This window comes from Anomaloglossus baeobatrachus, unplaced genomic scaffold, assembly GCF_048569485.1.
Source record: "Anomaloglossus baeobatrachus isolate aAnoBae1 unplaced genomic scaffold, aAnoBae1.hap1 Scaffold_318, whole genome shotgun sequence".
Classification (NCBI taxonomy): Eukaryota; Metazoa; Chordata; class Amphibia; order Anura; family Aromobatidae; genus Anomaloglossus; species Anomaloglossus baeobatrachus.
This window is the reverse complement of record NW_027442579.1, coordinates 256,104-328,192: the sequence shown is the minus strand read 5'-3', so window position 1 is coordinate 328,192 and position 72,089 is coordinate 256,104. Positions and strand designations below refer to the sequence as shown.

Genomic DNA, 72,089 nt, shown 5'->3' with positions numbered 1-72,089 from the left:
TCCATTGTCCCTAAGCCACCTAATTTCCATATCACAGGACATGGCCATGGGATTTGTTGCTAAACCAGTTGTGTGAAGGAAAGGGGGGGTGACACCAGGAGAGGGCTTCCTGACATACTTGAGTATCATGATTTATCGTCATATCTCCGGATTTGCCTCACACCTCCCCCCTTTTGAGGGCGCTAGGGGGCAGCACACTCCGGTGTTCCCCCGTGCGCCCGTCCGCGACCTCTCCTTGTCGGGACAGCCCGTCTGCGTTACCGTGGTCACGGCCCCTTTTGTGGCGAATGGTGAAGTTGTATTGCTGGAGCGCAAGGCTCCATCGCAACAATCGCCCATTCGTCCCAGAGACGGTGTGCAACCAGCTGAGGGGATTGTGGTCCGTCTCCACGATGAAGTGGCGCCCGTATAGATAGGGTTGCAGACGCTGCAGGGCCCACACTATGGCCAGGCACTCCTTCTCCATCGTGGAATAGGCAACTTCCCTTGGTAACAGCTTCCTGCTCAGGTACAAGACTGGGTGCTCTTGGCTCGCAGAGTCCACCTGGCTGAGCACCGCACCGAGGCCGAAGTCACTGGCGTCGGTCTGTACTACAAACGGCCGCGTGAAGTCGGCTGCCTGTAGCACGGGCGGGCTGGACAGGGCGTCCTTTAGGGCCCGGAAGGCTGTCTCGCAGTCCATTGTCCAATCGACTGCAGAGGGCAGCTTCTTCTTGGTGAGGTCCGTCAAGGGCTTTGCCAGGCTACTATAGCATGGAACAAACCTCCTATAGTACCCAGCGGTCCCCAAGAAGGACATCACCTGCTTCTTGGTCCTGGGGGTGGGCCAGGATGCGATGGCTTCCACTTTCTCAGGCTCGGGCTTCAGTGTTCTCCCACCTACCCGGTGACCGAGGTACTGGACCTCGCTCATGGCCAGCTGACACTTTCCCGGCTTGATGGTCAAACCTGCCCGGTGGATCCGCCTGAGCACCTGTGCTAGATGCTCTAGGTGGTCCTCCCAGGTGGGACTGAAGACGGCAATGTCATCCAGGTACGCGGCCGCGTACCCTTCAAGTCCCTTGAGCAGGGTGTTGACCATCCGCTGGAAAGTGGCAGGGGCATTCCTCATCCCGAATGGCATCACCGTGGACTCGTACAGTCCAAATGGGGTAATAAAGGCAGAGCGTTCCCTGGCCTTGCGAGTCAGGGGGATCTGCCAATATCCCCGGCTCAGATCCATGATGGTCAGGTACTGAGCCCCGGCCAACTGATCGAGCAGGTCATCGATGCGTGGCATTGGGTACGCATCGGCGACCGTGACCGCATTGAGCCCCCTGTAGTCCACGCAGAACCGAGTGGTTCGGTCCTTCTTAGGGACGAGGACTACAGGCGAGGCCCAAGCGCTGTTGGATGCCTGGATCACCCCCAGCTTCAGCATCTCGTCAATCTCCTGGCGCATGTGTTGCTGCACCTCCAGGGAGACCCGATATGCTGAACGCCGGATCGGGGGATGATCCCCAGTGTCCACGTGATGGACAGCCAAGTCAGTCCTTCCGGGCTGGTTGGTAAACAACCCCCGGAAGGGGAGGAGGGTGGCCCACAGCTGGGACCGTTGGTCCTCCAAGAGCTGGTGGCCAACCTCCACATCCTCCATGGATCCGCCTGCCCTAACCTGGGCTAGCATATCCAAGAGGGTTTCCGCTTCTCCCTCCTCGGGCAGGTTGCACACTGGGAGCGCACATGCCTCCCGCTCATGATGTGCCTTCATCATGTTCACATGGAAGGGCTTCCGCCTTCCACGGGCAGGGTCCAGGGTGACCAGGTACGTTACAGGGTTGAGCTGCTGGTACACGAGGTATGGGCCTTCCCAGGCTGCCTGAAGCTTGTCCTGTGGTACGGGGACCAGTACCCACACCTTTTGACCCACTTGGTAGGTCCTCTCACAAGCGTTCTGGTCGTACCAACGCTTCTGATCGGCCTGGGCTTGAGCCATATTGTCGTGTACCAGTTGCGTCAAGGCCTGCAGTTTGTCCCGGAAGCGCATGACATACTCGATAACCGACACTCCAGGGGTGGCCAAATCCCCTTCCCAAGCCTCTTTCACCAGAGCCAGGGGGCCCCGCACACGTCGCCCGTACAGGAGCTCAAACGGTGAGAATCCTGTTGAGGCCTGTGGAACCTCCCGGTAAGCAAATAACAGGTGTGGGAGATACCGCTCCCAGTCACGCCCATGGGAGTCGACCAACATCTTAAGCATCTGCTTTAAGGTGCCATTGAACCGCTCGCACAGGCCATTAGTCTGTGGATGGTACGGGCTGGCCACCAGATGTCGCACCTGGACTTGCTTACAGAGGGCCTCCATCAGCTGGGACATGAATTGGGTCCCCCGGTCAGTGAGCATTTCCTGGGGAAAACCCACTCGGGAGAAAATCTCCAGCAATGCGGTGGCCACCTTGTCAGCCCGAATGGACGACAAGGCCACTGCTTCTGGGTACCGGGTGGCATAGTCCACTACCGTCAGTATGAAGCGTTTCCCGGAGCTGCTGGGGATGGCCAGCGGGCCGACCAGATCCACAGCCACCCTCCTGAAAGGCTCATCGATGATTGGCAGAGATACTAGTGGGGCTTTGGGGTGTGGCCCCGCCTTCCCCACTCTCTGACAGGTTTCACACGAACGGCAGTAGGCAGCCACATCGGCCCCCATTTTTGGCCAGTAGAAATGCTGGTTTAACCTGGCCTTGGTCTTAGCGATCCCTAGGTGTCCGGCCATCGGAATCTCATGTGCGATCCGCAACAACTCCGTCCGGAACGGATAGGGTACCACCAACTGTCGGTCCCTGGGCCACGCCTCCGGTGAACCCTGCTGGACCGTGGCCCGGTACAGCCGTCCTTGGTCCCAGACCACTCGCTCCGGGTCCGAGTCCGAGGGAGGCTGTGCCGCCTGCTCCTTAAGAGCTTTCAGGCTGTCATCAGCTTCTAACGCTGCCTGAAACCCCTGACTAGATGTGGCCAGAATCGACGAGACTGTCACATCTTCAGTCAGTACCCCGGGACCTGTGTCCTGGCCTCCACCTGACTCGGCTGCCACTTGGTCAGAAGGGGAAGAGCTATCGGACCTCCGGGAGGCCCCTTGGCTTCCAGCACTCCCACTGCGGGTGACAGCGGCCACAGCCGCTGCGACCGTGGGTCGTGCCTGCTCCTCCTCCGTTCCTGACCAAGTCGCCGGTTCAGGCAGACCTACCTGGCTTCCTGACACCCCGGTTGTGGGGGAACCATGCACCGAGATCTTACCTGGGAGCACTTCCGCTCCTGGACCGGCCCCAATCTCACCTGCCTGTTCCCCTCCTGCAGCAACAGAACCCCGCTGTGAAATCTCTGGGGACCCCACATTTGCTGTGGTAGCCCCCACCCCACACACTGGTCCTCCCCCTGCAGCACCCTGCTCTCTGCTTATCCCTGCAGAGGGCAACAGATCCCAGCTCACAGGCTGGTTACTTGTAGAGGCATTGTCACACCTTTCTCTGACCCCCTCCCCTGTCACAGCTGCAGCTGAGTGTGTGTCTATGGTGTCTATGCAAGCAGAAATATCAGAGTTCACTCCCTCCTCCCTTACATCATTCATAGATAACACATTAACATTGTTAGGACTCATGTCAGTACGGGCCGAAGGTTCAGCCCTTGGGGGGGGCCCAAACTGGGAGGTTATCTGCCCCAAATCTGTCCCAAGTAGCACGTTTGCAGGGATCCGATCAGTTACCCCCACCTCCCTCACCCCTCGCCCTGCGCCCCAGTCCACATAAATGTCAGCAACAGGCAGCGCCGGGTCAATGCCTCCAATCCCGGAGACAGCGAGGGTTTTTCCAGGGATCAAGTCTTGGGGGGACACCATCTCAGGCCGCACCAGAGTCACCTCCGAGGCGCTGTCTCGCAGTCCTATGGTCACAGACCGGCCGACGGTGACAGGTTGGAAGCTGTCCAGGGACCTACCACCACCCCCACCCACACAATACACCTTGGGCGGCCCTTGGGACGGGGACGGAGCCGGGGCCTTGGGACGCTGAGGGCACATGGCCTTGAAGTGTCCAGGTAGGTTGCACTGGTGGCACCGTCTTGGTTCCGCCACGGGCCTGGAGAGGGGAGTTGAGGGGGACACCCCCTGCAGTCTAGGGGCAGGTGGGGCAGTCGCAGAATTCATCTTACCCCCTCTCCAGGTGCTGCTGGTGGCCGCTCTCCTGGCCTCAGGGGCCCGTTTGTTGGTGTAGTCATCGGCAAGGGCAGCTGTAGCCGTGGACCCCTTTGGCTTCTGGTCTCGGATGAACTGGCGGAGATCCTCAGGGCAGTTCCACAAGAGTTGCTCCGTGATGAACAAGTCCAGGATCTCCGGTCCGGTGGAAAGCTGCAGGCCTTGGGTCCAGTGGTCGGCAGCTCGGGCAAGTGCCCGCCGGTGGTCAGCCCAGGAGTCCTTTGGTCCCTTCTGTAGGCTCCGGAACTTCTTGCGGTAGGACTCTGGAGTGAGGTTGTACTGTTGGATCAGGGCCCGCTTGATGGTGTCGTAGCCCTGATCTGCCTCAGCAGGCAAGTCCCCAAGGACATCCAGGGCCTTACCCCTTAAACGGGGGGTCAGGTATTTGGCCCACTGGTCCTTGTCCAGATGGTGCTGCAAGCAAGTCCGTTCAAAAGCAGTCAAGAAAGAGTCCAAGTCTCCATCCTTCTCCAGCACTGGGAAGTCCTCAACACGGACCTTTGGAAGTTTGGTGTCTCGAAGGTCACATGTGGCTGATGAGGGCCGGAGCTGAGCTAGCTGCAGCTGGTAGTCACGGTCTGCCTGTCGCTCTCGCTCTTCACGCGCTGCCTGCCGCTCTCGCTCCGCAGCCTCACGCTCTGCGTGCCGCTCTGCCCTGCGCTCTGCCAGGAGTTCCTTGTAGCCCTTCTGGTCTCCAGCCTGGAGAAGGGCCATAGCCATTTGAAGAAGGCTATCCGAGCCTCCCAGGCTCGGTGGAATGGCACGTGGTGATCTGCGGCACGCTGCAGAGCTAGGCGATTCACTGTCCCTTTCAGAGCGGAGGGCTGGCATCTGGCTCGTTGAGGAACCTTGGGTGAGCTCCTCCTCATCTTGTCCAGCAGTGCCAGGTTGCGCAATGTCCTCGGCAGAACGGTTTTCTGGCGTCGAGCTCCTGGAGGACTCGTGGGCAACCTCCTCATTGCTGTCCACAGCACCGTCCTCCCTCTCTTCGGCTCCTGCCTTAGCATTGGCCAGTTGCATAGCTCTGCTCCTGGTGCCATCAGCCATTCTTGCAGACTTTTGGTCACTGACACAGAACTGACACCTGATGCCTCCACACACCTTACAGTATCTGCACTCTGACACTCTAGTGTTGAGCTAGTCTGAAGACCCCAGCAGCCACAGCTGCTGCAGGCAGTCTTTAGTGTCTGGGAGTATGGGTCTCACACTCACACACACTATTATCTCGATCCCACCGCTATGCCACCAATATGTCACAAACCACCGGGGGGTCACTCAGAAATCCCCCGCGCTGGCTACCAGTACGTCACAATCGGGGTGTAACAAGTGGGGGTCACCCCTCCTTTATACCTCCCGACCGACAGACAGAGCACGTGATGCGCTCTCTAGCGCCCCTCTTATAGTCAGGCCAATTATGGAATTGCCCGACGATAAGCAAGGAGGCCGCTATACTACTTATGCCGATTATTGAAGGGTCCCCGGTGAGAGTAAGGTATATATTCCCCCGACCTCCGCGGGCGGAATATATAAAATCTCCCCGAATCTCACTGGCCTCCCCACAATAATCCTTGGCACAATTCGCTGCCACCAACCGATTTACGGTAACTATTAGCCGAACACACAGACGTGGGATTCAAGATCGAGATAACAGAACAGCCCAAGATTAATTATATAATTTAATCAGCCTAAAGCCACACTAGAAACTACAATATATACAATAGGGAATCTACAGAATATACATATGTCAGAGTACAGTTACAATCAAAGCATGGGTTACAAACAGGCATACACAGTTCCAGCAGTTACCTTGTTGCGTCTGGCCACAGGGGGGCGCTGTAGACCAGGTTTCCAGGAACTCCCTCACAGGTCTTCCCCAACCAGGCCCCCGAGCAGAAGAACACTGGAAAATGGCCGAAGTAGGGTTATCAACCTGGGCAATCCAGGTCCCCTCCTACCTTAGTGACCTCACAGGGAAGCACTGCTCCACCCCTGGCTGGAGTTATGGACAAAATCCACAACATGGAATATGGCCATAACTTGGCCTGGGAGCGTCGTAGGCGGACGCCAATGCTCTCATTGTGACAGTTATGAATTTAGCTACAGAACGAGGGGACTCATGACCTGTCTGCCAGTTCCCCATTGGCTGATATCACGCCTGGGGCATTTCCCAATGTCCTGCTCCCATAAAAAGGGTGTGCCGGCATCGTCCACATGCGGAGACACCATTTTTATGGTTGCCATATTTATCGGAAATATGGCTAGCGAGATATGAACCATTTTTTACTGGAGTCGTTCTGTCTGGCTATTTCCATAGCCTTGCTAACTAGCTAGCAGCCCCCACTACAGGGTCACGGCAGGGAGTCATCCTGTGTCCATTGTCCCTAAGCCACCTAATTTCCATATCACAGGACATGGCCATGGGATTTGTTGCTAAACCAGTTGTGTGAAGGAAAGGGGGGGTGACACCAGGAGAGGGCTTCCTGACATACTTGAGTATCATGATTTATCGTCATATCTCCGGATTTACCTCACAGTTGTCACCTCATACTCTGGGTCATTAGTGGTCTGATATCTGTGGGAGGATTTGATACTGAACTGTTCTTGTAGAGGAGGTGGAGAAGCTGGAGACAGACCTGGAGAAGAAGATGAAGGAGATCGAGGAGCTGCAGACTCAGAAGACGAATATGGCCAGTGAGCTCCACAGCCAGGACCAGCTAAACAAGTCTCTGCAGCAGGAGATGAAGCAGCAGAAGAAGATCTACCAGGAGCTGGGGCGCCAGATGGCCACCAGGAACGAGCTTGTAAGTCCCCACCGGACCCTGCAGGCCTGTGTGCGACGTCTGCAGAAGACGACTGGTCCTCCTAATTATCTGCAAGTAATCTCCACATAGCAGGCGCCTTGTATAAAGCCCATGTACGACAAATTGAGGAGCACAATGGCAAGAGGGTGCACGGCCCCACGGTGCAGCATCCTCTGTTAGTGTGGTGCATACAGACTTCTGTTCCCCCCACCTTCTTCAGGACTCCTAGGCGTCCCCTCCCTCTGGACCCTTCTATTTTTGCCTGCTCCCTCTGGACCCTTCTATTCTTGCCCCCTTCTTTTTTTAGAGCCCTTCTAATCTTGCCCCTTCATCTGGACCCTTCTATTCTCAGCCCCCTCTCTCTGGACCCTTCTATTCTCTCCCCCTATTTCTGGACCCTAGTGTTCTCTCACACTGGACCCTTCTATTCTGTCCCCTCCGCGTGGACCCTCCTCTGGCTGTGGGGCAAACTTGCTGTTTCTCTGGGTGTATTTAGGCATGTCTCTGAGATCATGGTCGCTCGCGTCCCTGACATCTGGGACATGGCCCCACAGACGTCTTCAGCTCTCTTCCCCCTGTGCAGGAGCTGGAGGGGTCGGTGCCTGTGGACGAGGCTGCTATGATGAGTGAGGTGTGGAGCCGTCCTGTTGTGCTGTGCTCCACAGGTTTCACTGTTTGACCAGTGCACATGGGGATCAGTCCAGGTGTGGCGGTTACATCGGTTGGGTTACACCGGTCTCTGCTCCTCGCTGTGGCCTGTAGTGCTAACTCTGGGGTGTCGGTGGGGTTACACCAGCGTGTGCTTCTCGCAGTGGCCTGTAGCGCTGACCCTGGGGCATCGGCTAGGTAACACCGGTGTCTTCTCCTTGCTGTGGCCTGTAGCACTGACCCCGGCGCAGATGGATGGGGGCACTGATCCTTGGGACAGCAGGATGGGGGCACTGACCACAGTGCAGCAGGATGGGGGCACTGATCCTTGGGACAGCAGGATGGGGGCACTGATCCTTGGGACAGCAGGATGGGGGCACTGATCCTTGGGACAGCAGGATGGGGGCACTGACCACAGTGCAGCAGGATGGGGGCACTGATCCTTGGGACAGCAGGATGGGGGCGCTGATCCTTGGGACAGCAGGATGGGGGCGCTGATCCTTGGGACAGCAGGATGGGGGCGCTGATCCTTGGGACAGCAGGATGGGGGCGCTGATCCTTGGGACAGCAGGATGGGGGCGCTGATCCTTGGGACAGCCGGATGGGGGCGCTGATCCTTGGGACAGCCGGATGGGGGCGCTGATCCTTGGGACAGCAGGATGGGGGCGCTGATCCTTGGGACAGCAGGATGGGGGCGCTGATCCTTGGGACAGCCTGATGGGGGCGCTGATCCTTGGGACAGCAGGATGGGGGCGCTGATCCTTGGGACAGCAGGATGGGGGCGCTGGTCCTTGGGACAGCAGGATGGGGGCGCTGATCCTTGGGACAGCAGGATGGGGGTGCTGACCCCGGGGCAGCAGGATGGGGGCGCTAATCCTTGGGACAGCAGGATGGGGGCGCTGGTCCTTGGGACAGCAGGATGGGGGCGCTGATCCTTGGGACAGCAGGATGTGGGGGCCGATCCTTGGGGCAGCAGGATGGGTGCCGGGCGCGGGAGCTACGGTGTTGCTGATCGGACGGTGCATCGCTGCGGCGGCCTCTTCCAGGAACCAAAAGATGGCCGCAGGGTCCTGGGGTCCCTGCTTTCATAGCCGTGGTCCACATGCGGCCAGACGCCTTCCGTGCCCTCCTTGGTCTCTTTCCGGCACCTCCTCTTCAGGGGCGGAGCTACGGCTTTCGCGCCTCCACTGCTCGGGAAGACGCTCGAGCGGGGACTTTTCGCGCCCAAGATGGCGGCTTCCGAATATTTTCGGCCGGACACCTCCGGCGGGACACAAGGCGCACTTCTACCGGGCGGTAGAACGGAGGATCCTGTTCGTGACGCCAAGTTGTCGCGGGCGGGGAGGGCGCTGCGCTCACCACGCTCGGGTCCGGCGCTGCTGCTACTGCTGCTCGGTGGCTCGAGCGGTGGACTGGATCCGGGGATACGAGCGTCGCTCCTCCCCCGTGAGTGAAAGGGGTGGTTTGTTGGTGTTTGGTATGTCGGTTTGTGACGCCACCCACGGTGTGTGGTGAGGTTGAGGTACCACCGCTGCTCTGTACGGGGATCCCGGGAGCGATGACAGGGAGAAGCTTGGATGTTTCTCTCCCCTCCGTGGGTAGGGGGATTTTGGTAGTCCCGGGGCCCGGAGTTGTTGTCTGTAAGGTGGATTGCGGGGCTTGGCCAGGTGCAGGGTCGCGGGGCAGCGCAGTGGTACTTACTTAGCCAGTAACGTACACGGAGTCTCTGGTAAAACAAACGGCTGGATGGACGAGTCCCACAGACAGCTGCGCTGGTCACTCCCGGTACGTTGGCGGTAACTGTCTCTCCCTGCACCGGTGTTATGTTCTCGGCCCCGATGGCTTCCCACCGGTAACCCGCTCCTCAGCGGTATATTTGCCGGAGGAGCCCCTTTTGCCCGCAGGCGCTGGCCCTGGTAACCCTAGCTGTGGCGGTAGCTGTATTTCCCTTCACGGTTGAGCGGTTGCCTTCAGTCAGGTCTTTACTGCTGAGAAACCTCGGAGGTTCCCGTCGCTGACGGATTTGACCGGTTTAACGGCAACTCCAAGCCTGCTCGGGGTCCGTAGGCCCTGCCGGATGGTGCTGGCTTCTCTTCGCTCCCCGATCCGGTACCGGCGGGCCACCGCCCGTCCCCGGTCCTTACGGTTGTGCGTCAATCGGCCTCTCCTGCAGACGGTCACCACCGTGTGCCAACCTTGCTCTCAGGTGCCCGGGCCACGTACCCGGACACGGTTAGTCTGCTCCTCTCCTACCACTTACTCCTTCCACTTTTTCTCACTCCACTTTACTTCTCTTTTCCCTTTTCCCGCCTCCAGGACTGTGAACTCCTTGGTGGGTGGAGTCAACCGCCTGGCTCCGCCCCACCTGGTGTGGACATCAGCCCCTGGAGGGAGGCAACAAGGATTTGTGTCTGACTTTGATGTTCCTAATCGGGGTGTGGGGTGTGTTGTTGCAGTACCTGCAACGTCCTGGCTTGTCCAGGGCGCCACATTTGCTTACAAACAAGCCAGAAAATGGTGTCTGGAAGTTTATTACTATTTTAGATGTCTTAGTGTAGGAATATGCTATGTGCAAAATTAGTGTAATATATAACTATACGAACAATAAAACTAACTCTGATGGTAGCTTAAAAGGAGCAGAAATCAATAATGTGACCCTATCTAATTACTGATGAAGTGACAGTAACGGGCCAGGCCCCCTGCATTAATTAATGAATAATGTGTCCTTTTCAATTGCAGTTTTCCAAAATATTGTGTAGATTAAATGTCAAAAAGGAAGCAAAATAAGATTTCCCAGAAAAAAAAAGTCAGTGGTTATGTAAAAAAGATTTCTCACCAGATTTCTCAGTACAAATTGTACACATTATTAAATGTATCTTATAGATCCAATTAATCTGGTGTACTTACTTTGATAATCCACAGCAGAATGTCCATGTTAAGATGAACATTTTATAAATCCAGTGCATTAAATACTAATTTTAATATCCCGCAAGAAAACTTTCAAAAAGGATTATACAACCATTTCAGCTTCAAAGTTTCTACACCAGCTTCATCAGAGCTATGAGATCTATTTAATATTGTATACAATTTGTATTGTGAAATCTGGCTCCACTTTAAAAATTCTCATTATACTGCAAGATGGCATCTGGACACGTCATAGAGGGGAGATATGTATCACAGAGATCGTGATTCAAAGCAAGCTCACAGTACGTATGGTACTGAGAGGGATTGGGCTAACAAGGGGCAGTTTATGAGCAGTCAGATATATGAGTGGGATTGGCTGCTCACGTATCCCCACCCTGGGGTGTGGTATTGTGGACATAAGAAAGTCCCGGTGTGATCATTAACTGTGTCTGGAGGTAAGAAATTCTCTTGTGTGATATCTCCATGTTTGGACTTATGTGCTGAAATAATATTGTAGTGTTTTTGTTAGGACTATGTATTCTATTGTCCTGCAAAGAAATGCCATTTATTTTCCTTGTGGGTGGCTTGCTTTATGGAGCCTTAAAAAAGCAGCCTAGTAATTTTTGTTTAATGTCGCCTCCCATGTCTACCTCAACTGCCTCCGAGTGAGCCGTATCCCTACAATACTTATTAGCAAACTCTTACAGGTCTACACCGTGGTTTAAGCTCGTCTGTCATTGATTGCAATCAGACCACATCCCCACACTGTGTGACAGCGTTTCAGACTGTGTGGAATCACAGATGCTATGTGAATATGTATAGTGGTGTAAAAATAAATAAATTAAAAAATTGGCACAGAGTCCCCCCCATATTATGATACCCAGCACAGATAACGCATACGGATACAGGCTGCAGCCCACAGCTATGTGCTTATCTTGGCTGTGTATCAAAATAAGAGGAACCCCATGTAGATTTTTTTTAAAAAATATTTACATAAATAATATAAAAAACAGTGCATGGTCCCCCCCCCCAATTTTACTACTCAACCATCATAAATCCGACAGCTGCTATTATCAGACTGGGGAGGCCCATTGTTATTTGGCCCCCGAGCCAAAAAATAGCAGCCGGCAGCCACCCAGGATTATTGCATCCATTAGCTGTGACAATCCTGCCACTTTACCCGGCTCATCCTGATTACCCTGGTATGGTGGCTCTAGATTAGTATTGGGAGGAGTCTGTGAGACCCCCCCCATTAGTAATCTGTAAAGGAAAAGAAATGAACACAAACACCAAAAATTTTTTTATTTGAAATAAAATACAAAAAAAACACACTCTTTCATCCCTATATTACCCCACTTAGGTCTGATGTAAACAACACAAGGTCCCATAACAATTCCAGCTCTGCTACATACTGAAGTCACAGTGTGCGGGCACAGAACATGTCTGCATCCTGTGATTTCAGGCAGAGACTGACTGAGCTGCAACGATGAGCAGTGATGTCACTCAGCTTATGTGTGGTCATAGCTGGAGGTTCACACGGTACTCCCCCTGTGACCACAGGTAAATGGACCTCAGGCAATCTCATTAAACTCAGTGACGTCACCTCAAGTGAGGTCACTGAGTTCATAGATCTGCATCTCCTGGCAGACAACTACATGTTTTATTGCCAAGAGATGCAGATATGATGCTAACATTTATACACCATATTCCTGATCCAAACCTGCATCTTCTGGCAAAAAAAACCCAACTCATCTTAACACGATGTGGTTTTGATGCAGTAGTGATGCAATTATTTGCCAGGAGATGCAGATTTGGTGCAGGAATAAATTTCAGCACCAAATCTGCATCTGTACTTAAAAAAAAACACCATAACAGTTTTGACACCATTTTAGCACCAAATTTGCATCTTCTGGCAGAAAACCGCACTGAGATTGTGCATTTTTTTGCCAAGACATGCAGATTTGGTGCTGAAATTTATACACCATAGTCCTAAACCAAATCTGCATCTCCTGGCAAAAAATCACATCACTATTGTATCAAAACTGCATCATGTTTTGATGCGGGTTTTTTTGCCTAAAAATGCAGATTTGGTGCAGCAATATGATGGAAATATCAGCACCAAATCTGTTTCTCTTGACAAAAAAACCTTGGTTTTCTGCCAGGAAATGCAGGTCTGTGAACTCAGTGACCTCGCTTGAGGTCAGGTCACTGAATTTAATGACGTCACTTGAGGTCAGTTTACCTGCAGTCACAGGTGGGGTACCGTGGGAAACAACATTTATGACCGCAGATAAACTGAGTGACATCACTGCAGCTACGTCAGACTTTGCGTGGAGCCCACAGCGTGCGCACATGTTCTGTCTTCAGTATGTATGTATCAGAGCTGGAATCATCATGACGTGGGACCGAGTGTGGATTACGTTGGAACTAAGTGTTTGTGGTTAATAAATGGGTGAAAGAGGGTGTTTTTTTGCATTTCATTTCAAATGAAGAATTTTTCGGTGTTTGTGTTTATTTCTTTTCACTTACAGATTATTAATGTGGGGGTCTCATAGATGCCTCCCATTACTAATCTAGGGTTTAGTGGCACCTGTGAGCTATCATTAACCCCTTATTACCCTGATTGCCACCGCACCAGGACAATCGGTATGAGCAGTGTAAAGTGCCGGGATTGTCACATCTAATGGTGGCGACAATTCTGGGTGGCTGCAGGCTGCTATTTCTAAGCTATTTATTTAACTTTTTTTTAAAAAAAAGAAAAAGCCACATTAGGTAGGTTGATACACAGCCAAGATAAGCACCCGTCTGGGGGCTGCAGCCTGTAGTCATGTGTTTTATCTATGCTGGGTATCATAATATAGGGGGACCCTATCCCAATTTTTTATTTTATTTTTGCACCACTATACATAGGCAGGTAGAGTATGCAATTTCAAACAGTCAGATACGTTGTCACACAGAGTGGGGCGTGGTCTGACTGCAACCAATCAGAGACGCTGGGACTAACAGTGGGTGAGGGAAGCATTAAATATGCATGAGGGTACTGAGCAGTCCTTGAAATAGTGTTACAGCTGCGTGTAGACTCGGTAAGTATAACGCACCTGCTTTATTCCTATTTTCTTTCTCTTCACTTAATTATTTTTTTTTATTATCCAGATGACCAGATCTGGAAATTTACCTGAAATTCCCTGAGATCCAGACTTTTACAGTCTGAGTTCGCCCATCACGACTGAGGACCAAAGAGTCACTGGTCTGCCAGGGAAACTTAGAGGGAACCTGTCAGGTCCCCCATGCCCTCTAACCCAGCAGCATTGATACCTGTACGCCCAAATTCCCACCCCAATGTAACGCCTGCCTGGATCCACAGACTCAGACGAGCTGTAATGGACAGGCTAGAGGGAAACCGCTTCACCAAGCAGGACCCCAGAACCCTGAAACTCTTTAACCCCTATAAAGGGTTTTGGAATTACACAGGGCCCTGGAGATCACTACCTGTGGAAGGCAGCAGTGTGAGAGAGTAATCGTCAGGCAGGGTCAAACCAGGAATTGCAGAACAGGGACAGAATCGGTAGGCAAGGATGTAATCAGAAAACATAGCAGAGGTCAAATCCGGATCGGACAGCGAGGTACATGAACAGCAGGCAGAAGAGGTAGTCAGGAAACAAGGAAAAGTCAGAACACCAGAATCACAAAACAGAACAGGGCAGAACAGGAGTAAGAATATCAGAACTATCTCTGGCAGTGGTCAGCAGACAGGAGGGGAATTAAAAAGGGTGTGGTGTCTTCCCATTGGCTATAGCTGAATGATGGTAACTTCAGCTGGAAGACACACGCCACCTCTAGTCAGTCAGTGCAGATCCCAAGGAAACCCAACCCAGTGGATGAGTGGAGCCTGCGCCAACCGGCGCCGCTGGCATCTACTCCTCTCCCATCACCAGGACCATCCACGGCAGGAACACGGCGTCGCCTGGCGATCAGAGTAGAAGTCGCTGGAGTGGACTCCGGTGGTGACGTAACACACAACCAGCCATGTCTAATGCTCTATAGTAATATGAATGTTTAGAAAAAATGAAAATCTCACTTTCCCTATGTTAATTAGGGCCTTGACTAGTTGCAGGGGCATTAGTTCCCCAGACTAGTTGGCCCTTTTTCCATGTTTCCATGCCCCTGTTGGTGTGATAACATGATTTCCACGAGCTGATGTCACCACCAGGTCGTGGAAATCTCACGCATGCGCATGGCTCATTTCAGCTGCAACAGTATGCGTTTGAAGCCAGGTGTACGTGACACGCCCGCACAGGGGCCTGGGGGTTACTTGTTACCGGGCCGCGGCTCCCCGGCGGTGTTGTTTTAATAAATGGCTGATGATGGTGGGGGAAATATTTACAGGGGAGATATCGTGACGCCACCTGTGGTATGCAGCAAGAGCGCTGCCGCCGCTGCTGTTCAGTTTCCCCTGGGGTCGGTGGTGACACAGCAGAGTTGGAATCTCTCTCCACAGGTAGAGCAGGACCCCAGGGTGTTGGGAGTAGTAGTCTGTAACAGCGGGGTGCCAGGCTGGAGGCGCAGGAAATAACCGGATGACAGGGATGCAGTCACAAGGTCTTTACTCACAGTTAACAGTTCTAGGTTAGCACATCTAGACAAATGCTGCCCTTGGTGTGCTGAGTCCTGCTGTGATGGGCTCCAGCCGATGCCAGATAGTTCGGAGGCACAAACCGGTACACCCTTCTGTGTTCCCTTCCTGGTCGTCTTCCTGCGCTGACCTCTCCCGCCTGTCCCACGCCTGCACACACACAGAGCCCCGAGCCGGTGTCTGCGGACCCTGTCGGGTGGCTTAAAGCTCTATTTCTTGGCCCTATGTGGTCACCTTTTCACTGGATGTGTGTGGATGTGGCTTCTGCACTTGAAGCAACCTCAGCCTCTAGTTTGCTAGCTGAGTCTTAAAGTTCTCCACTAGTTGAGGGGCCGGTCTCCTTCTGCGGCCAAGTCCCTCCACTCCGGAATGTCATCTGTGGAACGAGACCACGAGAGTATGGTGCACTTCCCGTGGGCTCTAGGACTCTTTCTGTCGTGTGCCTGGGCCAAGCTGCTGCAGCTCCAGACCACAGGTCTTTACGCCTCCACTGCTCCTTCCTAACTCGCCAACGTTCTACAGTGTGCTCCCACTAACTAGACTCCACCTCCCAGCCTGGCTTCGGACTGTGCGTTCCTATGGCGCATCAAAGGTGCAACTTGCCCTAACCACGGTCTAGTGGAGTGTTGCTAAATGAGAGTGCCTGTGTTGTGTGTATACCGGTTTGGGACCCCCCTCCTTACCCGAGAATGGGATACTACACATCTGGCTGAGGTCCAGTACCTCTATGGCGACTGAAGGCTCAGAGGCGCCACATACGCTTTCCAGCTTCATTAGGCACACTGTGCATGACCGGACGTTCAGCAGATGGTTCAAATTCACATCTTCTGAACTTACGGTCATGTGTAGTGCACCTAATGAAGCCGGGAAGCATCCACCCTGCTTCTGAAGAGCACTGGTCAAAATGAGCTGCGTGCATGTGTAAGATTTCCATTAGCTGGCTGTGACACGCCAGCTCGTGGAAATCATGTTACCATACCCATAGTGGAGTGGAAACATGGAAAAAGGGCAGACTAGCGTGGGGAGAAAACGCCCCTGCAACAAGCATAATTAGCATAGGGAAAGTGAAGTTTAAAAGTAGTTTTTGAAAACATTCATATTAGTGAATAGCATTATACAGGGCTGGTTTGGCAAGGAATTTGGGCATTCAGGTGTGAATGCTACTAAGTTGGAGGGCATAAGGGACCTGACAGGTTCCCTTTAATATAGCAGATGAAAGACTCAACATGTTTACTTTCCTTCAAAATAAGAAGATATCCAGTAATGTCATTGGCTCAGAATTGCCGGCTACCAGTGCAACCCAGCTATACCCATCTACTGTTTGGAAAGGATTGGCTAAAAGTGGTTGTCATGGAAAAATTGTGGCTAAAAAGTCATACATTTGATACTGAAACAAGACCAAGTGACTCAAGTATGTATGAAAATATAAGAACAGAAAAATGGCAGCAGGTGCTCTGATGAAGTAAAAGTTTGATCTATTTGGCTCTAATATAATGTAGTCTGTTTACGGAACAGCAGGAAAGCTGTGCAATAATTAGTATCTGTAGGCAACTGTCAAGCTTGGGGGAAGTTCCTTGCAAGTCGGGCTACATTTCAGCATAGAGAGTTGGGGATTTGGTCAATTTAAATACATGCTAAAAAGATGTCAGATACTCATATCTCTCATACAGTACCATCAGGGAGGAATCTGATTGGCTCCAAATGTGTTCTGCATTTGAACAATGAACCCAAACATACAACTAGTGTTATTAAGAACGATCTTCAGTGTAAAGAAGAACAAACAGTCCTGGAAGTTATAATATAAGCCCTGCAAAGCCCTGATTTTAACATCATCAAGCCTGTGTGGGATTACATAAATAGACAGAAAGATTTGTGCAAGACTACATCCACAGATCTGCGGTTACTTCTCCAAGATGTTTGCAATAACCTCCATGTGCCAAGTTCCATCAAAAACTGTGCTCACCTGTAGCTAGAAGTATTGATGCTGATTTGGAAAAGGGGCAGTCACATCAAATATTGAGTTGATATAAATCCTTCTTTTGTTCATCAACTTTGTATTTTGGTAATTAATAAAAAAAAAATAATTACACCCGTAACTATCTTCCTACTGTACAGCAATTTCTCCACACCCCGACTCATAGTTTTGAACAGTACCATATATATATATATATATATATATATATATATATATTGTCACGCTTCCCGGTCCCCTGGTCCCATTTTCCGGTCCCCGTGGTCCGCTCCCCGGCGGCGTCCCCTGCTTACCACTCCGGTCCCGGCCTCCTCTTACCCGCCTGCGGCCTCCATGCGTCCAGCTCCCCGCTCCCGGCGCTCCTCTGCGACGTGGGACTCCCAGCCGGGCGCTCCTGCTTCCTCCTCACCACTTCCTGGACTGGCTTCTGGCACACGGGCCTCGCGCATGCGCATTAGGGCGCGCGGTCATTGACCCTTTCTTAAAGAGCCAGCACCCAGAAACAGGATATTGCATAGACAGGTACAGGGTATATAAGGTTTCTCTTTCCTGGTGGGCGGGGCCTGTTCTACGTGTTTAGCAAGCTAGTGTTCAGGTCCCCGTATTGCTTTGCCCTGTGCTTTGCCTTGTGTTAACCCTGTCCTGTCTCGTAGAGCCTATCCTGCCACGCCAGTCGCTCCGAACCAAGTCCATCCCTGGACCCTGACGGTGACTTCGGCGGATGTCCCACCACCTCTACAGCTCCGCCAGTCTCCAGTCTCTGGCTCCGTTCGGTGACCTGTTCCATCGCTCAGCAGGTTCCGGATCCCGCCTGACCCTATAACCCGGCCTCGGACCCTGAGCCTCGTCACCCGGACTACCGTCCAGAACTCCGTGGGTTCAGCATCATCCACCTTTCCTGCTTCTCTACGGACTGTCCAGCTACCTATAGTGCTCCGGCTGCCGTGCATCAGGACCCTCAGGCGGGGTGACCAGCTTGGCTGCCTTCTCAGGGGAAATCGGTGTACGGTCCAGTGCTTCCACCACCCGGACGTAACTAATATATATATATATATATATATATATATTAGTACCTGCTAAGTCTGCAGAGAAAATATGTAGAAGTTAAATAATTTCGTTTCAATGGAGAACACACATTCCTTTAGTAGTTTTGGCCATATAGAGGAGAAAAGGTACACTCAGTAATGTTAACAGTATCTACCAGTGTCTCTTAATACTACTTATTTTTCGATACTTCCACAAAACAAGACTCTGCAGATTTCTCCTTCATGGTTTATAAATTAGCATGATAATACCACAGAAAATCCAGCGTGGTAAATACAGTATTATCTGACATAATAAATACAATGTTAACCTGAATAAGTTCATAAGAAGACAGGTTAATGGGGGATTTTGTGCAAGTTGCGGGGGTGTCTACAAAAACATGAGACATGACACAAATTCATTATGCCACACTTTTTTCTTCAGAGGCTAATAAAGTATATATAGGTGTTCAAGGCTCAGTATCACTATATTTATATTACATAATGTGCCAAAATTGTTTGATAAATCTGATATCTTATATCCTATAGGTCAGTTGACTCATTCTTTTCTACTGCATGCTCCATATGTTGTATCACCTATTTCTTCAGTGGGACACCCAAAGATGTGTACTTCAACCATAAAAAATCCTGACTTCACCTTGATGCATGGTAAAGTGTTGCTATAAATTACCAAATCACTATTATTTAGTATCAAAGAAGGTCCAGATCAACATACAAGTATCCACCTTCTCTTCAGAGCTCGGACAGGAGCTTCGCCATGGCCTGAATTCAGCATAGAAAAAGTAAAGGACGTCCTAAACATGAACATGTTTTTCTTTATTTTTAAATATTAATATATGGGACATTACATTAAAAATGTATTGATAGCATCTGCACCTACGCGTTTCAGGTGTATAACCAACTTTAGTGATCATTAAAGAAGAACCTGTTCATTGAGCCAGACGTCCTTTACTTATACTATTATTTAGTGTTCATTAATAATTCATGATTAAATGAGATTTATTTCATTTTGCTAATGTGAATACCCAGGGTAAGTGAAGTTATATTGTTGCCCAAAAGGCAGGTCACACTAAACTGTAAAGTATGTACAGTATGCAGTATGACAAGTGCTAGAACACTAGGGGGCAAGGAGGGGAAAGAGGAAAAAGCTTCAGCCTGTAGCTTATAGAGGTGACAATAAAAACAGCTGTTAATATACTCACAAGTCCTATAAAATGAGGTAGTGATCAAATGGGGGAAGTCTATCTTTCTGGATAGCCAGGTATTTATTGAGTTGAAGAATACTACATATACCCTTTCAGGAGCCTGATATGTCTTTGTAGGAGCAAATAAAGAAAGCAGACTTTATTAATACAGCAGACTCTTGCCTAAGATGCAGTAAGAGGCAGCAGCTTGAATTGAATAGGTGTGATGATTGCACTTACCTGCCAGAGCACCCCACAAGTGGTGATGACCACTGCAGCGAGCCCCCCTACAGAGGGCAGCCCATTCCTGAGCACCAGTACTCCAATGAATAGGGTCACCAGGGGCAGACATCGCTTGAATACTACGTACATAGGCAAGCTGAGTCCTTGCAGAGACCATAGTGTCAGGCCGGACTGCAGGGTGGAGAGGATGCTCACTCCTGCACACATCCGAGCCAGCTGCAGCCCATAAGGAGGCACGGAGATCTTCCCACAGCGCCTGCGCACCTCCAGGGTGAGGGCTGCGGTGGAGCTGGCCATGCACTAGGGTTAGGAAGGAGAAGTGGCTGATTAGGAACTTCAGCAGGATGTTCAGAGAACACCCCATGTGCTCCAGCCACAGAGATCCCCAGCAAACGCCCCTTGCAGAGCTGCATCCTGAGCACAAGGAGAAACTCGGCACCAAGAACACTTTGCACATACAGAGGAATCCCCTGATGTCTTAGAGCCTGCCTGAGACCCTGCACTAACTGGCCCAGTGACTCCCCTCCAAGATGCTGTGTGCTCAGCCTATGCACAGCAACTGGAGCAGCAGCTTCACCTCCCTATTGGTGAAGCTGAAGAAGAAGAGGAGGAAAAAGTAACTCCCTGGATGAAAGCGATCAATAAGGGGACAAAAACTGCACTCTGGATAGGAGATGTGTCTGGAATGCCCCCCCTCCCCCACACAGGGACCTGGCTCTGACGCATTTGGACAAGGGTGCCTATGCAGATTTCATTTAGTTACATCATTGTGAGTAGTCGGATTGTTCCTCTCATGGCTCACTTATTGAGTTTACATGCAGCAAATAGTAACCGAGTATGTATGTGTGCATATATAGATATAGATATATATATATATATATCACGCTACCATTTGTATATATTAATTTTGCATGTATATACATTGCATATCTTTGCATGTACATATACTGTATATATACCCATAGTGTGGCTTTATATTTGTCTGTGTGTGTGTGTGTGTGTGTGTGTGTACACATTATATAATTTTGCATGTATATACTTTTATATACATTTAGTGTGTGTATAATATTATATATATATATATATATATATATATATAATGTATGTGTGTGTGTGTGTAACTGTACATACATTGTATCCATTTGCAAGAATATACTTGTATATACTACATATAAAGAATAAATACATATGGTGTTTGTATGTTTGTATAATATATATACAGTATATATACATACTGTATCCATTTATAATTTACTGTTATTGGGTCCCAATGACCAGTGACTGAATCAATAGATTCCCTTTAATTGATTGATGGCAGAGGTCATAAAACAATAGCACTGTGGTATGGCTATTGAGTGGCTATCAAATCCCATAATCTATTAACCACCAGAAGTTGTCACTAATGTGAGTGACTATTAATGAAGCTGCTCATCAGTTTCATCAGTGAGTGCCAGTTCCAGCCTTGTTATTGTTGTTATGATGTATTATTAAACATTATTCTTTTCTAGATTTTTGCAGAAATGAAAGATTTGTCAGTAAATGCTATTTCTCACACACTTCTGGATTCTAATAATGAGAGAGGGGAGCCAGCACGATCTGAAATTGGCATGCATAATATAAAAAGTGAAAATTCACAGATTTATTCCAACTGTACTACAATAAAAAAAATGAGATTTTTAGCAAATAATTGATCAATTTTTTGAGCCACCCCTGCCAACGTCACGGCAAATCTCAATAGGGGGGTCCTACTCTACATTCTGTATTTCATGTGCCATGCGGCCTCCTAGATAAAGTTAAAAGCAGAACCATAATGGAGCACACATACCTGCAACCTGTATATAGCCGCTTCCATGTTGCAAAAAAGGCACTTGTGGATAGAGACCAGCCCAGGTCCCAGCATGTGGCGCAAGCTCTGCACCATACCAGGACTATATCAGAACTGATCCTCCCAGTGCCAAACAGCAACCATTGATAAAGGCGGACCAGATCCAAGATGGTGCTTAATTAGCATTGCCTGTGGAAAGGGGTGAGGTAACTGAATCTGAACAGCTACCAACAGGAGGAATACATAGCAAACCAAAATCAGGCGTGCATGGCATGGTGGTGACCGGCCACCAGAATTTGTAGCATAACTACGACCAAACAGAGAGAGAGGGGAGCCAGCACGATCTGAAATTGGCATGCATAATATAAAATTTTCTCTGTTTTGACCGTAGTTATGCTACAAATCTGGTGTCTGACCAACACCATACCATGCACGCCTGATTTTGGCTTGCAATATATTCCTCCTGTTGGTAGCTGTTCAGACTCAGTTACCTCACCCCTTTCCACAGGCAATGCTAATTAAGCACCATTCTTGGATCTGGTCCGCCTTTATCAATGGTTGCTGTTTGGCACTGGGAGGATCAGTTCTGATATAGTCCTGGTATGTGTAGGGCTTGCTCCACATGCTGGGACCTGGGCTGGTCTCTATCCACAAGTGCCTTTTTTGCAACATGGAAGCGGCTATATACAGGTTGCAGGTATGTGTGCTCCATTATGGTTCTGCTTTTAACTTTATCTAGGAGGCCGCATGGCACATGAAATACAGAATGTAGAGTAGGACCCCCCTATTGAGATTTGCCGTGACGTTGGCAGGGGTGGCTCAAAAAATTGATCAATTATTTGCTAAAAATCTCATTTTTTTATTATAGTACAGTTGGAATAAATTTGTGAATTTTCACTTTTTATATGATGCATGCCAATTTCAGATCGTGCTGGTTCCCTTTTTTTCTCTGGATTCTAATAATGTTGAGGAGGTCGCCATACTGAGGCAGCTTAGAAAACTTTTATTTTTTCTCTTTGGAACAAACAACCTTGGGTGTAATGTAGCCATTTCTAACACTTCTGCCTCCTCTATAAGAATCAGTAGCTAGGTATCTATAAACAGGTTTCATTGATAAATCTAGAACTTGTTGAGCTACTGATACTGGTTACCCTGCACTGAACGTTCCCAGCCTGCTGGAGCTTACTTGGAAATGGTCTATTCTGCCAGCAGTGAAGGAGTGAATTGCATGATGCTTTGGAGGCAGTGCATTATTTAAATTACAGGGGTTTTTTTGCTATTTCGCCGCACTTAGGATGATTTTTCTGCTTTCCAGTACATCCATCATAAAATGGACGGTGTCATTCAAAATACAGCAATAAGGGGTGGATAAAATGAAGTGGAAGAATGGAGAATTGGGCTGGTTTAAGCTATTGTTAACGCCAAACTAATAAAAGAATAGCTAAAAAAAAACATTTTTAACCCTGAGGAGGTCTTCTTCAGGTTGAAATTGAAAATGTAATCTTATTATCTTATTATTATTATCTTATAAGCATTATCAATAATGTCACATATGGTTTTCAGCGAGCGAAGCCCTGGTATTCTGCTAATTCGCTATATACTTCATTATGCCGGATCTGAACATATTATTTCTGACCCTCTTCTGGTCCCAGCGCCTCCACTTCATTCTGACACAGGCGAGGCTCTTTATGAAATGGAGGAGGATGGGGGGACGATTGCCTCAGGCCACTTGTTTCTTTTTACAAATTTGTTGTAATACTGAGGTGAACAACAACTAGTTTTTGAACACATTTTTATCAAACATTAAAATGTACTCTCCTTTCACATAACATAACACACAAAAAAGAAGAGGGAGAAAACAGTCTTATGACCCTTAGTAATCTTCTCACACTGATCAGAGATCTAATAGGTGAATCTAAATATCTAAAGCACAAAATATGTCCTGACGTATGTAAAATATCAGTTATGAAATCTGCCTCAGTCAGACTGTTCTAGATGTCCATAGCAACCAATCAGAACTCAGCTTTCACTTTACCTCAGCAGCTTCATTATGAAAGCTGCACTCTTTTTGCTATAGGCAACCAGAACGATCATGCTTTGAGGCAATTTTCATAAATGAGACCACAGTTACTTTTGCAGTGGCTATAGGGAACCAGAACGATCTTACTGTGAGGCAATTCTCATAAATTAGGCCCCAGTTACTTCTGCAGTGGCTATAGAAAATCAGAACGATCTTACTGTGAGGCAATTCTCATAAATGAGGCCCCAGTTACTTCTGCAGTGGCTATAGGGAACCAGGATGATCTTATTGTGAGGCAATACTCATAAATGAGGGCCCAGTTACTTCTGCAGTGGCTATAGGCCACCAGAACGATCTTACTTTGAGGAAATTCTCATAAATGAGGCCCCAGTTACTTCTGCAGTGGCTATAGGGAACCAGAACGATCTTACTGTGAGGCAATTCTCATAAATGAGGCCCCAGTTACTTCTGCAGTGGCTATAGGGAACCAGAACGATCTTACTGTGAGGCAATTCTCATAAATGAGGCCCCAGTTACTTCTGCAGTGGCTATAGGGAACCAGAACGATCTTACTGTGAGGCAATTCTCATAAATGAGGCCCCAGTTACTTCTACAGTGGCTATAGAAAACCAGAACGATCTTACTGTGAGGCAATTCTCATAAATGAGGCCCCAGTTACTTCTATAGTGGCTATAGGGAACCAGGATGATCTTATTGTGAGGCAATACTCATAAATGAGGCCCCATTTACTTCTGCAGTGGTTATAGGCAACCAGAATGATCTTGCTTTGAGGCAATTCTGATAAATGAGGTCCCAGTTACTTTTGCACTGATTGTTGATAGTTATTGCTATAATTGCAGACTTTAGAGCGAATTATCAGGTTGCCCCAGCTTAGCGACTATATGGTTTCTGCCCCTTTAAGAGCAACTCTTTTGGCACCATGGCTTTAATTGTTTAAGACCCTTTTGGGCAAAAACTATGGTTTTGCATTGAAAACCATTTACTCCTTTATTTGTATAGAGCCTAATTTTGGGGACTAAATCTCATGAAAGTGGGGAGGTTTTGAGTTTTAATGTTTGCAGTTAATGATGAGTGGGCATGCTCACTACTGCTCAATACCCGATCTGGGTGCTCGGGTACGCTCGGTACTTGGCCAAGTATCATGGGTGCTCAGATGTTTTGTTTATAAACGATCAGACACAAAGAGCCAGCTCCCTTCAGTGAATGATGAGAGCCAGAACCCCAATAAGAGCCACTTGCAGTCTCTGAATGGCTCTCACGGGGGCACGGGGGGGGGGGGGGTAAAAACGTGTCTGGGTGCTGTATGTAAAAAAAATAGCCCAGAAATGCTTTGTTTATGTCTGGCTGTAAGTGGGGGGAGCTGACCTGCCGAATTATTGACTTCCATTCTACTCGTTACTCGAGTTGAGCCCATCAGACCGTCTGAGCTGCTCGACTCAGGTAGAGAGCACTTGTGCACTTTTAGTGCACTGTTCACTCAATATTTTCAGTATTTTTAGTCTGGGGTTAAAGATGGGCCATGCAAAATTCACTCAAATCGGATGAAAACTGTTTTGTGTTGAACGGGCTACCACAGGCTACAGCACACAGATTCTGCTTTCTATATATATATAGATTACATTTGTTTTAAGATTCAGAAACAATAAAGTACATTTAGCTTCAAGGAAACATTTTCAAGTTCTGAAATGTTCTACACCTGACTTGGATTGAGGTCAAAGCAAGCTAATTAATGGTTGAGATCATACAAAATATATTACTATTAGTGATGGGCGAACCCGGACTGTAATAGTCCAGATCCGCAAGAATTATCTAGTACACGTGCACTGATCCTTGGGCCCCGAGGTTTCAGGGAACTCCAGGTAACTATCCAGATCTGGCCACCCAGGTAATTAAAGCTAAAAAATAAAGGAAAAAGAAAGAAAATAAAAATAAAGCAGGTGCATTATAATTATCAGTCTCCTCACGGCTGTAACACTACTTCCGGGGCAGCTCATTATCCTCATGCATATGCACTGCATCCCTCGCTCACCGGTAGTCTCAGCATCTGTGACTCGTTGCAGTCAGACCGCGCCCCCACCCTGTGTGACAGCGTGTCTGACTGGAATCACAGATGCTGTGTGTGTCCCTATACTGGTGATAATATAAATAAATAAAAAATTGGTGTAGGGTCTCCCCATACTATGATATCCAGCACAGATAAAGCATACAGCTGCAGTCTCCATCCCCCAGCCGTGTGCTGCTCTTGGCTGCATATCAAAGTAAGAGGGACTCCTATGCAGCTTTTTTTAAAACTTATTACAATTTTTAAAAGTGGCGAGTGGTCCCCCCCACAATTTTGATAACCAGCCATGATTGGCAGTTGGGGGCTTTTATTCTTAGGCTGGGGAGGCCCATGCTTATTGAGCCCCCCTCCAGCCTTAATTTAGCAGCCTTCAGCCACCCTGAATTCTCACATCCATTAGAAGTGACAATTCTGGCACTTTACCCAGCTCATCGTGATTGCCCTGGTGCAGTGGCAATCAGGGTAATAAGGGAGTAATGACAACATACAGCTGCCACTAAACCCTATATTAATAATGGGAGGCTTCTATGAGCCCCCCATTACTAATCTGTAAGTGAAAAGAAATAAACACAAACACCGAAAAAATACTTTATTTGAAATAAAATACAAATAAACACCCTCTTTCACCCCTTTATTATCCTCAAACATCCAGTTCCGTCATAATCCACAAAAGGTCCCACAATGATTCCGGCTCTGCTACATACTGAAGGCACAGCGTGCTGGGACAGAACATGTCCGCAGACTGTGGCTTCAGTCAGAGTCTGACTGAGCCGCAGCGATGAGCGGTGACGTCACTCAGTTTATTTGTGGTCACAGCTGGAGGTTCCTACCGTACCCCAAAGCAAGTGGCTCTCACTTGGGTGCCTACTCGCATCATGCAGTGAAGCAAGCCTGTGGTTTGTGTTCATTGCCTCACAGACGAAACATCCAAGCACCCGTGAAACCCAGCTGCGCACTGCGAGTACCCGAGCACCCCGATGCTTAATCGAGTGCCAAGCACACTCGCCCATTATTAGTTCCTATTAAATTAACCCCTTCCTGACATGGCAATTTTCGCTTTTTTATGTTTTCATGTTTTCCTCCACTTTATCCAAGAGCCATAACTTACATTTTTTAATTTCACTTAGCCATATAAAGACTTGTTTTTTAATTGTGATGTACATTTGAATAACACTATCCATTTTACAATGCAGAGTACAAGAAAATGGGGGGGAAGAAATGTTCAGTAAAAATGACCTGGCAATGTGATTTTCCAATTCAGTATGATTACAGCAATACATAGTGGTGAAAAAAATGAAAAAATTTGTTGAAAAAATCCCTTGTATCGCCATTTTCTGAGAGCCATATTTTCATTTTTTCACTCAATGGAGCTGTATGAGGGTTTGTTTGTTGCGTGGAAAGTTGATGTATTTATTGACACTATTTTGGCACTAATACACTTTGATCACTTTTACATTTTTTTGTGGTGGCCCAAAAAATTTCATTTCTGGAATTTAGATTTTTCTATACAGTGTTTACCGATCAGGTTAACCCCTTGACAACGAAGCCACTTAGTACATTAGCGACCAAGTCTCATTTTTTTTAAATCAGACTAGTGTTATTTTATGAAGTACAATAATAATCCTGGAAAGCTTCAACAGGTGCCAGTGGTTATTCAAACTTTGAATTTTTATGGCCTAAACCAGATAGCTATACCACACAAAATAGTTAATAAATAACATTTCCCACTTGTCTACTTTACATCAGCACCATTTTTGAAACAGAATTTTTTTGCTAGGAAGGTAGAAGGGTTCAAAGTTTGTCAGCAATTTCTCATTTTTCCAACAAAATTTATAAAACCACATTTTTAGGGACCACATCACATTTGAAGTGACTTTGAGGGGCCTTTGTGACAGACAATACCCCAACGTGACACCATTCTATAAACTGCAACCCTCAAACTGCTCAAAACTACATTCAGGAAGTTTATGAATCCTGTATGTGCTTCACAGGAGCAAAAACAATATGAAATTAAAAAATGAAAATTTAACTTTTGACCACAAAAATGTTATTTTAGCCTCAAATTTTACATTTTCACAATAGTAACAGGAAAAATTGCACCATACAATTTGATCTGCATTTTTTCTAAAAAAAACCTACTGTTTGGATGCACATCAGGGCTTAGAAGGGAAGGAGCACCATTCAACTTTTGAAATGCAAAATTGGCTGGAATCGTTAGCGACACCATGTCATGTTTGCAGAGTGCCTGATGTGCCTAATCAGTGGAGCTCCACCACAAGTGACCCCATTTTGGACACTAGACCCATCAAGGAATGTATCCAGATGTGTGGTGAGCACTTTGAACACCCAGGCGATTATACCATGTTATAATGTTGAGATGTGAAAAAAAAAAATCACTTTTTTACAACAAAAATGTTGTCTTAGTTCCAAATTTAGCATTTTCAAAAGGGTAACAGGGGAAACTGCACCATACAATGTGTTGTGCAATTTCTTCTGAGTATGTGTCGCCGGCGGAGAGGACGCGCTCGCCACGCTCGGGGACGGGGCTTCTACTGCTGCTGCTCGGTGGCTCGAGTGATCCTCACCCATGAGTGAAAAGGGATGATTGGTTTGGGGAGATATTTCGTGATGCCACCCACGGGACGTGGTGATGATGGCACCACCGCTGCTGGTGACGGGAATCCTGGGAGAGATGGTAGAGAGCAGCTAGGATGTTGTCCCCTCCGTGGGTAGGGGTCGGTGCTCCCGGGGCCCGATGATGTAACGGGGAGGCTGGATGGCTGGGGCACAGGGTTGAAGGGACAGCGCGGCACAGTGCCAGGCAGCACTGGTGTACTCACTCAGATAGAAAGTCACAAAGTCTCTGGTAAACCAAATGGCCGGATGGACGGGTCCCGCAGCCGGCTGCAGTGTTGTTGTGCTCTCCCCAGACGGCTGATGGTGGCTGTTTTTCCCTGCACCTGTGTAAACTGTGTTGACTCTGATGGTTTCCCAACGGTAGTCCGCTCCCCAGCGTATAGGTACCGTAGGAGCCCTTTTGCCCGCAGGCGCTGGCCCTTGGATCTCTAGCCTGTGGCGGTGGCTGTATATCCTCACGGTGTGGACTGTTGCCTTCTGTCGGGACTTGGTTGTTAGGAAACCCCTGGGGTTCCGGTCACACTCGGATTTGACCGTTGTCGGCGGCTCCAAGCCTAGTCGGGGTCCGATGGCCCTGCCTGTGTGCTTAACTTCACTCCGCTACCCCGGTTCGGTACCGGTGGGCCACCGCCCAACCCCAGTCCTACGGTTCTGCAGAGTTCCGCTAACTCCTGCAGATGGCCACCACCGTCTGCCAACCTTGCTGTCAGTGCCTGGGCTCCTACCCAGACACTTGCAGTTTGTGTCCTCTCACTTTCACCTTCTAAACTGATCTACTGCTTTTCCCGCCTCCAGGCCTGTGAACTCCTTGGTGGGTGGGGCCAACCACCTGGCTCCGCCCCACCTGGTGTGGACATCAGACCCTGGAGGGAGGCATCAAGGGTTTTTTTGTCTGACTGTTGTAACTGCCTAGGGTGGGGGTGTGTATGTTATGTCTGTGACTACCTGGCTAGTCCAGGGCGTCACATATGCCAATATGTGATGGAAAACTACTGTTTGGGTGCACAGCAGAGAAACGAAGGAGCACCATTTGATTTTTGGAATGCAAAATTGTCTGGAATTGTCAGGGTAAGTGCACACGATCAGTGTTCACAGCATTTTGGATACAGCATGCTTCAGCTGCATCCGAAATGCTGCACTGTAAAGTACAAGCATAGTGGATGGGTTTTCTAGAACGCTCATGCCCACTGTGCTTGTTGTTTTTCCCGCAGTAAACACTGACCTGCGGTGCAACTTTCTAAGCTGCAGCATGTAAATTGTTTGCTGTGAAAGCACAAGTGTCCTCCATAGGGAGAACACAAGCGAGAGACCGCAGCGCACCGAACCCTGATTGTGGGTACAAGCAGCTGCGGTCTACTGCGTTCTCCTGTGAAGGAGTTTTGTGGCCCCACAGGTCAGGACCCGCTGAGTCGAGGATACAGCGAGTCCTGATTGTGTGCATGTATCCTTAGCGGATGCCATGTTGCATTTGGAGAGCCCCTGATGTGCCTAAAGAGTGTAAATCCCCCACAAGTGACCCCATTTTGGAAACTAGACTCCTCATGAAATTAATATAGATGTGTGGTGAGCACCTTGAACCCCCAAGTGCTTCATAGAATTTTATGTTAAGCCATGAAAATAAAAAATCACTTTTTTCCAATAAAAATTTTATTTTTGTTCCAAAGTTTCCATTTTCACAATATTAACAGGAGAAATTACACCATACAATTTGTTCTGCAATTTCTCTACAGTACGTCGATATCCCATATGTGGTGGAAAACTATTGTTTGGATGCACAGCAGGGCTCAGAAAGGAAAGAGCAACATTTGATTTTTGGAGTGCAATATTGCCTGGGATAGATTATGAATGCCATATTGTAACACCTGCTTGGATCCACAGACTCAGACAGGCTGTAATGGACAAGCTAGAGGGAAGCCACTCACCAAGCAGGATCCCTAGAACCCTGAACCCCTTTAACCCCTATACAGGGATTTGGAATTACATAGGGCCCAAGGTGATCACTACCTGTGGAAGGCTGCAGTTCGATGATAGTAGTAGTCAGGCAGGGTCAAACCGGGAAATGCAAAACAGGGACAGAATCACGCAGGCAAGGACGTAATCAGAAAACAAAGCAGAGGTGAAATCTGGATCGGGCAGCAAGGTGCATAAACAGCATGCAGGAGGGTAGTCAGGAAACAAGCAGAAGTCAGCACACAGGAATTACTAAACAGAACAGGGCAGGACAGGAACCAGAAATACAGAACTATCTCTGGCAGTGGTCAGCAGACAGGATGGCAAATACAAAGGGTGTGGTGTCTTCCCATTGGTTGTAGCTGAATGATGGTAACTTCTGCTGGAAGACACACACCACTTACAGTCAGCCAGTGCTACTGCAGATCCCAAGGAAACCCAGCCCAGTGGATGAGCGGAGCCTGTGCCCACCAGCGCCGCTGGCATCGACTCCTCTCCCATCACCAGCCCTATCCATGACAAGAACACGGTATTGCCTGGTGATCGAAGCAGAAGTCGCTGGAGCGGACTCCTGTGGGGACGTAACACATGCCTCGTTTGCAGAGCAGCCAAGGTTTCAAAACAGCAGAAACCCCCCAAATGTGACACATTTTTGGAAACCACACCCCTTAAGATTTTTTTCTAGGGGGGTGGTGAGCATCTTGAACCCATTGGTGTTTCACTGAATTTTATGATATTGGGCAGTATAAATGATATATTACATTTTGTTTTCAACAAAACTGATGCTGAAGGGAAAAAAAATATTTTTCAAGGGTAACAGGAGAAAAAGTACCATAAAATATGTTACACGATTTCTCCTGACTACAGCAGTATCCCATATGTGATCAGAAACTACTTTTCAGGCACAGTGCACAGCATAGAAGGAAAGGCGCACCATATCGGAGTGCAGATTTGGCTGGATTGCTTTGCGAGTACCATATCATATTAGCAGAGCCCCTGAGGTGCCAGAACAGCAGAAATCACACGTAACCCCATCTTAGAAACTGGACCCCTCAATTAATTTATTTATGGGTGCCGTTTTCAATTTGACATCACAGGTGTGTCACAAAATGTTATACCATTGAGCGGTGAAGAAAAAATAATTACATTTTTACCACTAAAATGTAATTTTAGCCCCATATTTTACATTTTCACAAAGTTAAATAGATGAAAGAGTCTGTATAATTATTATTACACAAATTCTTGTGAAAGTGAGTATACCACATATGTGGCTGTGCAGTACCATTTGGCCACATGGCGAGACTTGGGAGGGAAGGAGCACTATTTGACTTTTGGAGCACAGAGTTTCCTAGTATGGTTTTTGGACGCCATATACAAAGACCCTAAGTGCCAAAACAGCAGAAACCACCTTCAAGTGACCCCAAATTGGAAATTACACCCTTCTGGGAATTCATCTACCGGTGTAGAGAAGATTTTGAAACATGGAACACATGGGTGTTTTCCAGAAAAAAGCAGCAATGGATGTTGCTGTTGTGAAAATGGAAATCTTGTAGTGCCCAGAATATTGTGTCCAGCTTGAGCTTCAAGAGACCTGCACCTTGTAAATGTAATGGGCTTTCCTTACTATAGAAAAGCCAAACATGTGGATGCTACCTGTGGTTTAGGCACATTGTGGGGCTCAGAAGGGAGGGAGCGTTTGGATTTAGTTTACAGAGATATACCTTGCCGTGGTGACCGGGCTTACATGCATTGGCCAATTCATAAACCAAATATCTCTTTTTTCATATATTCCTATAGCAGTAATGAAATACCAGAATTCCTTTATGCATTGTTGGCTTTTTAGTGTGCAGCTGTATGCATCTTCATGTACTGCAATAGACATGTATTGCAATTCTGCAGACCTATCATTACACAGACAGAATGCCTACAATTGTAATCTGGCCTAACAGACCATCATACCACAATACCAGGAGGTAATTGTTTGACCTCTGGGTGCCATGACAACCATTGGCTCCCCATGATTTAGTCACGGGAGTGGCCAATGGAGGTCAGAATAGGAGCCCTCTCCCACAAGCTTCTAAATGTCATGATCACTATCCATTGCAGCATCTAGAGGGCCACACGCCATCCCTGGCTGTTACTACGGGAGCTCGGCTGTTGGCTTTGCCGAGCTCCTGCAGTAATCGTGTGAAAAGTACTGATATTTGGGTGGCATGGTGGCTCAGTGATTCTTGGGTTCAAATCCCCCCAAGGACAACATCTGCAAGGAATTTGCATGTTCTCCCTGTGATTGTATGGGTTTGCTCTGGGTACTTTGGTTTCCTCTCACTCAGCTCGCCGCCGATGTGGAAATGAGGAGACCACTTTAACTGTGAGAGCATTTGCACATGACAGTTTTTTGGAAAAGCCTGTCTTAACTTCTTTTTACTTAGGCTACTTTCACACATCCGGTTTTTGCACTGCGGCACAATACGGCACTCTGCAGAAAAACCGCAACCGTTTTTTTTGCCGCCGGTTGCGGGTTTTTTTGCATAGACTTACATTAGTGCTGTATTGTGCCGCATGGGCCTGCGTTCGGTCCGGTTTTTGCCGCATGCGGCAGATTTAGCCGATGCCACGGCCGGATGGAACGTTGCCTGCAACGTTTTTTGCTCCGGCAAAAAAAAACCGCATCGCGCCGCATCTGGCCGCTGCGGAGCATTTTCAATGCATGCCTATGGATGCCGGATGCGGCGCGATGCGGAAAAAAACGCATCCGGCCGCCGCATGCGGTTTCTTCTACTGCGCATGCTCAGTAGCGTGCCGCAACCGGAAAAAAATGGACGGGCCGCATGTAAAAACTTATGCAAAGGATGCAGTGTTTTCGCCACATCCGTTCCATAGGTTTCACAGCCGGATTGAGCCGCAGTGCTCAAACCGGATGTGTGAAAGTAGCCTTAGAGGCAGACCACAAGTGGAGCCTTAAAGCTTGGATAAAATTGTATATATGTGGATATGATACATATGTAACAAATAGTCTATTTGTGTTAGCACCAACTCTCTAGGGGTTAATGAAGATGATAATATCCAGATGTATTATGTTTTCATGTCGGGCATTTCAATGTGCTCATCTTACACTGTTTTCACATTGTAGTCAGGCTTTAGAAACTTTGCATATGTAGCAGTGCGCTTTTTCCTGCTTAACTTGCAAGTTAAAATAGACAACAAAATTCATGTTGTGACATGTTACTGGGTCAATTATACATTGGATCTTCTATTTCTCAAGATTTTAGTGTAATATTGTCAAGAGAAGTGTGAACATTTATCATCTTGAAAAAAAAAATTCCACTAAAGACATTCTTAGCCATAAGTTTTGCAGGTATGTACCGTTCTAATCAAAAACATTCAGAACCTGAGGTTTGAAAGCTTTGGCTGTAATTATTCAGTGCCTACTTATAGAATTGACAGTAGGTGTAAATTCTGAACACATACCTCCCAACCGTCCCGGATACAGCGGGACTTTCACGCTTTACATTGTTTGTCCCGTTGCCACGGGCGGGACGGCCGTCTCCCGGGATCCGCCCACCCACTCTCTCCCCGCCTCACTGCTTTTCCCTCCTACCATCCTAGTCGACGTGGCATAACAGAGAGGAGCGCTGTGCTGCTGCTGGTATGTAAACTGAATCTCCCCAGCGCTGATTTCCCTCCCTCCCCCCCCCCACCCCCGGCCGGAGCCTCTCTGTGCGGTCGGCCGGCCGCCTGTCTGTGCGTGCGGCCGGCCGCTTCTCTGTGCGTATGGCTGGCCGCCTGTCTGTGTGTGCGGCCGGCCGCTTCTCTGTGTGTGCGGCCGGCCGCCTCTCTGTTCGGGCGGACGGCCGCCTCTCTGTGCGGGCGACCGGCCGCCTCACTGTGGCTGCCTGCGTGTCCATGCTGGAGGCCCGCCGGCTGCCTGAGAGTCCATGCTGGAGGCCCGCCGGCTGCCTGCCTGTCCATGCTGGAGGCCCGCCGGCTGCCTGCGTGTCCATGCTGGAGGCCCGCCGGCTGCCTGCGTGTCCATGCTGGAGGCCCGCCGGCTGCCTGCGTGTCCATGCTGGAGGCCCGCCGGCTGCCTGCGTGTCCATGCTGGAGGCCCGCCGGCTGCCTGCGTGTCCATGCTGGAGGCCCGCCGGCTGCCTGCGTGTCAATGCTGGAGGCCCGCCGGCTGCCTGCGTGTCCATGCTGGAGGCCCGCCGGCTGCCTGCGTGTCCATGCTGGAGGCCCGCCGGCTGCCTGCGTGTCCATGCTGGAGGCCCGCCGGCTGCCTGCGTGTCCATGCTGGAAGCCCGCCGGCTGCCTGCGTGTCCATGCTGAATGGGTGTGGATGGGGAGTGGATATGGGCGTGACTGTGAAATGGGTGTGGTTAGGGGGCATGGCCTAAAACTTTGCCGCCGCGCGCCCAGGCTGGGGTTGCCGGCCCTCGCCTTTACTGGACTGGTGGCACTGGCCCTCGTCTCTCCTGTTATGGGCTGGGGAAGCTGGCCCTCGTCTTTCCTGGACTGGGGGCGCCAGACCTTGCCTCGCCTCTCCTGTCCCAAGCTGGGGGCGCCGGCCCTCGCCTCGCCTCTCCTGTCCCGGGCTGGGGGCACCGGCCCTCGCCTCGCCTCTCCTGTCCCGGGCTGAAGAGGCCCTGGATTATTGGACATTTCATTACAATGTTTCCTCCAGACGTGGAGGAGCCGTATATGTGCAGACACAACAGCGCCCTCATGTTACACATGGGGGGCCGATGCTACAATGGACACTGGATGTGTATGGCACACGTGGGACCCGTGTAATTTCTACATTTGGTTTTTGGCAGATGTTTGGGTCCATCTGATGTCCTGGGGCAGAATCTTCTGGAGCTACAGAGACAGATCGGTCAGATCCTGCGGAAATCAGAAGAGGAGAAGAAGGAGGCAGAGGAGCGGCACCAGAGGCTGCAAAAGGAGGTCTCTGCCCTCCAGGAGCGTGCCCACCAGGCCCCGAGGACTATAAGAAGGCGTGTACCAAGGCGGCAGACGCCAGGGTGAGCACAGAGACGGAGTCCGCACGCAGCTTCTCACCACTGCTCTGCTGCCAGCCACAAACTGCTGTGCAATAATGTCTAACACGTTACAATGTGTCAGTGCATTATGTCACAGGGGAGACTGGATGCAAATGTAACAAAACCTCAGCTGTGCGTAATACCAGTATCCAGCAGTATGTCATGTAGAGATGTGGAAACTGGTGAGACACATTGTGCACAGGAATGGAGGAAGACTTAGATCTCTTCTCCATAGATCCAGATGGAGCAGCGACAGCACGAGGCAGCGGAGCGACAGCACGAGGCAGCGGAAGGCAGCGGAGCGACAGTACGAGGCAGCGGAGCGACAACTGGAAAACCAGGTCCAACGGCTGAACCAGAAGCTCCGCACCATGGAGGAGATACAAGGCCTGGCTGACCAGCAGCTGCTGAAGGCTGAGGAAGAGCGGGAGAGGCTGCTGGCCGAGCTGCACCAGCTGGAGGCCGAGATCATTATAATTATTTTTATTAATATAATTATGCTATCTATTGAATGTTCCTTTTTGGCAGAAAGAAACAACAGAGGATGAGGATGTCATACCAACGTCAACTAATCCCCCTCAAGGCACTAACTGTGTAGGTATATAACTTTGCATATAGCCTTGTTATTAAATTAAATTATGTTTTCAAAAAAATTTAATTGATTGGATCACAGTTAGGCGACTCATGTAATTAAGGCTATTTAGATGAACACCAGTGCTCCATCACACATTTTAGTAACTGGAGGGGTATACTGGAAAACGTCTTTATTTAAACATTGTCAGCATTTCCGAGCTCCAGCCTATAAGATGTGTGATGTACATTAATTGTTCTGCATCATAAATGTTGTTTCATGTACTCTATAAATTTTGAAAAAACAATTATTTTTGGGTATGGCATCCTAAAAATACAACATCGGTATCACACGGTTTAAAAGGGAACCTGACACTAGGATATTCCACTATGAGCTGCAACCACAACCAGTGAGCCCTTGTATTCAAAATTATAGAACACTGTATATAAGAGCTCATGCCGCTCTGTATAAAATGAAATACACATTTATTAATAAAAGTGCTGTCCAGTTTTGCACCCGTCTCTGCTACGATTGCCATCCTCCGTCTACACAGCCCAGTGTGCATGATACATCCAACATCATCCACACAGTCCGGCATTTCGTTCTTGCGCATGCGCACTGTGAAATGGCCTGCTGTGGTCACAGCAAAGTATCGTATTACACATGCACACTCCAATACTTTGATCTTATGTCAGCCGGGCAGATGAAAGTGGTCATGTGCAGGACCAAAATGTGGTCTGTTTTGATGACGCGGGACATGTCATCCACACGAGCCTGCAAAGGATGCCAATTAAAGCAGATAGTAGGCGTCAGACCATAGAGTTTTGACACCCATTGGGCCAGACCACCACTTAGGTAAATATAGTAAAGGTATTTGTTATATGTTATATTGAGCAGCCTGACCTCTTAAATACAGTATTACTGACTCTTGTATATAAGAGCTCACTGGTGCTGGCCGCATCTTATAAGTGGAAAATATTGTGACAGGTTCCCTTTAAACATATACAGTATGTGATGTATAACAGTCTGTACCATAACAAGTTTTTATTTTTTTCTTATTTAGGGATTACAAGCCTTGCTAGACCGACTACAGAGCCGTGTCGATGAAGATAACCGACTTAACCCGTGGTGTTTTCAAAATGATCCACAGTGGGGCACAAATGAAGAACGGCCAACAGAAACACCAGATCCACAAGGTGTTTCTGTTGGCAAATGTGGAAAATGTTGTGCAATGCCAACAGTTGAAGAAAGCCTCTGCTGCCATGATTTTGAAGCCATGTCTCATATTTTAGAAAACCACCAATGTGTGACGGACTATCCCCAATTCAACACAGAGATTCTGACAAGAGACTTTCTACTAAGGATTCTACAGAGTGGAAGTCACTTGACACAAAGACAGTTCAATCGACAAGAGAATCGGTAAGTAATAATTATTAAAATGTTGTCTATGAATCTCAAATTTAAGAATCATACAGACATAAAACTAAAACCATACTCGATATGCAATACTTGTCCTGAGCACTATGCAGCCTTACTGGGTTTTTTGTCATAATCAAAATATGCATAATTGTTTTTTGCAGGTTTGGGATCAAGGATTTGATTTGGTTTGTTTAGCCAAGAAGCTGTAAAGAAATCTAGCAAGACATAGGCAGATGCGAGTATAAGAAGCCGATTCTGCGCCATATGTTCCTGTTGCTCAGAGCATAGGAAAAACCCATCCTTACGAAACACAACTAATCCGAGGGCTCCTTAATAACAGAAAGATGCAAACAACATTTCAACCATTGCTAAAAGTCCATCAGATTTTTTTCCCCTTTTTGCAATGATCACACTCACAACTTTTTGCACATTTGCAGTTTGTTTTTTTTTTTTAATTTTTTTATTTCTACAGCTCTTGAGCAACACAGAGGATCCCTGGATTAGCTCTATTCACATATTATTTCATCAATAACAGTAGAAAATGTTATGCATGTTTCATGATTTATTTTAGTTAGTTCGACATATATCATCATTTAAAACCAAAGTATGAGCAGGAATGAAATATTAAATGAAAAATATACAAGGAAGCATGAAGAGTCTTTAGTTACAAGCTTGTAGTGCGGGATCGTGCCTTATACATTGGGGGAGATGGACTGACGATCCTGCATCAAAATTCTATATAAACTTGAGTCACAATTCTGGAATTTGTGCCATGGGACACATTTGTTAAGGGGTTCACAAATGTTTTGCATCTCACTATTCACGTCTAGATAGCAGGAGAGGCTATAGGTTTTTAAGGCTGGGGCTACATGTTGGTTATCATTATGACCCCTACATCCTGGCTAAAGATTGCACAGGGAAGCAAAACATGTTAGTGCACGTACTGACATGGAAGTTACTGTGGATGTAGGAAGTTGTAACATGTTGGAATCTTTTTTTTATTTTCTCATTGATGAAGCTTTTGGGTCACAATGCAACTCCCCTGTCATTAACGTTATGCCAACAGTTGATGAAGCCAAACTTAGTGTGGCCACAGCCTAGAGTGCACCAAACTTACCAAAGGTTGTGCTCCATCTTTGTTGCTGTAAAAAGGAAACCACCTATGCCAAAACATGGTATCCATCCACAGACAGCTGTTTCGGGGTATTTGCCCCTCATCAGTGTGGAGTAGGAAACTGGCTAGTGGGAGCAATGCCTAGTAGAAGACTATATAGGTAAGGATGGTTGACCTTAGGGAGATCAACATCCAGCACCGCGGAGCACCATCACGTGTTTTCTCAACGCAGTGATTCCAGAGCAATGCCCCCTGGGAAATATGCAAAGCAAGGAAGCCGCGGAGACACCATCACATGTTTCTCAACGCTGGCAGGTAACTAGCCAGGTCTTTCACCGGGAAGGAAAATTCACGGGAAGTGCAGTCTCCAGTCAAGGAAGCCACCTATGTCAAACATGGTATCCATACACAGACAGCTGTTTCAGGGTATTTGCCCCTCATCAGTGTGGAGCAGGAAACTGCCAGCGTTGAGAAACATGTGATGGTGTCTCCGCGGCTTCCTTGCTTTGCATATTTCCTAGGGGGCATTGCTCTGGAATCACTGCGTTGAGAAAACACGTGATGGTGCTCTGCGGTGCTGGATGTTGATCTCCCTAAGGTCAACCATCCTTATATATATAAATCTATATATCTATATATATATATATCTATATATATATATATATATAGATATATATATATATAATATATACACAATATAATATAAATGTTGGTGGGAGCTACTCTATTGGCAGATTTCCACAATGTAATCTGAAGCCAGCATGCTGCAGGAGTTAAGGTACTGTCACACATAACAAGATCGCTAGCGAGATCGCTGCTGAGTCACGGTTTTGGTGACGCAACAGCGATCCCGTTAGCGATCTCGTTATGTGTGACACCTACCAGCGATCAGGCCCCTGCTGTGAGATCGCTAGTCGTTGCAGAATGGTCCAGGCCATTTTCTTCAAAGGTGATGTCCTGCTGGGCAGGACACATCGCTGTGTTTGACACTGTGTGACAGGGTCACAGTGACTGCTGAGATCGTTATACAGGTCGCTACTGCGACCTGTATTGTTCCTGCATCGCTGGTAAGATCTGACTGTGTGACATCTCACCTGCGACCTCCCAGCGACTTACCTGCGATCCCTATCAGGTCGCATCGTTTTCGGGATCGCTGGTAAGTCGTTGTGTGTGACTGGGCCTTTAAAACAGAGACCTCAGCCCCGCCTGTTATCTCTGTCTTTTTTTTTTTTTTTTTGTTTACCTGCAATGTTAGCTTAAGCCTCTTATCTTGATAATTAGTGGGTCTCAGCAGAGTTGAATTGTAGTACGGCTCTACTCCATTCTGTCTTCTGTCTAAATTAGCAGCTTCTGTCTATGGAGATGTACACTGAAAGCCTGGTGAGGGCGGGAGAAGCACTGCCAGCTCTGCTACATGCAAAATCTCAAATTTTTCACTGTGTCAGAATGGCTGCAGCCACTAATCTAAGTGATACATAATTGAACTCAGGATCTCTTTGCCTACGTTATGCTGCTCTTAGATGAGGTAGCAAAAACCTGCTGACAGATTCCCTTTAATTGATTCAATTCGGTGGGTGTCTGGGATTTTTCAGTTGACCCCTCCCTCGACCACGTCACAGCTTAACACAAAGGAGTGTGTGAATTATGGATTCAATAGAAAGCATTGCTATGAGGCATATGTATTCTATTGCATCCATGCCATACTCTATGTGCGTGCTCCCGTCTGCTGAGTTGTGCACTGTTCGGGGGTCTATTGAGCGATTAATGGGGTCTCGAGATTTGGGCTCCAACCAAAGTGAAGGCAATTAAATACCTGCTAAACATGAAAAGCCTAGCCAGTGTTTAGTTACTCCTTAACACTAGAAGTCCCAGGAATTTCGATCTCCATTGGGTTCCAATGGTAGAAATGTCAAATGACCCCTCTCTGGGACTTCTAGTGTTAATGGTACACCAACTTAGTCTAATAACTGCACAAGATTTATCATCCTGTGTGACATACTGTGATAAATTTGGTGTATTTTTAATCGAGTCTAGTCTAAAGCCCCCCCATACATATTAGCAAGGTGTCGGCTGACTGATCTTTTTGGCTGACCCCAATCTCTCTGCACTTCGACTGAGTGCTCCTGTAATCCCCTGAGTGCTCATGTGGTTTCTGTAAGAGCTGCTGCCAGACATCTTTGGCAGCGGCTTATCTTCAAGGAGGACAAAAGGGTTGGCACTCAAAAATCCAATGTGTTTGATTCTTCTGCTCCGCTGACTGCATTTGTCAGAGGAGAGGGGAGGTTCTCACGTATTAAATTGTTAGATGGTCTTGTAACAGAAAGCGAGGATATAATAAGAGAAATAAAGAGGTATTATATGCGGCTATACACATCAGACTGTGACCTCACGGAGACTGAGATTGAGCAGTATTTGGATGCTCTCTCTCTTCCTTCACTGAGTGATGTAAACAGGGAATTGCTGGACCGGGACATCTCATTGGAAGAACTGGAGGAAGCGCTTGGCCAGACACAAAATGAAAAAGCTCCGGGAACGGATGGCCTGCCTGGAGAGTTTTATAAAGCGTATGCACCCTTACTGCTACCCAAACTACTTAAGGTATTTGAAGAGGCTGAAAGGCAGAGGGTCCTCCCGCCCTCTATGAGGGAAGCCTTAATAGTCTTAATATTAAAACCTGGAAAAGATCCAGAGATCCCGGATTCGTATCGCCCAATCTCTCTCCTACAAACAGACATTAAATTGCTGGCCAAGGTGCTCGCCAATAGGATGTCCCGAGTCATCTCATCTATAGTGCAGAGTGATCAGACAGGCTTCATTCCATGCAGAGCCACATCTATGAATCTCAGGAAATTATATTTGGGAATTCAACATAGTTCTGAGGTACCGGGGGAAAGGGCAATTTTGTCATTAGACGCCGCTAAGGCGTTCGATAGCCTTGAATGGGAATATATGTGGGCTGTACTTCGGAAAATGGGCTTTGGACATAGATTCATAAATTGGGTAAAACTGCTATATGACTCACCGGTGGCAAAGGTTAGGGTTAATGGCAGGGTCTCCGAGTCTTTTCCTCTTGGAAGAGGTACTAGACAGGGGTGCCCGCTTTCACCCTTGCTATTCGCGACTGCAGTGGAGCCGTTGGCAGTGGCAATACGGAAATCCAGGGAGGTAGAGGGATTTCGGTGTGGAGCCGTGGAACAAAAGATATCATTATACGCAGACTATCTACTCTTATATTTAGACAGGGTACGTTCCTCGATTTTGCCGGCAATGAATATCATTCGGGAATTTGGGCGGAGGTCTGGTCTACTAATCAACTGGTCCAAGTCGGCTTTAATGCCGTTGGACCCCCTTCCGGGGGACTTTTCGGACTTACAGATTCCAGTTCCTGTGGTCCGGGAGTTTAAATATCTGGGAGTAATTGTCAGCCCAATCCCGAAGGATTTCCAGGCCCTAAATCTGGAACCCCTGTTACAGCGATTCAGAGCAAAAGTGCATACCTGGTGCCGTTTGCCGCTATCAAATGTCGGCAGATCCAATTTAATTAAAATGGTAATGATGCCACAATTACTATACCTTATACATAATTCTCCAGTGTGGATATGTAGGGAATTTTTTGTAAAAATTAATACAATATTCCGGGAACTTATTTGGAAGAAAAAGCAAGCTAGGATTCGACTGGAAGTGCTACAGCGGGGAAAGGAGGAGGGAGGACTGGCGGTACCAAACCCATATATATACTATATAGCCTCCCAGATGCAACATCTGAGGGGTTGGGGCAAAGAAGGAGGGTATGATACCAGTGGTGATATAGTGAGAGAGGGATCAGTATGGAAGTACCCAGGTTGCCGGTTGGATGTGGGACAAAGACAGATAAATGGGGCACGATATCCCACACTGGCTATGATATTCCGGGTGTGGGACAGGGGTAAGTCTCTTTTGGGGATAAGCGGACCTACAGAGCTCTGGCCACTGTGGCAGAACCCCGACTTGCCAGAAATTAAAAAATTAGTAGTGTTCAGAGGATGGGAGGATAAAGGGATCCATTTAGTGTCACAAGTACTACAAAATAATACTCTTAAAAGCTTTGAACAATTGAGAACGGAGTTTCACCTTCCGCATGTCTTCTTTTATCAGTATTTGCAGCTGAGACACGCACTGGAAAGACAGGGGAGGACAAACCCGGTCACAGTGACACATAATCAAACATTACATAGGCTGCTTACATCTGAGTCCTCTAAGGGTCTTATTTCGGAACTATATAAAAAATTACTACCTGCCCATCTGGAAACACATCCATTGCTTGTTAAAAGCAAATGGGAACGAGACGTCGGTCCCCTGACGGAAGGCCAGTGGTCTGATATATTGGAACAAGTTCCTAAACTGGCGGTATCGGAGTGCCAAAAGCTGTCTCAAATATATCTCATCCACAGGGTATATAAAACTCCCAGTCTACTATTTAAGATGGGACTCAGACCAAACACACAGTGTGTTAGGTGTGGACAGGATGATGCCCATTTGATGCATGTTATGTGGGAGTGTGGACACATTGGTGATTTCTGGAACCAAACCCTGGGACTTATAGGTCAAATATATCATATCACAATACAACCGTCGCCCCGCCTGTGCCTGTTGAGCCTATGGGAAGGAGAAGTGGATCCGGATTCTCCAACAGCCCTGGGAATAGCACGTATCTTGTACCAAGCAAGAAAGCTACTTGCATATCACTGGTTAGACCCTCTACCACCAACATTACCAGAGCTCAAAAACAAATTAAATAACGTCATAAGATTGGAAAGGGGAGTTTATTTAAAAAGAAAAACATTGAAAAAGTTTTACAACATTTGGCGGCCATGGATGGAGTTGCCGGGCCTACCCTCTAGTGCACTGGTTCGGGATGCAATGCTGGACCGGTTACTGTTGTGCCTGCAGTGATGGCATGTGTGAGGAAGGGAATTAGAACTAGTTTTTTCTGTGGCGAAATGGACTTTGAATGAAGAGGTGAGAGAGGACTGGAATGGTTTCATGGATGACTGCACGGAGAGGGAGGAGCAGGAGAGTATAGCAATATGATGTGGAGCCACACGGCTGATGGAGGAGGTGTTCCTGTTAGTCTGAGGCATTATTGCATAATTTAAGTTTTGTTTATTTGTAGAGCCACGAGGTTTGTAGGCTCAAGTTATATAATATAATTATGATTTGAGAACTCTATTATTATATTTACATATATGCAGAGAAAGAACCTGATTTATAAATCATATGTGTTTATCTGTTTATTGTTATCAGTTATATGAAAAGTGAAATACTCTCTGTATTGATCCCTAATGATTTAATAAAAAAAGATCTGATTTAAAAAAAAGAAATGCTTCGGTCACACACCGGGTGAGGGGGAAGAAGAGAGCAGTGCTGCTCTGGTCACACAAAGGGGGATGGAGGAAGAAGAGAACAGCGCTGCTCCGGTCACACACCGGGTGATGGAGGAAGAAGAGAGCAGAGCTGCTCCGGTCACACACCGGGTGATGGGAGAAGAGAGCAGAGCTGCTTCGGTCACACACCGGGTGATGGAGGAAGAAGAGAGCAGAGCTGCTCTGGTCACACACTGGGTGATAGGAGAAGAGAGCAGAGCTGCTCTGGTTACACACAGGGTGATGGAGGAAGAAGAGAGCAGAGCTGCTCCGGTCACACACCGGGTGATGGAGGAAGAAGAGAGCAGAGCTGCTCCGGTCACACACCGGGTGATGGGAGAAGAGAGCAGAACTGCTTCGGTCACACACCGGGTGATGGAGGAAGAAGAGAGCAGAGCTGCTCTGGTCACACACTGGGTGATAGGAGAAGAGAGCAGAGCTGCTCCGGTCACACACCGGGTGATGGAGGAAGAGCCGGGAGATCCCGAGCTTTCCAGGTGAGCCGCTGAGGGAAAGTGAAAGCAGAGCTCTGATTGGACAGAGAGACGGGCGGTCGCTATGGGAGATTGGAAAGCTGCTGACGTCACACATAGCAACCAATTAGCGCTCAGCTCTCACTTCACCAGCTCAGCTTCTGTCTGTGAAGTTTGTGGTAAAGTGAAAGCCAAGCAGTGATTGGCTGTGACTGTATAAGGCCGAGCCCGGGTGATGGCTCCGGAGCTGTCTGGCGGGTCCTCCCCGAGCAGGCGCGGCCTCGGCGCCTCTGGTAAGATGGCGGCGCACAGCTGCAGGTGACGGCCGCTCTGCCCTTACATGACGGCACTGTGGTACTTGTGCTCACCTCTCCCTCCCGGTCTGACTGCGCACGGAGCATCACGGGAGATCCAGACTGAGGCGGGAAGAGGCCGAGAAGCCGCAGCGTTACCATGGCGACGGCAACCCCGACAACAGCAACAACCAGAAGGTGAGGAGACTCCGGGGGAGGAGCGGAGAGAGGAGAGGTGAGGGGAGGTGAGGAGACTGGGAGAGGTGAGGAGACTCTGGGAGAAGAGAGGAGCCGAGAGAGGAGAGGTGAGGAGACTGGGAGAAGAGAGGAGAGGTGAGGAGACTGGGAGAAGAGAGGAGAGGTGAGGAGACTGGGAGAAGAGAGGAGAGGTGAGGAGACTGGGAGAAGAGAGGAGAGGTGAGGAGACTGGGAGAAGAGAGGAGAGGTGAGGAGACTGGGAGAAGAGAGGAGAGGTGAGGAGACTCTGGGAGAAGAGCGAAGAGGTGAGGAGACTCTGGGAGAAGAGAGGAGCTGAGAAAGGAGAGGTGAGTTGACGAGACTCCGGGAGAGAGGAGTCTATGGAGGAGAGGAAACTGTTGGGGGAGAAGAGAGGAGAGGAGTGTGTTATAACGGGATAATATATATGTCTGTATTCAGCCCGGGCCTATAGCCAGCCTTTTCCCCCTAATTTCCCCCACAAGTTACCGATGAGTGCATTGAGATTCCCCTCCCCTAAAGTGTCTTTCCTCCCCTCCCCTGTATCTGCCGTTGACTGTACCGGCTGGATACGGTTGGGCACGGTTGGGCGGGTGCCTCCACTCGGCTACCAACGACATGTACAGAAGAGGAAGGAAGTGAAGCCACCGCAGTGTTTCTGGCCTCTGCTGACTACTAGACGCTGTGTAGATTGTAAGCTCCTATGATCAGGTCCCTGCTCCTCTTATATCTCCCCTTACCGCTGTATCCTATGTGTTATATACAGTACAGCACCAAGCTAATGCTGCTGAAGCGGACACAGAAACCTCGGACATTGATGGTCTCATATCTGTCATTCTCAGTTTAAAGGGGAAACGCATCATATAATGAAGAAAAGCCCCAGAAGTCCACAATCTGCACTGTCTAATCCAAAAATGAGATCACTGATCACCAGAAAACCGCCGAGCGGGATCTCCAGCCGCAGCCTCGATACGACCGAAAACAGTGACATCTCGGAGTATGAAATACAAGAAGGTGGGAAACTAGTACATAGTCACAGTGTGAGTGCCTGTGTGTGGCCCGTGTGTCCTACACAGTGCGTGCGCCTGTGGCCCATGTGTCCTACACGGTGCGTGCGCCTGTGGCCCGTGTGTCCTACACGGTGCATGCGCCTGTGGCCCGTGTGTCCAACGCGATGCGTGCGCCTGTGGCCCGTGTGTCCTATGCGATGCGTGCGCCTGTGGCCCGTGTGTCCAACGCGATGCGTGCGCCTGTGGCCCTTGTGTCCAACGCGATGCGTCCGCCTGTGGCCCGTGTGTCCTACGCGATGCGTGCGCCTGTGGCCCGTGTGTCCTACACGATGCGTGCGCCTGTGGCCCGTGTGTCCTACGCGATGCGTGCGCCTGTGGCCCGTGTGTCCTACACGATGCGTGCGCCTGTGGCCCGTGTGTCCTACACGATGCGTGCGCCTGTGGCCCGTGTGTCCTACACGATGCGTGCGCCTGTGGCCTGTGCGCCCTACACGATGCGTGCGCCTGTGGCCCGTGTGTCCTACACGATGCGTGCGCCTGTGGCCTCTGCGCCCGACGCGATGCGTGTGCCTGTGGCCTCTGCGGCAGCAATGTAGAAATGTCTGAGCTGCTAATTCCCCAGCAGAGTAAGTAAAGTGTGATGCTTCACACCCGCCTTCCGATTTTTAGGTGATAATCCCGGTGTGCGTTACATCACAGAATCACTCATCCAGAAGTTATCTAAGCAGGAGAACCTGGCGTCTGTCAGCTCACTGAATCTTTCTCTTTCTAAAGATGGAGGCAAAAAGTTCAAGGTGAGTTGTAATACTTGACCTGTTGAGGAGTTGATGTACGCAGCTGCAGTGCCGGCTCATGAGGACTGACTGTACGTCTGCTGCACAGTTGTTTTTTTTTTTAACTATATTTTTATTCAAATTTTTCAATAACATAACATTGGCATAAGCGAATTCAGCATTGTAAATTCAACATTACATTGTCATGTTTGATCATCCCAAATTCCATACCAATTTTTAAAATCAATAACCATAACATGGCAAGATAAAGCAAAGGAAAGCAGCGACCCCTTAACCCATCATTCTTATCATTCCCCCCATTGAACCCTTGTGAACATGGTAATGACATATAATAAAGAAGTCCCACTCAAATCGGTTATTTCCCCCTCTCCTTTTAGTCAGCTTTCGGCCTTTCCTCCCCCACCTCCAAGCCATCCAATGTATCCTTCAATTTTTCAGTATGATACCAGACTGTGTCTTTGAAAGGTGACATAATCCTGACTATCTCCTCCCGAGTACAATAGGCCAGTATGAATTTCTTCCATTTGTTAAAGTGCTGTCGTATTCTATCCGCCCTCCTTTCTGCATCCAATCCTTCTATTTCAAGAAGATGCATGAGCTGACCCAAGATCTCTTCAATCGCGGGGACCCTAGACTCCAACCAATTTTTTAGTATCGCTCTCTTGGCTGCCAGAAGTATCACATGTATAAGTCTGGGTGGGTTAGTCATCTTCCCTTTGGTATCGTTCCCCTCCTCCCAATGGTGAAAAATAGCGAACCCAGGTGAGAGCCGAACTTCAAGACCCCACACCTTTTGTATACAACTTTTGATCTGTGACCATAATGGACTCAAATGGGGGCAGGACCACAACCCGTGAAGGAGATCAGTTCCACTACTCTTACACTTAGGGCAATACGTAAGCCTGTCTGGCTTTGTTGCTGATGGAGGGAGATTAAAACCATAAATTGCCTTGTGCATAATTCTAAATTGGGTTTCTCGCCAATTCTCATTTAAAATTGATTTACGAAGAGCATTCCACCCTCCCCTAATTTTTACCCCCATAGACGGGTCCTCAAATTGTTTTTCCCAAGATTTAAATAAACCTTCCGGGTGCTGTCCTATTAATAGATCACGCATGGCTCCATAAAGAAAAGAGATAGATGATGAAGTTATTGAGTTCTTTACCAGACAATCAAAAGAGTTAAATACTACCTCCTGGGTCACATCATGCAACTGAGTCATAATACTATATCTCACTTGGTCATATTGGATTACTTGGTTAGTCCCCAGGCCATACTGCGCTATAATTTCGTCTCTACTCAACCATCTAGGCTCTGAGGTGTGCAAGAGATGAGCAACAGTCCTTATACCCCGCACCTTCCACTCTTCAAACAGCTTATTGCTTGTCCCCTGCACAAACTCTGGATTCCCCCATATAGGCAAGTATTTGGATATTTTATGGGGAAGTTTGTAGTTTTTCCTCAACGCCTTCCATGCTGCAATCGTGTCTTTAAATAAGGAAGAGTGCTTGATTTTCACAGGGAGATTAGCCTGCCTAGTATGAAGCAATGCCACCAGATCCCAAGGTTGTGCATAGTCTCTCTCAAGCTCCAACGCTGAATAATGCCTAGAGCCTTTAATCCAATCCAATATATATCTAGTCAAACAGGCTATATTGTAACCCCGAATGTTCGGCAAACTCAGACCTCCATGAACCTTAGATGCCATCAGCTTCTTAAGCCCTATACGAGGGCGTTTCCCCCTCCAAATGAAGTGTGAAAAAGCTCTATTTAGCTGGACAATATCTTTATGCTTGAGAAGCAGGGGAAGTGTTTGAAGATGATACATTAATTTTGATATCGACATCATCTTAATTAGGTGGACTCTACCAATTATGTTCAATGGAAGGTCGTGCCATCTTTTAAGATCTTGCTCTATTTGGCTCAGAAGGGGTGGATAGTTTAGACTATAAAGGGTTGCCGGAACCTTACCTATTTTAACTCCCAGGTATGTGATATATGACTTAGCCACTGTAATTCCTTCAAAAGGGTTCTGCTCCCGTGTTTGAACATTTGTCCCTCCCAGGTATAGGAGCTCGCACTTTGACGCATTAATCTTGAAGCCTGAGTACGCTCCAAACTCTCGCAAAATTTGTAAAATCTCGGGGACCTGCTGAGCTGGATTCGAAAGGAAAAGCAAAATGTCATCCGCAAAAAAAGCTGACTGAATTTGTCTATTATTTACAGAAATACCCTGGAAGGTGCTATGTGTAGATAACAATCGTACCAATGGTTCCAGAGCCAGATTAAAAAGTAATGGGGAAAGGGGGCAACCCTGTCTGGTTCCTTTCAGTAACGGAAAAGGGGCTGACAGATATCCTGGAATGTAAACTTGAGCCTTCGGATTTGTGTAAATTTCTCTAATGTAGGTATAAAATGACCCCGAAAAACGCATTTCATCTAGAACTCTATAAAGCCATGACCACTCAATATTGTCAAAGGCTTTCTCGGCATCTATTGTAAGCAAAGCGGGAGATTCTCCTTTCAGAGGCCGAAGGTTAACCCTATCCAGGACAAGAAGAACTTTTCTAATATTTAGTGTCCCTGATATTTTCTGAATGAAACCGGCCTGTGCTGGGGAAATCAGTTGGGGAAGAATTATAGCTAGACGATTCGCCATAATCTTTGACATTATCTTCATATCTAGGTTGATAAGTGATATGGGCCTATACGAACCCGGCTCCTTCGGGTCCTTCCCCTGTTTAGGGATCAATTTTATATATGCCCGGTTATTATTTTGGAAAGACGCATTACCGTCTAGTATGCTATTATACAGCTCTAGTAATGTAGGTAAGATCTCTTCCTTTACTGTTTTATAGAATTCTCCCGTAAATCCGTCAGGGCCAGGGGCTTTATAATTATGCATGGAGTTGATTGTCCCCAATACTTCTTCCCCCGTAATTTTGGCATTCAGAAAAGTGCGATGCTCTTCTGTGAGTCGAGGTAGTGTCACTTTAGATAAAAGATTATTATCAGGAAATTTGTCTCGCTTTTCCGACGAATAAAGGTTTCTATAATACGTGCCTAAAGTCTCAATTATTGTCTTAGGGTTTTTGTGTATCTCCCCCTTTTGATTTTTTATTTCCATGGGTCCCTGAGTTATAATCCTATTTTTCGCTAAGTTGGCCAGTATTTTCCCTGCTTTATTTCCAAAGCGATGTAATGTAGCTTCTTGCATTGACCTAGCCATTTGTTCCCGTTTTTCCGCCCACTCATTAAAAGCTCTTTGGGCTATTACCCATCTATCTCTATGGTCCCTATCAGGATGCTTTTGAAAAGAAGTATATGCTTCCCTCAATTTATGGGAGGTTTCAGTAAATTTAAGATGAGCCTTTTTCTTCAAATAGGAAACATGTGCTATCGTTCTGCCCCGTAATACTGCCTTCGCCGTGTCCCATAATAACATAGGTGTGTCTTTATGTTGATCATTATGTACCATAAATTCCGTCCACCATTCCTTTAATTTCAAGGAAAAATCTTCGTTATCTTTAAGGAAGGAAGGATATCTCCACAGATAGTCCGTTCCTCTGGGATAAATGTTTGCTAGGTCTAGCACCACCGGGGCATGGTCAGAAATCACCAAATCCTGGATAGTAGCTGAGTGGAGCGCACGTACCAGGTTCCCTGAAACAAGAAAGTAGTCAATGCGAGACCAGGAGCTATTAGCATGTGAATAGTGCGTAAATTCCCTATCCTGAGGGTGCAGTAGTCTCCACGCATCCCATAAGGCCGTGGCATTTAACAGAGGACGCATAACTTTATCATGGCCGCGCGGTACATTTGGGGGGCCTTTAGCATTTTTCCTGTCCTCTAGCACAGATACCACCGAGTTGAAATCCCCCCCAATTATTAGATTAAAATGGGCATGTTCTAAAATTTTGGCCTCAAGTCGTTGAAAGAATGATTTGTTGTTTTCGTTCGGGGCATAAATATTAAAGATTTTATAAATTCCTCCAGGTATCTCCACTGAGATCATCTGAACCCTACCTTCCGTGTCTGCATATGTTTCCAGGACTTGATGTTGTAATCTCCTACTTACTAATGTAATAACCCCTGCTTTCCTTTTAACTGAAGATGACCCATAGACTCCTCCAACCCATAATTTCCCCATCCTCTGCATGTCTGAACCTTCCAGATGAGTTTCCTGAAGGAGCGCAATGTCCGGTTTGAGGCGATTAAGGTGGCGTAATATCTTAATTCTTTTTTGGGGGGAACGTAACCCCTTAACATTCCAGGTGACTATTCTCATAAAGCACATGTAATAAATGGAAATCCTGCCTTTCGTTTACCATGTTTTTGCTGCCCTCTCTTGCGAAAAAAAAAAAATTCAACCAATTAGACAATTGAACATAGTGCTCACTTGCAATAGTGAGAGTAGTAGTAATAATAATAACTCTGTGTAAAATCTTTGCTACTTCACTTGAATCCAAAATCCCCAAACATTTCAAACATCTCTGTGAGGCAAATCCCGGGATATGAAGATGAATTATGACTCCAGTCATAATCGCTCTCATCACTCCCTGGCAGTGCCCCCTCCCTTCTTGTTCTCAATGTCCAGCATCTGTGAAGGTGTTACACCTCCATGGCCATGTCCTGTGATATGGAAATGAGGTGGTGTGGGAACAATGGACACAGGATGACTCCCTGCCGTCACCCTGTAACAAGAGTTGTATCTCATTAGCAAGGCTATGGAAATAGCCAGACAGAACGACTCCAGTAAAAAATGGTTCATATCTCGCAAGCCATATTTCCGATAAATATGGCAACCATAAAAATGGTGTCTCCGCATGCGGGCGATGCTGGCACACCCTTTTTATGGGAGCAGGACATTGGGAAATGCCCCAGGCGTGATATCAGCCAATGGGGAACTGGCAGACAGGTCATGAGTCCCCTCGTTCTGTAGCTAAATTCATAACTGTCACAATGAGAGCATTGGCGTCCGCCTACGACGCTCCCAGGCAAAGTTATGGCCAATATCCCCTTTGCTGGATAATTCTGATCCATGCAGGGGGAGTGGCAGTGCTTCCCTGTGAGGTCACTAAGGTAGGAGGGGACCTGGATCTGCCCAGGTTGATAACCCTACTTCGGCCATTTTCCAGCGTTCTTTCGCTGGGGGCACGTGTAGGAAACATCTGTGGGAGTTCCTGGAAACCTGGTCTACAGCGCCCCCCTGTGGCCAGACGCACAAGGTAACTGATTGAATTGCATACCTGTTTGAAAACCATGCTTTATCTGTAACTGTACTCTGACATATGTATATTCTGTAGATTCCCTATTGTATATATTGTAGTTTCTAGTGTGCTTTAGGCTGATTAAATTATATAATTAATCTTGGGCTGTTCTGTTATCTCGATCTTGAATCCCACGTCTGTGTGTTCGGCGAATAGTTACCGTAAATCGGTTGGTGGCAGCGAATTGTGCCAAGGATTATTGTGGGGAGGCCAGTGAGATTCGGGGAGATTTTATATATTCCGCCCGCGGAGGTCGGGGGAATATATACCTTACTCTCACCGGGGACCCTTCAATAATCGGCATAAGTAGTATAGCGGCCTCCTTGCTTATGGTCGGGCAATTCCATAATTGGCCTGACTATAAGAGGGGCGCTAGAGAGCGCGTCACGTGCTCGGTCTGTCGGTCGGGAGGTATAAAGGAGGGGTGACCCCCACTTGTTACCCCCCGATTGTGACGTACTGGTAGCCAGCGCGGGGGATTTCTGAGTGACCCCCCCGGTGGTTTGTGACATATTGGTGGCATAGCGGTGGGATCGAGATAATAGTGTGTGTGAGTGTGAGACCCATACTCCCAGACACTAAAGACTGCCTGCAGCAGCTGTGGCTGCTGGGGTCTTCAGACTAGCTCAACACTAGAGTGTCAGAGTGCAGATACTGTAAGGTGTGTGGAGGCATCAGGTGTCAGTTCTGTGTCAGTGACCAAAAGTCTGCAAGAATGGCTGATGGCACCAGGAGCAGAGCTATGCAACTGGCCAATGCTAAGGCAGGAGCCGAAGAGAGGGAGGACGGTGCTGTGGACAGCAATGAGGAGGTTGCCCACGAGTCCTCCAGGAGCTCGACGCCAGAAAACCGTTCTGCCGAGGACATTGCGCAACCTGGCACTGCTGGACAAGATGAGGAGGAGCTCACCCAAGGTTCCTCAACGAGCCAGATGCCAGCCCTCCGCTCTGAAAGGGACAGTGAATCGCCTAGCTCTGCAGCGTGCCGCAGATCACCACGTGCCATTCCACCGAGCCTGGGAGGCTCGGATAGCCTTCTTCAAATGGCTATGGCCCTTCTCCAGGCTGGAGACCAGAAGGGCTACAAGGAACTCCTGGCAGAGCGCAGGGCAGAGCGGCAGGCAGCGCGTGACGCTGAGGCTGCGGAGCGGCACGCAGAGCGTGAGGCTGCGGAGCGAGAGCGGCAGGCAGCGCGTGAAGAGCGAGAGCGAGAGCGACAGGCAGACCGTGACTACCAGCTGCAGCTAGCTCAGCTCCGGCCCTCATCAGCCACACGTGACCTTCGAGACACCAAACTTCCAAAGGTCCGTGTTGAGGACTTCCCAGTGCTGGAGAAGGATGGAGACTTGGACTCTTTCTTGACTGCTTTTGAACGGACTTGCCTGCAGCACCATCTGGACAAGGACCAGTGGGCCAAATACCTGACCCCCCGTTTAAGGGGTAAGGCCCTGGATATCCTTGGGGACTGGCCTGCTGAGGCAGATCAGGGCTACGACACCATCAAGCGGGCCCTGATCCAACAGTACAACCTCACTCCAGAGTCCTACCGCAAGAAGTTCCGGAGCCTACAGAAGGGACCAAAGGACTCCTGGGCTGACCACCGGCGGGCACTTGCCCGAGCTGCCGACCACTGGACCCAAGGCCTGCAGCTTTCCACCGGACTAGAGATCCTGGACTTGGTCATCACGGAGCAACTCTTGTGGAACTGCCCTGAGGATCTCCGCCAGTTCATCCGAGACCAGAAGCCAAAGGGGTCCACGGCTACAGCTGCCCTGGCCGATGACTACACCAACAATCGGGCTCCTGAAGCCAGGAGAGCAGCCACCAGCAGCACCTGGAGAGGGGGTAAGATGAATTCTGCGACTGCCCCACCTGCCCCTAGACTGCAGGGGGTGTCCCCCTCAACTCCCCTCTCCAGGCCCGTGGCAGAGCCAAGACGGTGCCACCAGTGCAACCTACCTGGACACTTCAAGGCCATGTGCCCTCAGCGTCCCAAGGCCCCGGCTCCGTCCCCGTCCCAAGGGCCGCCCAAGGTGTATTGTGTGGGTGGGGGTGGTGGTAGGTCCCTGGACAGCTTCCAACCTGTCACCGTCGGCCGGTCTGTGACCATAGGACTGCGAGACAGCGCCTCGGAGGTGACTCTGGTGCGGCCTGAGATGGTGTCCCCCCAAGACTTGATCCCTGGAAAAACCCTCGCTGTCTCCGGGATTGGAGGCACTGACCCGGCGCTGCCTGTTGCTGACATTTATGTGGACTGGGGCGCAGGGCGAGGGGTGAGGGAGGTGGGGGTAACTGATCGGATCCCTGCAAACGTGCTACTTGGGACAGATTTGGGGCAGATAACCTCCCAGTTTGGGCCCCAACCAAGGGCTGAACCTTCAGCCAGTACTGACATGCCTCCGGACAATGTTAATGTGTTATCTATGAATGATGTAAGGGAGGAGGGAGTGAACTCTGATGTTTCTGCTTGCATAGACACCATAGACACACACACAGCGGCAGCTGTGACAGGGGAGGGGGTCAGAGAAAGGTGTGACAATGCCTCTACAAGTAATCAGCCTGTGAGCTGGGATCTGTTGCCCTCTGCAGGGATAAGCAGAGAGCAGGGTGCTGCAGGGGGAGGACCAGTGTGTGGGGTGGGGGCTACCACAGCAAATGTGGGGTCCCCAGAGATTTCACAGCGGGGTTCTGTTGCTGCAGGGGGGGAACAGGCAGGTGAGATTGGGGCCGGTCCAGGAGCGGAAGTGCTCCCAGGTAAGATCTCGGTGCATGGTTCCCCCACAACCGGGGTGTCAGGAAGCCAGGTAGGTCTGCCTGAACCGGCGACTTGGTCAGGAACGGAGGAGGAGCAGGCACGACCCACGGTCGCAGCGGCTGTGGCCGCTGTCACCCGCAGTGGGAGTGCTGGAAGCCAAGGGGCCTCCCGGAGGTCCGATAGCTCTTCCCCTTCTGACCAAGTGGCAGCCGAGTCAGGTGGAGGCCAGGACACAGGTCCCGGGGTACTGACCGAAGATGTGACAGTCTCGTCGATTCTGGCCACATCTAGTCAGGGGTTTCAGGCAGCGTTAGAAGCTGACGACAGCCTGAAAGCTCTTAAGGAGCAGGCGGCACAGCCTCCCTCGGACTCGGACCCGGAGCGAGTGGTCTGGGACCAAGGACGGCTGTACCGGGCCACGGTCCAGCAGGGTTCACCGGAGGCGTGGCCCAGGGACCGACAGTTGGTGGTACCCTATCCGTTCCGGACGGAGTTGTTGCGGATCGCACATGAGATTCCGATGGCCGGACACCTAGGGATCGCTAAGACCAAGGCCAGGTTAAACCAGCATTTCTACTGGCCAAAAATGGGGGCCGATGTGGTTGCCTACTGCCGTTCGTGTGAAACCTGTCAGAGAGTGGGGAAGGCGGGGCCACACCCCAAAGCCCCACTGGTATCTCTGCCAATCATCGATGAGCCTTTCAGGAGGGTGGCTGTGGATCTGGTCGGCCCGCTGGCCATCCCCAGCAGCTCCGGGAAACGCTTCATACTAACGGTAGTGGACTATGCCACCCGGTACCCAGAAGCAGTGGCCTTGTCGTCCATTCGGGCTGACAAGGTGGCCACCGCATTGCTGGAGATTTTCTCCCGAGTGGGTTTTCCCCAGGAAATGCTCACTGACCGGGGGACCCAATTCATGTCCCAGCTGATGGAGGCCCTCTGTAAGCAAGTCCAGGTGCGACATCTGGTGGCCAGCCCGTACCATCCACAGACTAATGGCCTGTGCGAGCGGTTCAATGGCACCTTGAAGCAGATGCTTAAGATGTTGGTCGACTCCCATGGGCGTGACTGGGAGCGGTATCTCCCACACCTGTTATTTGCTTACCGGGAGGTTCCCCAGGCCTCAACAGGATTCTCACCGTTTGAGCTCCTGTACGGGCGACGTGTGCGGGGCCCCCTGGCTCTGGTGAAAGAGGCTTGGGAAGGGGATTTGGCCACCCCTGGAGTGTCGGTTATCGAGTATGTCATGCGCTTCCGGGACAAAATGCAGGCCTTGACGCAACTGGTACACGACAATATGGCTCAAGCCCAGGCCGATCAGAAGCGTTGGTACGACCAGAACGCTTGTGAGAGGACCTACCAAGTGGGTCAAGAGGTGTGGGTACTGGTCCCCGTACCACAGGACAAGCTTCAGGCAGCCTGGGAAGGCCCATACCTCGTGTACCAGCAGCTCAACCCTGTGACGTACCTGGTCACCCTGGACCCTGCCCGTGGAAGGCGGAAGCCCTTCCATGTGAACATGATGAAGGCACATCAGGAGCGGGAGGCATGTGTGCTCCCCGTGTGCAACCTGCCCGAGGAGGGAGAAGCGGAAACCCTCTTGGATATGCTAGCCCAGGTTAGGGCAGGCGGATCCATTGAGGATGTGGAGGTTGGCCACCAGCTCTTGGAGGACCAACGGTCCCAGCTGTGGGCCACCCTACACCCCTTCCGGGGGTTGTTTACCAACCAGCCCGGAAGGACTGACTTGGCTGTCCATCACGTGGACACTGGGGATCATCCCCCGATCCGGCGTTCAGCATATCGGGTCTCCCTGGAGGTGCAGCAACACATGCGCCAGGAGATTGACGAGATGCTGAAGCTGGGGGTGATCCAGGCATCCAACAGCGCTTGGGCCTCGCCTGTAGTCCTCGTCCCTAAGAAGGACCGAACCACTCGGTTCTGCGTGGACTACAGGGGGCTCAATGCGGTCACGGTCGCCGATGCGTACCCAATGCCACGCATCGATGACCTGCTCGATCAGTTGGCCGGGGCTCAGTACCTGACCATCATGGATCTGAGCCGGGGATATTGGCAGATCCCCCTGACTCGCAAGGCCAGGGAACGCTCTGCCTTTATTACCCCATTTGGACTGTACGAGTCCACGGTGATGCCATTCGGGATGAGGAATGCCCCTGCCACTTTCCAGCGGATGGTCAACACCCTGCTCAAGGGACTTGAAGGGTACGCGGCCGCGTACCTGGATGACATTGCCGTCTTCAGTCCCACCTGGGAGGACCACCTAGAGCATCTAGCACAGGTGCTCAGGCGGATCCACCGGGCAGGTTTGACCATCAAGCCGGGAAAGTGTCAGCTGGCCATGAGCGAGGTCCAGTACCTCGGTCACCGGGTAGGTGGGAGAACACTGAAGCCCGAGCCTGAGAAAGTGGAAGCCATCGCATCCTGGCCCACCCCCAGGACCAAGAAGCAGGTGATGTCCTTCTTGGGGACCGCCGGGTACTATAGGAGGTTTGTTCCACGCTATAGTAGCCTGGCAAAGCCCTTGACGGACCTCACCAAGAAGAAGCTGCCCTCTGCAGTCGATTGGACAATGGACTGCGAGACAGCCTTCCAGGCCCTAAAGGACGCCCTGTCCAGCCCGCCCGTGCTACAGGCAGCCGACTTCACGCGGCCGTTTGTAGTACAGACCGACGCCAGTGACTTCGGCCTCGGTGCGGTGCTCAGCCAGGTGGACTCTGCGAGCCAAGAGCACCCAGTCTTGTACCTGAGCAGGAAGCTGTTACCAAGGGAAGTTGCCTATTCCACGATGGAGAAGGAGTGCCTGGCCATAGTGTGGGCCCTGCAGCGTCTGCAACCCTATCTATACGGGCGCCACTTCATCGTGGAGACGGACCACAATCCCCTCAGCTGGTTGCACACCGTCTCTGGGACGAATGGGCGATTGTTGCGATGGAGCCTTGCGCTCCAGCAATACAACTTCACCATTCGCCACAAAAGGGGCCGTGACCACGGTAACGCAGACGGGCTGTCCCGACAAGGAGAGGTCGCGGACGGGCGCACGGGGGAACACCGGAGTGTGCTGCCCCCTAGCGCCCTCAAAAGGGGGGAGGTGTGAGGCAAATCCCGGGATATGAAGATGAATTATGACTCCAGTCATAATCGCTCTCATCACTCCCTGGCAGTGCCCCCTCCCTTCTTGTTCTCAATGTCCAGCATCTGTGAAGGTGTTACACCTCCATGGCCATGTCCTGTGATATGGAAATGAGGTGGTGTGGGAACAATGGACACAGGATGACTCCCTGCCGTCACCCTGTAACAAGAGTTGTATCTCATTAGCAAGGCTATGGAAATAGCCAGACAGAACGACTCCAGTAAAAAATGGTTCATATCTCGCAAGCCATATTTCCGATAAATATGGCAACCATAAAAATGGTGTCTCCGCATGCGGGCGATGCTGGCACACCCTTTTTATGGGAGCAGGACATTGGGAAATGCCCCAGGCGTGATATCAGCCAATGGGGAACTGGCAGACAGGTCATGAGTCCCCTCGTTCTGTAGCTAAATTCATAACTGTCACAATGAGAGCATTGGCGTCCGCCTACGACGCTCCCAGGCAAAGTTATGGCCAATATCCCCTTTGCTGGATAATTCTGATCCATGCAGGGGGAGTGGCAGTGCTTCCCTGTGAGGTCACTAAGGTAGGAGGGGACCTGGATCTGCCCAGGTTGATAACCCTACTTCGGCCATTTTCCAGCGTTCTTTCGCTGGGGGCACGTGTAGGAAACATCTGTGGGAGTTCCTGGAAACCTGGTCTACAGCGCCCCCCTGTGGCCAGACGCACAAGGTAACTGATTGAATTGCATACCTGTTTGAAAACCATGCTTTATCTGTAACTGTACTCTGACATATGTATATTCTGTAGATTCCCTATTGTATATATTGTAGTTTCTAGTGTGCTTTAGGCTGATTAAATTATATAATTAATCTTGGGCTGTTCTGTTATCTCGATCTTGAATCCCACGTCTGTGTGTTCGGCGAATAGTTACCGTAAATCGGTTGGTGGCAGCGAATTGTGCCAAGGATTATTGTGGGGAGGCCAGTGAGATTCGGGGAGATTTTATATATTCCGCCCGCGGAGGTCGGGGGAATATATACCTTACTCTCACCGGGGACCCTTCAATAATCGGCATAAGTAGTATAGCGGCCTCCTTGCTTATGGTCGGGCAATTCCATAATTGGCCTGACTATAAGAGGGGCGCTAGAGAGCGCGTCACGTGCTCGGTCTGTCGGTCGGGAGGTATAAAGGAGGGGTGACCCCCACTTGTTACCCCCCGATTGTGACGTACTGGTAGCCAGCGCGGGGGATTTCTGAGTGACCCCCCCGGTGGTTTGTGACAATCTCCCTCCCCTCCCCTCCCCAACTATACCATAATACTCAGACTTCACTTTTTTCTGATCATTTTCCAAGCTCAGTCAACCTTATACTTATAGCGTTTAACCAATATAAAGGAGTGTCCCACCTACAAAGAAAGAGAGAGAAGGAAAAAAAAAAAAAAAAAAAAGAAAAGTTCTCTTTCCTTTCCTCCGCCTCAGATTTCTTGAACTTTTTCCACTGCGGCTTCTCCAGCCTAAATCAAAAACAGGTGTCCCACCTTGAACTTTACACATCCGACATTTGTCTATTTGTCTCAGGTTCCCTTAAGTTCCTTGTTTTGTTGTCTCCAGTCCTTCGGGGAAGCTGTAGCGTGCTTCACAGAGCTCCCTTTGGTCACTCTCTGGTTCGGTGAGTCGTTGCGCCCTTCTGCTGCACAGTTTATAGAGAACCTAGAGAAATGTGAGCGGCTGGAAGTGCTGAACCTCAGCCATAATCTCATCCAGAGGATCGAGAAGCTGGAGCGGCAGACGAGGCTGAGAGAGCTGAACCTGGCAGACAACCGGATCAGGTGAGGGCAGGACACATTCACCCCTGGCCACAGCCGGCCATAGACAGGACTGTCAGTGTATAGCCCTCCTTGCCCCCAATCACAGCCTTCCACGCACAGGATTGTCAGTGGTACGGCCCTCCTCACCCCGCCATCACAGCCGGCCACATACAGGACTGTCGGCGGTACGGCCATCCTCACAGCTGGCCACATACAGGACTGTCGGCGGTACGGCTATCCTCGCCCCTGATCACAGCCAACCACAGACAGAATTGTCGGCGGTACGGGTATCCTTGCCCCCCGGCCACAGACAGAATTGTCAGCGGTATGGCCATCCTTGCCCCCCGGCCACATACAGGATTGTCAGCGGTACGGTCATCCTCACCTCCCCGGTCACATAGAGGATTGTCAGTGGTACGGTGATCCTCGCCCCCCAGTCACATACAGAATTGTCAGCAGTACGGTGATCCTCGCCCTCCCCCCCCCCTTCCCCCCGGTCACATACAGAATTGTCGGCGGTACGGCTATCCTCGCCCCTGATTACAGCCGACCACATACAGCAGGGGTGGGGAACGTCCGGCCCGCGGCATCATTTGATCCGGCCCCCTGAAGCTTTGCCAAGTTTTTTTTTTTTTTTATTTTGTTTGTTTTGTTATACCGCGGTCCCTTTAATTATGCGGTGCGCGCGATGCCCGACGGGCGCTTGGTCCCCGGATGTCCTACGCAGCTTGTGCCAGCGTCGTCAGGGTGTTCAGGGGAGGAGCTTATGCATGCACTGCGCTCCTCTGATCTTGTCAGCCATTGCAGTGCGTGATCTCCGACGCAGGCACTGAGCTTCCACTTCCTAGGTCAGTGTCTCGGTTTGGTGTAATGATAAAGATACCCATCGGTGCAGAGATGAGGAAAGTTGTCAGGAAAGGAGGTGTATGCAGCAACATATCCGAGGGGGAGATAAAATCTGTACTTTTTAAAATCAAATATGAACATATTAATTTGTATCTATATATTTATCTTTGGAGGTGTTGCTGGATACATCTCGTTTTTGCTCAGGCTCTGTTTCCCACCCTATGTGTTAAATACCTCAGGCTCCGTGTACCACCCTAGTACACGGAAGTACACGGAGCCTGAGGTATATAGCACACAGGGTGGTACACGGAGCCTGAGGTATATAGCACACAGGGTGGTACACGGGGCCTGAGGTATATAGCATACAGGGTGGTACACGGGGCCTGAGGTATATAGCACATCAGCACATAGAGTGGGATACGGAGCCTCAGGCTCCATATCCCACCCTATGCGCTGATGTGCTATATACCTCAGGCCCCATGTACCACCCTGTGTGCTATATACTTCAGGCCCCAATTATTTGCTATATACCTCAGGCTCTGTGTACCACCCTCTGTGCTATATACCTCAGGCTCAGGATTGTACACGGAGCCTGAGGTATATAGCACAGAGGGTGGTACACAGAGCCTGAGGTATACAGCACATACAGTGGGATACGGAGTCTGGGGTATACAGCACATACAGTAGGATACGGAGTCTGGGGTATACAGCACATACAGTGGGATACGGAGTCTGGGGTATACAGCACATACAGTAGGATACGGAGCCTGACGTATATAACACATAGGATGGTACACAGAGCCTCAGGTATATAGCAAATAATTGGGGCCTGAAGTATATAGCACACAGGGTGGTACACGGGGCCTGAGGTATATAGCACATCAGCGCATAGGGTTCCGTATCCCACTCTATGTGCTGATGTGCTCTATACCTCAGGCTCCTTGTACCATCCTATGTGCTGTATACCTCAGGCTCCTTGTACCATCCTATGTGCTCTATACCTCAGGCTCCTTGTACCATCCTATGTGCTCTATACCTCAGGCTCCTTGTACCATCCTATGTGCTGTATACCTCAGGCCCCGTGTACCATCCTATGTGCTCTATACCTCAGGCTCCTTGTACCATCCTATGTGCTCTATACCTCAGGCTCCTTGTACCATCCTATGTGCTCTATACCTCAGGCTCCTTGTACCATCCTATGTGCTCTATACCTCAGGCCCCGTGTACCATCCTATGTGCTGTATACCTCAGGCTCCTTGTACCATCCTATGTGCTCTATACCTCAGGCTCCTTGTACCATCCTATGTGCTCTATACCTCAGGCTCCTTGTACCATCCTATGTGCTCTATACCTCAGGCCCCGTGTACCATCCTATGTGCTCTATACCTCAGGCTCCTTGTACCATCCTATGTGCTCTATACCTCAGGCTCCTTGTACCATCCTATGTGCTGTATACCTCAGGCTCCTTGTACCATCCTATGTGCTATATACCTCAGGCTCCTTGTACCATCCTATCTGCTATATACCTCAGGCCCCGTGTACCATCCTATGTGCTGTATACCTCAGGCTCCTTGTACCATCCTATGTGCTGTATACCTCAGGCTCCTTGTACCATCCTATGTGCTATATACCTCAGGCTCCTTGTACCATCCTATCTGCTATATACCTCAGGCTCCTTGTACCATCCTATGTGCTGTATACCTCAGGCTCCTTGTACCATCCTATGTGCTCTATACCTCAGGCTCCTTGTACCATCCTATGTGCTCTATACCTCAGGCTCCTTGTACCATCCTATGTGCTCTATACCTCAGGCTCCTTGTACCATCCTATGTGCTGTATACCTCAGGCCCCGTGTACCATCCTATGTGCTGTATACCTCAGGCCCCGTGTACCATCCTATCTGCTATATACCTCAGGCTCCTTGTACCATCCTATGTGCTCTATACCTCAGGCTCCTTGTACCATCCTATGTGCTATATACCTCAGGCTCCTTGTACCATCCTATCTGCTATATACCTCAGGCCCCGTGTACCATCCTATGTGCTGTATACCTCAGGCCCCGTGTACCATCCTATGTGCTGTATACCTCAGGCCCCGTGTACCATCCTATCTGCTATATACCTCAGGCTCCTTGTACCATCCTATGTGCTGATGTGTTACTTTTGATTTTTCAAATATGTTTGTTAGGGTGACATCATAGAAATGGCCACTGCAAAGAAAAGAAAAGTTGATGCAGAATGTCGAGCTTTTCAAGGATAAATGGACAAATGATTATTTTTTTGTTGAAGTCAAAGGCAAACCTGTGTGCATGGTTTGTAGTGAAACATTAGCAGTAATGAAAAAAGCCAATCTGGAGCGTCATTACAGCTCAAAACATGCAAAACTCAATGAATTGGAAGGCCAAATGCGTCTGGATAAAATCAACGCACTTCGGCGGAGTTTGGAATTGCAGCAGTCTGCATTTAATAGGCCTCGGTGTGACAGAAGCAACGTTATTTAGACAAGCTATGTAGTGAGCGAGCTAATTGCGAAGAAGCTGAGACCTCATGTAGAGGGAGAATTTGTGAAAGAGTGCATGGTGGCTGCTGCAGACTTGTTAGCACCAGAAAAAGTGAAATTATTTCAGAATGTTAGTTTGTCTCGAAGAACCGTATCAGATCGGATTACTGATTTAGCACAAGACATTGAAAAATCACTCAAGGATTCAGTAGGAGATTTCCAATTTTTCTCTCTGGCTTGTGATGAGACAACGGACATAACAAATACTGCCCAACTGGCCATTTTTATTCGTGGGATCACTGCAGAGTTTGGCACACGAGAAGAACTACTATCACTGGAAGCCATGCATGCCAAGAGTCGACTCCGCTCAAGACTGACCGATACAAACTTGGAAAACCAGTTGCGAGTAGCAACATCATCAATACCTCCTAACATCGCACGGCTCACCAAAGACAAGACGTTCCAGCCATCACATTAAGTGGGAGTTATTTAAATGTTTGACTAAATATAGTTGCTAATGTTTATGTTAATAATTTTATCCCCCAACCCTTGTGTGTCAATGTCTTGTTTTGTATTACGTTATCCATTATTCTTTATTCAACTACTGTCTGATGTTGGCAATTATATTTGTGTATGAGCTACTGCAGCTCTTAGATTTATAGCACATGACTGTTATTCCCTGTTTGTTATGAAAAGTTAATAAACTTAAGTTATAAAAAAAAAATTCAGTTAATAATTTTGTGCGGCCCCCGAGTGATGTTACAAATATCCAAATGGCCCTCGGCACAAGGTTCCCCACCCCTGACATACAGGATTGTCGGCAGTACGGTGATCCTCGCCCCTCCCCGGCCACATACAGGATTGTCGGCGGTACGGCTATCCTCGCCCCTGATTACAGCCGACCACAAACAGGATTGTCGGCAGTACGGTGATCCTCGCCCCCCCCCCCCGGCCACATACAGGATTGTCAGCGGTATGGTCATCCCCCCCCCACCCCCCGGTCACATACAGGATTACTGGCGGTACGGTCATCCTCGTCCCCCTGCCCCGGCCACATGCAGGATTGGATTGTCGGCGGTATAGTCATCCTTGTCCCCCTGGCCACATACAGGATTGTCGGCGGTGCGGTCATCCTCACAGCCAGCCATAGACAGGACTGTTGGTAGTGTGCCAGTGTTTTATAAAGCAGAGTACCTGACGGGTACAAGCTAACGGTTCCCGTCCCTGTAGTCCTCACATTGGGGGCTGCAGAGATGTAAGTTAATGCTCTGCTCACCCCCAGAGCTGCATCTGCAGGGTCACGTTCTATGTATGTACAGGTGATGTGATGGCAGCATCTCACGTGTCCCCACTGCTCTGCAGAGTTGGCCTCCTCATCTCCTGTCTGTGTTTCTCTCAATTAAGTCAGCAGAGTTGCGGTCTCACTGCTCGAGCCTGCAGAGATGTGTGCGTTAGTGCGAGACCCTCGTACCGTCCCATTTCCAGTCCCTCCTTCTCACCTTCGTTTTGCAGGAAGATTGATGGTGTGGCGCACATGCAGAATCTCCAGAAGCTGAACCTGTCCTGTAATGAGATCGAGCACATCCCGGCCTGGCTGGGGAAGAAGATGAAGGCTCTGCGGAGCCTGATTATGAAGCAGAATGCCATCTCCTCTGTAAGTAGTCCTGCCGCCCCTGCCTGGATGTCCGGTGACTGCTCCCTGCGGCTGAGCCTCTCCATCTGTAGCTGCAGGATATCTCCCGCCTCAAGGCATTGAAGGACTTGACTTCCTTGGTCTTGGCTAATAACCCGGTGACCAACCTCCCCCATTACCGGCTCTACGTCATCTTCCACCTGCGCTCTCTGAGCTCCCTGGATGGACAGGTGATCACGATCCAGGAGAGGCAGGAGGCGCACAACCGGTTCAACTTAGGTGAGTGCCGGACCCGCGTCCATCCCACGTCATCGGTGCATCCGGTATGTCGCATCACACTGCTGCACTGTGGAAGCCTTAATGATGGACACACTACAACAATGTGGCAGCCTATAGTTAAAGGCAGCGCCACTCCTGTTCTCAGGGCTTGTGTGGTATTGCATCTCATCCCTAGTGACTCCAATGGAGAAAAGCTGCAATCCTGCACACAGAGCATGGACAGGGGTGAAAGTGGCTTTGGAAAAAGCCAGCCATGCTTTCCTGATTCTGAACGGCCCAAGCACTTGTGTCTTCTCAAGAGGAGGTCTAGGTGTGCGGGGCTGAACCAGTGCAGCAGGGGTGGCACTGATGTTCCCGGGGTTTGTGGACCCCTCTAGGTTCAGGGTTGTCACCTCATACTCTGGGTCATTAGTGGTCTGATATCTGTGGGAGGATTTGATACTGAACTGTTCTTGTAGAGGAGGTGGAGAAGCTGGAGACAGACCTGGAGAAGAAGATGAAGGAGATCGAGGAGCTGCAGACTCAGAAGACGAATATGGCCAGTGAGCTCCACAGCCAGGACCAGCTTAACAAGTCTCTGCAGCAGGAGGTGAAGCAGCAGAAGAAGATCTACCAGGAGCTGGGGCGCCAGATGGCCACCAGGAACGAGCTTGTAAGTCCCCACCGGACCCTGCAGGCCTGTGTGCGACGTCTGCAGAAGACGACTGGTCCTCCTAATTATCTGCAAGTAATCTCCACATAGCAGGCGCCTTGTATAAAGCCCATGTACGACAAATTGAGGAGCACAATGGCAAGAGGGTGCACGGCCCCACGGTGCAGCATCCTCTGTTAGTGTGGTGCATACAGACTTCTGTTCCCCCCACCTTCTTCAGGACTCCTAGGCGTCCCCTCCCTCTGGACCCTTCTATTTTTGCCTGCTCCCTCTGGACCCTTCTATTCTTGCCCCCTTCTTTTTTTAGAGCCCTTCTAATCTTGCCCCTTCATCTGGACCCTTCTATTCTCAGCCCCCTCTCTCTGGACCCTTCTATTCTCTCCCCCTATTTCTGGACCCTTGTGTTCTCTCACACTGGACCCTTCTATTCTGTCCCCTCCGCGTGGACCCTCCTCTGGCTGTGGGGCAAACTTGCTGTTTCTCTGGGTGTATTTAGGCATGTCTCTGAGATCATGGTCGCTCGCGTCCCTGACATCTGGGACATGGCCCCACAGACGTCTTCAGCTCTCTTCCCCCTGTGCAGGAGCTGGAGGGGTCGGTGCCTGTGGACGAGGCTGCTATGATGAGTGAGGTGTGGAGCCGTCCTGTTGTGCTGTGCTCCACAGGTTTCACTGTTTGACCAGTGCACATGGGGATCAGTCCAGGTGTGGCGGTTACATCGGTTGGGTTACACCGGTCTCTGCTCCTCGCTGTGGCCTGTAGTGCTAACTCTGGGGTGTCGGTGGGGTTACGCCAGCGTGTGCTCCTCGCTGTGGCCTGTAGCGCTGACCCTGGGGCATCGGCTAGGTAACACCGGTGTCTTCTCCTTGCTGTGGCCTGTAGCACTGACCCCCGGCGCAGCAGGATGGGGGCACTGATCCTTGGGACAGCAGGATGGGGGCACTGACCACAGTGCAGCAGGATGGGGGCACTGATCCTTGGGACAGCAGGATGGGGGCGCTGATCCTTGGGACAGCAGGATGGGGGCGCTGATCCTTGGGACAGCAGGATGGGGGCGCTGATCCTTGGGACAGCAGGATGGGGGCGCTGGTCCTTGGGACAGCAGGATGGGGGCGCTGGTCCTTGGGACAGCAGGATGGGGGCACTGACCACAGTGCAGCAGGATGGGGGCACTGATCCTTGGGGCAGCAGGATGGGGGCGCTGATCCTTGGGGCAGCAGGATGGGGGCGCTGAGCCCGGGGCAGCAGGATGGGGGCGCTGACCTCGGGGCAGCAGGATGGGGGCGCTGATCCTTGGGACACTCAATATTTCCTGGTGTGCTCACTGAAGGCAGACGTTGCTCAACGTCGGCTGTGCCTGATGAGCATTGCCTCGGCTGCTGTAGGAGCTGTGCGGAGCGGCTGACAGCCCCAGCACTAGACATCCCCATGATATTTAGCCCGCTCTGCTCATCCTGATCCTTCTGCTTCAGCAGTAGTGGAGGCAGAGCGCAGTGTACATGAGCCGTGTATGAGCCGTTCTCTGCCTACTGAAGGCTCTTCATCTACCGCCTCTGTGCCAGCCTACCAGGCCCACATACCCCTCTCCTACTGGAAGAGTCCACTCCCGCAGTCTTCTATGCAGAGATTGTGTGGCCTGTAACCATGGAGACACAGGGGTCTGCGCAGCAGCTGCTGACAGAACGGGGGTGATTTCTGATCAGTGATAGGACTGTGATCAGAGGTGGCGGCGTCTTGACTCCTTCTTTCTTCCTTGCAGCGTCCGGTGGGCCTCTCGTGTGCAGGTATCTCGGCACGTCCCCTGTGTCGCGCTGCATGATGTGCTGTAACTCTGCATGTATCCTCCATGTCTGACCACGTCCTCTCCCCCTTAGACGTGGCATTCTGTGAGAGGAGGGCTGCATGCCGTGTGTGAGGTACAATACCACTACAGGTCACATGATGGCTGATCTGCCGGGCACTGTGGGGAGAACTATAACCCCCAGTAGTGCCCCTGCATGTTGGCCATTGTCATCTATGGCATCAGTGAGTTTAGTATTGTGGTCTGTGCTGTGGTATTGTGCTGTATGTGCCGTCTGTGCTGTGACCCTCTGACTACCGCGCTCCTGACGTATTATTACTTTCTTTATCGTTCCTATGGGAGACCCAGACCATGGGTGTTTAGCTTCTGCCTCCGGAGGACACACAAAGTACTACACTTAAAAGTGTAGCTCCTCCCTCTGAGCTTATACACCCCCTGGAGAACCAGATCTAGCCAGTTTATCGCTTTGTGTTCAGGAGGCATACATCCACACATGCATTCTCATCTGATTTCTTTGATTTTTGGAAAGAGTTTGAAGAAAAGCGGGTCCATGTCTGGACTCCCGGCATGTCCCTTCTCACCCCACTGTGTCGGCGGTGTTGTAAGGTTGATTCCTAGGCTGGAGCCTTACATGCTGTGCTCCTTCACCATCCCTCCTGGGCTCTGGCTTGAAGTGGGAGCCAGCACGGTCTCCATGCTTGGCAGGAGACCGGTCTCCATCCGCAGCCCTTCAGGACCCTGCTGGACTGGAGCACTCATCCCCAGGGACTTGGCCCTGCGTCTCAGCAAGCTAAGTACCTGAGACGTTTACTTTTCGGGGTCCCTGTACATTATTGTTGTGGGAGAGTGTGCTTATTGTGTGTTTTGACATTTCCGGCGGGTTCTCTAACTGTCGCCTGAGAACCGCGCCGATGGTGCCTGCGCGCCGCTCAAATTTAGGCCCCGGCTCGGCCGGAGGCCTAGTTTCGGTTTCACTGCCCTTGCATGTCACTCATGCAGAGAGACAGGCTCGGCTCCGACCGGCGGCCGTTCGGCACAGGGGAGGGACACTCCCCACTGCAGTGTGTGTCCCCTCCCCTGTAGGTCTCTATGGCCCTCCAGATCCCGCTCCTCAAGCAAGTCCCGCCCCCTCCCTTCGCTCCGGCGGCCATTTTATCAGCGTTCTCTCTGCGATCAGTCACATTGCAGTGCTGGTCTGTAGCATCTCTGCTGAGTTGCTGTGCTTGGGGGTCCGGGCTTCGGGATCTGGAGGGCACACCTAACTCTGCATGGCAAGCTGAGCTGGAGAGCGCCCGCTCCGAAGCCCACCGGTTACAGGAGCAGGACAAGGACAACAAGATGCTGCTGGCCCAAGTTCTGCAGCTGCAGGTAAACCACTGCGGAGCCAAACAAGCAGCTCTGGAGTCCGGGGTGGGGGGTCCTCATGTCTGACCCCAGAGAAAATAGATAATCACATCTGTCGTCTTATTGGAAGTCACATTTACTCTGTAATTCAGGTTCAGTAATGTAATGTATGTACACAGTGACTGCACCAGCAGAACAGTGAGTGCAGCTCTGGAGTATAATACAGGAAGCTATGGAGAACCTCAGAGTGGAGGGCATAGTACCCCGTGATCTGTGTCTTGTCTTTCCTCTTACATTGATGATCACGTGTTGCGTGCTGTCTCATATGTTGGACGTCTCCTCTTTCCTCAGGATGAGAACGCTTTGTTGGGGTCTCAGGTGGAGAATCTGCAGTCTCAGCTCCGTGATGCTGTCGACAACCTGGTGCATCCAGAACAGATCAGCGCCCGAGTGTCTGAACTGATGCGAAAGCTGCAGACTGGAGTGGGGGAGCTGCGGTGCGTCCATGTTATCTGCACTCCTTATAATCGCACAGCAGTTGTGGAAATATTCTCCACCAGACATGGCCGCACTCAGCGCTGAGCAGACTGTAATATCCACAGTTGGTGGCAAGCGGTAAAGAAACACCATAACCCCAGAGCTACCAGTCAGCCCCATAAACTGGCCCTCGGCTCTCCTGTCCCGGACTGGGCTCGCCGACCCTCGTCTCTTCTGTCCCAGGCTGGGGTTGCCGGCCCTCGCCTTTCCTGGACTGGTGGCGCCAGACCTCGCCTCTCCTGTTCTGGGCTGGGGGAGCCGGCCCTCGTCTTTCCTGGACTGGGGGCGCCAGACCTCGCCTCTCCTGTTCTGTTCTGGGCTGGGGGCGCCGGCCCTCGCCTCTCCTGTCCCGGGCTGGGGGCACCGGCCCTCGCCTCTCCTGTCCCGGGCTGAAGAGGCCCTGGATTATTGGACATTTCATTACAATGTTTCCTCCAGACGTGGAGGAGCCGTATATGTGCAGACACAACAGCGCCCTCATGTTACACAATGGGTGCCGATGCTACAATGGACACTGGATGTGTATGGCACACGTGGGACCCGTGTAATTTCTACATTTGGTTTTTGGCAGATGTTTGGGTCCATCTGATGTCCTGGGGCAGAATCTTCTGGAGCTGCAGAGACAGATCGGTCAGATCCTGCGGAAATCAGAAGAGGAGAAGAAGGAGGCAGAGGAGCGGCACCAGAGGCTGCAAAAGGAGGTCTCTGCCCTCCAGGAGCGTGCCCACCAGGCCCCGAGGACTATAAGAAGGCGTGTACCAAGGCGGCAGACGCCAGGGTGAGCACAGAGACGGAGTCCGCACGCAGCTTCTCACCACTGCTCTGCTGCCAGCCACAAACTGCTGTGCAATAATGTCTAACACGTTACAATGTGTCAGTGCATTATGTCACAGGGGAGACTGGATGCAAATGTAACAAAACCTCGGCTGTGCATAATACCAGTATCCAGCAGTATGTCATGTAGAGATGTGGAAACTGGTGAGACGCATTGTGCACAGGAATGGAGGAAGACTTAGATCTCTCTTCTCCATAGATCCAGATGGAGCAGCGACAGCACGAGGTAGCGGAGCGACAGCACGAGGCAGCGGAGCGACAGCACGAGGTAGCGGAGCGACAGCACGAGGCAGCGGAGCGACAGCACGAGGCAGCGGAGCGACAGCACGAGGCAGCGGAGCGACAGCTGGAAAACCAGGTCCAACGGCTGAACCAGAAGCTCCGCACCATGGAGGAGATACAAGGCCTGGCTGACCAGCAGCTGCTGAAGGCTGAAGAAGAGCGGGAGAGGCTGCTGGCCGAGCTGCACCAGCTGGAGGCCGAGGTGCGGTATTCACTGCCAGCTGGTGAACCCCGAAATGCTGCCCATACCCTCCTGCACCCCGAAATCCTGCCAATACACCCCCCCCCGCACCCTGAAATCCTGCCCATACTCCCTCACCCCGAAATCTGGGACCTCACCCTGAAATCCTGCCCATACCCCCGACACTCTGAAATCCTGCCCATACCCCCAACACTCTGAAATCCTGCCCATACCCCCCCCGCACTCTGAAATCCTGCCCATACTCCCCCCGCACTCTGAAATCTGCCCATACCCCCCCCCCCCGCACTCTGAATACCCTTAATAATCTGCCCATACCCCCCCGCGCCTCCTCAGTCTTGTATGTGTGCCGAGGAGCGCCCCCTTCGGCATGTGTACGGTGCAGTGGAGCACCCCCTTCAGCATGTGTGCGGTGCGGCGGAGCGCCCCCTTCGGCGTGTGCTGATACGATGCTGTGTTTTGTAGCGGGATGTACAAGATTCCCGCGCTCGGCACAGACTCTCCGGACTGGACCAAGAGTTGAGGGAACTGAAGAGGGACGTCGCCTCATCCGACAAGATGGCTGCCGCGGAGCTGAGTGTAACCAAAGAGCAGCTGAGGTCCCTGCACCGCACCGCTGTCCAGATAAACAGGGAGAGGACGGAGGTAAAGCAGTGACAGGAGGAGATACTAAGGAACAAGTGCACTCGGGGGCAGTGACAGGAGGAGATACTAAGGAACAAGTGCACTCGGGGGCAGTGACGGGAGGAGACACTGAGGAACAGGGCCACTCAGGGGGCAGTGACAGGAGGAGACACTGAGGAACAGGGCCACTCAGGGGGCAGTGACAGGAGGAGACACTGAGGAACAGGGCCACTCGGGGCAGTGACAGGAGGAGACACTGAGGAACAGGGCCACTCAGGGGCAGTGAATGCTGCATGGTGGGATCAGGGCGGGGGGCAGTGAATGCTGCATGGTGGGCTCAGGGCGGGGGGCAGTGAATGTTGCATGGTGGGCTCAGGGCGGGGGGCAGTGAATGTTGCATGGTGGGCTCAGGGCGGGGGGCAGTGAATGTTGCATGGTGGGTTCAGGGCGGGGGGCAGTGAATGCTGCATGGTGGGATCAGGGCGAGGGACAGTGAATGCTGCATGGTGGGCTCAGGTTCGGGTCACTTTAAGGCCTCTGCCACACTCACGTGAATTTCACGCACGTGCCGAGAGACACGTATTTTCCCTGCGTGTTGCGTGCAGGTAAGTACGTGTCTCTGGTACGTGCGTGACACGTGTGTTCTACGTGTGCTATCCGCGATAGCACACGTAGAACCGGTAATTATTATACTCACCTGGTCCTTCCTGCTGTCCGCGCTGCTGTCCGTGGTGCTGATCCTCGGTCTCCAGCCCTCCCGTCTCCCCGCTGCTGCTGCTGCCAGGCAGTGAAGTGAATATTCAATGAGAATAATGAGCGGCGGTCGGCAGCAAGAGGCAGCAGCGGCAGAGACAGGAGGGCAGGAGAAGGTGAGTTAATGTTTTTTATTTTTTTCCCTGACATGTGTGTTTACTCCGGCGCGTGTCACACGGGACCGCATCCACACTACACCCGTGTGGTACGGGTGCGGGCCGTGTAACACCCGTGCTGCCGGAGAAAACACTGACATGTCAGCGCTTTGAAAATCGCACACACGTACAAACGCACACGGACACACGTTCCGTGTGGTTTTACGTGTGTGTGCCTGCTACCATAGGGTAGCATTGCTGTA

The 72,089-nt window shown here is 49.9% G+C and overlaps 2 protein-coding genes across 2 annotated transcripts in view; both read left to right on the top strand.

The window, feature by feature from the left end:
- Positions 1-7,116, top strand: part of LOC142269307 (centriolin-like) — a 16,353-nt gene extending 9,237 nt beyond the window's left edge. Inside the window, exon 6 of the mRNA XM_075332403.1 lies at positions 6,833-7,116. Coding sequence (XP_075188518.1) covers positions 6,833-7,116 — 284 coding nt within the window. The remainder of the gene's footprint in view (positions 1-6,832) is intronic.
- A 38,286-nt stretch (positions 7,117-45,402) lies between these two features.
- On the top strand, positions 45,403-70,109 carry LOC142269306 (centriolin-like). Its single transcript, XM_075332402.1, has 10 exons — positions 45,403-45,712; positions 46,378-46,502; positions 59,339-59,469; positions 64,306-64,447; positions 64,519-64,705; positions 65,164-65,432; positions 68,347-68,526; positions 68,854-68,999; positions 69,611-69,817; positions 70,073-70,109. The coding sequence occupies exons 1-10, from the start codon at positions 45,565-45,567 to the stop codon at positions 70,101-70,103; spliced, it is 1,566 nt and encodes a 521-aa protein (XP_075188517.1). The 5' UTR covers positions 45,403-45,564; the 3' UTR covers positions 70,104-70,109.
- Positions 70,110-72,089: the final 1,980 nt, after the last annotated feature.

Coding starts and splice junctions, on each gene's coding strand:
- LOC142269306 (XM_075332402.1), top strand. CDS start 45,565: ATGAAGAAAAGCCCCAGAAGTCCACAATCTGCACTGTCTAATCCAAAA. Junction 46,503..59,338: donor ATGGAGGCAAAAAGTTCAAG/GTGAGTTGTAAT, acceptor TCTGCTGCACAG/TTTATAGAGAACCTAGAGAA. Junction 69,000..69,610: donor ACTGGAGTGGGGGAGCTGCG/GTGCGTCCATGT, acceptor GGTTTTTGGCAG/ATGTTTGGGTCCATCTGATG.